Source organism: Asparagus officinalis, chromosome 3, assembly GCF_001876935.1.
Source record: "Asparagus officinalis chromosome 3, Aspof.V1, whole genome shotgun sequence".
Classification (NCBI taxonomy): Eukaryota; Viridiplantae; Streptophyta; class Magnoliopsida; order Asparagales; family Asparagaceae; genus Asparagus; species Asparagus officinalis.
The window spans coordinates 44,161,351-44,233,439 of record NC_033796.1 but is presented as its reverse complement, the minus strand read 5'-3'; the positions used below and the strand labels follow the sequence as shown (position 1 = coordinate 44,233,439).

General features: G+C 40.7%; 1 pseudogene; it reads right to left on the bottom strand.

The window, feature by feature from the left end:
• LOC109835029 lies at positions 45,275 to 70,395 on the bottom strand (annotated as a pseudogene).

Here is a 72,089-nt window from a genome sequence, read left to right as displayed (position 1 = left end):
TTTACTGACTCCCTTCTTTAGGGTGCTGAATCCGATACGGAATCATCGGATCAAGGCATGGATAGCGGAGAGGAAATCGATACCGAAGCTAGGTTTGATTACAATGGCGGTTTTGTACTAAATGACATTGTACCATTTGTAATCAGTCCTGACGGCGGTGAATCATCAGACGATAGTTGTAATTGGCAACTTACCAAAGAAGTAATAAACGATGACTTAGAGTATTCTCCGTGTCTAGATGATGTAATGCAGCGATTATACGAGAACCCGGACATACACATACCGCTTCGGTCATCCTGTTTAACATCGAAGCATGTTAACAGCTCATTTGGAACAACCCTCATCATTCCTGCCAAGGCAGAGGGTGGAAAAGAGTTAGTTTTCGACAGAGGGGAATCGTTCCCACTGTCAAATCCGTTTTTAAAGGAAAATAACAACGAAGAAAAACCCGGACCTCATCTCTCCAAGTATAGTCAACAATCGCGTGATTTAATGAAGAAATGGGGATATAATTTCACGCTTGAGGAGGGTCTCTGTTTTGGTCGAGGCCCACGAGTCCCACCTTGTCCGACCTATGTACTGAAAGGAAAACCTAACAATTACTATGGCTATAAAAGAGGCCTTGGCTACGCTTTTTCATCCGATGAAGAATATTGCTGGCAAGTCCTCGATCAATTAGTAAATAAAGATGGATATTCATCCGATTCTTCCAATTAGGATTTCGATGTTAGTATTGGGGAAATATTCAAGAGCTTGATGTCAAATATGGCCACGATCGATCCTGTCACAATGGAAGAAGACGATCAATTGCCCACTTGGGAAGACTCGTGGATTCATCATCTGAATATTCATTACGGGGATCGTTTCGAGCAAAGGGAACCACCCACTGAAGACAAAGTATTCCAGGTAAACATGGGAGACGAAGAGAATCTGAAACCCATATTCGTCAGTGATAATCTTCCACCAAACGAGAAAGATGAGTTAATTGCCCTCATTAGGGAATATATAGACATCTTCACTTGGAAATACGAGGATATACCAGGACTTGATCCAAACATAGCAATGCACCGCCTCAACATCAAATCAGATGCCTAACCCGTCAAACAGGCACATAGACGGTTTCGTCCATAAATTATGGAGGCAATTGAGACACAAATCAAGAAATTGATTAATTCTGGTTTTATTAGGGAAGAGCAACATCCCGATTGGCTGGCGAATATCGTACCAGTCCTTAAAAAGAACGGAAAAATCAGGATCTGTATCGATTTCAGAGACTTGAACACGGCTTGCCCAAAAGATAATTTTCCTCTTCCAATCACGGATGTTATTATCGATAATACGTGTGGGTTTGAGAGAATGTCTTTTATGGATGGATTTTCGAGTTACAATCAAGTCAAGATGTACCTAGACGACGACAAACATACCGCATTCAGAACTCCTCTCGATGTCTTTTGTTATACAGTTATGCCTTTTGGATTAAAGAATGCAGGCGCGACATATCAACGAGTGATGTCAAAATTTTTCCAAGAGCACCTCCGAAAAACCGTCGAATGCTATGTCGACGACCTAGTCGTGAAAAGTCATAATAAAGACGACCACATCAAAGATTTAAAGACAATGTTCGATCTCATGCGGACTCACCAGTTAAAGATGAACCCCACTAAGTCTTTCCTCGGAATGTCCAGTGGTAAGTTTCTAGGATTCGTCGTCACCACGAAGGGTATCCGCATTGATCCCGATAAAGTGAAAGCAATAAACGATTTGCAACCCCCGAGAAACCTTAAAGAACTCAGAGGATTACAAGGACGGCTAGCCTATATCCGTTGTTTCATTTTGAATTTATCAGGAAAATGATAACCATTTTCCAAACTCACCAAGAAGGGTGTGTCGTTCATTTGGGACGACACTTGTCAAAACGCATTTGAGGATATCAAAGCATATCTGGTGAATCTTCCTGTTCTCGTGGTACCAAAATCAGGTAAACCATTCTTGATTTATATTAAGGCGATGAACCACTTGTTAAGTGCTTTGTTCGCACAAGATGATGATAACGGTCACGAACAGGCCATTTATTACTTAAGCCAAACTTTGGTAGGTGCTGAATCTCGGTATCCAATGATTCGGTCACGAACAGGCCATTTATTACTTAAGCCAAACTTTGGTAGGTGCTGAATCTCGGTATCCAATGATTGAGAAAGAGTGCCTCGTGGTAGGTGCTGAATCTCGGTATCCAATGATTGAGAAAGAGTGCCTCGCGTTGGTGTTCGCCATCCAAAAGATGCAGCACTATCTTGTAGGACAGACAATCTACGTCATTTCAAACGTTATCCCAGTTCGAGTATTCATGACACAACCGGCCTCTATGAATTGGAGATTATCAAAATGGGCCCTACTCCTATCTTAATATGATTTGTACTTTAAACAATAGAAGTCAGTCAAAGGATAGGCGATTTGTGATCTTTTGGCGGCTAACCCTACAACTGATGCAGTCAAATTGTATGAAGATTTGCTAGATGAAACTCATGAGGTCAATGTTGTTTCTCATCAACACATTTGGCAATTATACTTTGACAGCACTTCACGAGCAACCAACACGACAGGCGCCCCTGGTAAGTCTAAAATCTCTACAGGAGTTGGAGTCGTCCTAGTCTCCCAGAAGAAGCATGTGATACCCCGAGCCTACTCAGTGATAGGAAAATGCTCCAACAACGTAGCCGAATATAACGCGCTGCTTATCGGACTTAGTTTTGCCAAAGAACTGGGGGTTGAATATCTCGAAGCTTTTGGTGATTCTCAATTGATAGTTAATCAAATTCGAGGAGAGTACGAAGTCAGGAATCAAGACTTAATACCGTACCATAAGGAGGCCATCGAGATGGCAGATTTGTTTGAAGAATTCATCATCGAATACATTCCACATCTCCAAAGCGCATATGCAGACGCATTGGCAGCATTAGTAGTATCTTTAGCACAACCTCCCAACACAGAACAATGGATTACTATCAAAACTCATCAAATTTTTGTACCAGAATGCACCTTAGATACCAAACAAGTGCATACGGCCAAAATTGAATTTGAAATTCGAGATTGGCGATTCCCCATTATCGACTACGTTGTACATGGAATCTTACCGCAAGATATAAAAGAGAGAGACTCAGTACGACGAAGGGCCCCGAGATTCTATTACAACTCAACATCCTAAATATTGTATTGTCGCGCATACGATGGATTACTACTTAGATGCCTCTCAACAAAAGAAGCAGAAGAAGCTATCAAAGAACCTCATGATAGAACTTGTGGCGCACATCAACCTGGTCCTAAACTGTGTGATCGTCTCAGAAGAATGTGATATTATTGGCCAACCTGGTCCTAAATTTGAGCCCCTTGGTCGAGTTGAACTCTTTAGGCGAGCTCGATGAAGTGTAGGCGAGCTCAAGTCTTCAGGTGAGCTCAAGTCGTTGGCATGCGAGCTCCAAATATGCTGACGAGCTTTAAACGTCGCCAGGCGAGCTTCGTGCTTGCAAGCGAGCTGGATCACTGTAGGCAAGGTTCAAGTCAGTGGCTAGAGAGCCACGTGTCTACGGGCAGTTTCTTGCGCTTGCCAGCTAAGGGGGAGCCTCGTCTTCACGCGCTCGATCTGAGCCGTTTCTTTGGTGGCGCTCTTGATCTCAACCATCGGTTCGATGAGAGATCACGGTTCTTTGGTTAAACTGCTTCATCTCAGGCGTTCCTTTTGGAATTCCAAACGTCCTGCCATGCTCGTGGTCGTTCAATTCGTACTGCCAAATCGAAACGTTGCAGGAGATCTGAGCCACTCGTTTCGACTGAGCTGGCGAATCTCGATCGTTGAGATCTGCTTATTTGAAGCACTTGTCTCACTCATCGGGAGGTTACGATGCTATCCAAATTTCTCACTCAAGCTTTCAAAGAAAACCAAAGCCCTTTTCTTCGAACCCCAACCTCAAAATGACACCTAAGAAGATGCTCGTCTCAAAGGGTAAGAGGACAGCTTCCTCTTCTGCCACTCTTGGTGCCGCCGCTGCCACTACAGCCACCTCTGGCATGACCCGAACTTACGATGGTAAGTTAAAAAAATATGGGATTGAAATGAACTCATGAACTAACGAGATTGGGAAGATGAACAATGTTTGTTCATCTTCAATGGCGAACTTCATCAACTCCGGCGGAGTTCTGCTATTCAAGCGAGCTTGCTTGTTAGGCGACCTTTTCTTTCATTAGGCGAGCTTCGCTTGATTGGCGAGCTTCTAGCTTTATCAAGTGAGGTCAGCTATCTAGCAAGCTCTGCTTAATAGGAGAGTTTTTACCTTTATTAGGCGAGCTTAGCTATTTGGCGAGCGCTGCTATCTGGCGAGCTCTATTTGATAGGCGAGCATTGCTAGCCCACTTACACGATGGAGCTTGCTTGCACTTTGCAGGTCACTTGTCTTCAAGACTTAGAATTTTTTTGACATTTTGAGTCAAAATTTCTAACTTCTTTCAGTTGTATTTGGGAGCATGAGAGGAGGTCCTAATTGTTAGGCCTCGTATACTAAGGTCATTCGGAAAGAGACCTCTAACTGTTGAGGAAGCTGACCGATATGAGGCAAACGTTCGCAAGAGGTGACTAGTGAGACTTGAGCCCACCAAACCCGTACTCATCATGATCTCTGATGATGAGGAGAAGGAAGAGCCCATTCCAACACCTGCTCTGCCATCCCCTTCACGACACGAGTGTATACCTGGTTTTCCTGACCCGGCCAGCATAAGGGGATATGGATGAAGATTACCTGTTGATGACGAAGGGCCACTCCCTCGGATCTAGCCTATTACTATGATTTCCCCCGGTCAGGAATCTGCTTCTCTAGACTCCAGATCCATGCATGGCCTCCTCCAACGGTTGAAGAATGCTATGAAATAAGCAATCTCCATCATTGGTATTAGGTGAGGCCACTTCATGGATTTTGATTCCTTCATAGCAAATAGTCTGAAGGACATTCAGCGTGTAAGTAGCATTTAGCTGGCTAGGCTTGCGAACAAAAGCTCATCCACCTAGAGGCCATTATGCATCGTGTGGAGGGGCTAGCATTTTCCGAATCACGTCATGAGGTATGGTGACTCATGGCCGAAGCTCAGATCAGAATAATGCGTGAGCGTGAAGCCCGAGCAAAACATATATCGGAGAAGGAGGTTATCATCGCGGACTTGTATGAGCGGCAACGTCGCTTGCAGAGTAAGATGGATGATTATGCCTCTATTGTCGCTCGTTCGGGGGTTAAGTCTGCCCAGGGAGAGTCGACTCTAAAGGACTTCCAACGTGAGAGTATAACCATTCACCGCGCTGTCACAAGAGAGCTGCAATATCTCCACGTGCTGCATCAGGAAGAAGCGGCTACTATTTCTGCACTTTCTGAGGCCAAGCTCAAGGAGGCGGAGGATCAGGTTCGAGCAGACTAGGCAAAGGAGGTAGTCGCTGTTAAGGCCAAGCTCGCATCCTTCAGCTTGCTGGACTAAGCCCGACGAGGTTGATTTTGAGACATTTTTGTTATCTTTGTTCGAACGTATTGTCATGACTTTGTTTGAATGTATTGTCATAACTTTGTTCAAATGTATTGTCTCAAGATCTGTTATTATGAATGAAATTATGCCTTTGTCATCCGATCATTGTGTTTTGAATAACTTGTGTATTTTTTCCTTCTTGTTAAGAAACACGTAGGATTTTTTAGCAAACCCTCAGCTATCAACGGGTTTAATTTGTCTTAACCGATTACCGTTTGAATCGGGCTAGCCATACTATTCTCCTTAGTATGATGAGTTGTTAAGAAGTTTCTTTTAGACTTAACGCTAAATTTTTTTCTCTACCCTTAGCCATTTGAGGCGTTGGGTTGAGTTAATTACAACAATTAAGTCATAATTAAGCCATGTCGTTAGATATAACAACTTGGCCAAAAAATGAGTGACCGCTTGTATGAGTGGTTGCTCGAGGGTCCAAATAACAATTCATCACTTGGTAGGACGTTACTCGGGAATAGCAAGCAATATGGCACATCGCTTGGTAGGCCATTACCAACGAACAATGTCATTTGCAGGAATGATAGCGTTGTGGGAAATCAAATCGTTCAGGGACGTATGAGTGTGACGATTGATTGATATAGTAGCACATCGCATGGTAGGCTACTACCCATCGATTGTTCTAAGAATATTAGAACATGTGGAATGGATCAAATCGTTCAGGGACGTATGAGTGTGACGACTGATTGGACTGCGTCATTTGCAGGAACGACAAAGTTGACTATCAGAGGTAATTGTTAACGTGATAGTTTTGTGGACCACCATCCTATTGGATAGGATTGGTTAGGGATATGTCATAGGTTTAGTGTTAACATGATGAGATTGTCATGATCGGAGTGACTTTGAGGACTTAACATCCTATTAAAGATGATTGGTAAGTTGGTTTGATTGTCATGATCGGAGCGACTTTGAGGACTTACCACCCTATTGAAGAGGATTGGTAAGTTAATTGGATTATCACGATCGGAGAGGACTTACCATCCTATTGAAGAGGATTGGTAAGTTAATTTGATTATCACGATCGGAGCGACTTTGAGGACTTACCACCCTATTGAAGGGGATTGGTAAGTTGATTGGATTGTCAAGATCGGAGCAATTTTGAGGACGTACCATCCTATTGAGGAGGATTGGTAAGTTGATTGGAATGTTGCAAATAAAGCAACTTTAAGGACTTACCATCCTTTTGAAGAGGATTGGTAAGTAGATTGAATTGTCACGATTAGAACGACTTTGAGGACTTACCATCCTATTGAGGAGGATTGGTAAGTTGATCATCAGAGGTGCAATGTTAACATGATAGTGGGAGTGGGTCCGTCATCCTGTTGAAGAGGATCAATAGGGGAAATTCGGAGGAAATCACTTGTTAGAGGTGACGGTTAACGTGATAACTTTTGTATAGGCCCGTCGTCCTATTGAAGGGGATCGACTAGGGAAATTTGGAGGGAAAATGACTATCAGAGGTGACTGTTGACTTGATAATTTTGTGGGAATTTGAAGGAAGACTACGGGTAGTATTTCTTTAGGAATTTTCCATTAATAGGCATCATGATCTTATCTCCATTCGGTTTGACGAGGCGAAAAGCTCCATTCGAATAGACTATCTCTACCACAAATGGTTCTTCCCATTTGGGTTGGAATTTTCCTTTCTTTTTGGAGTTGACTATCATAGGTCATCGAACAGCCTGGACTAACTCTCCTTCCTTAAAAGATTTGTGCTTAACTTTCTTGTCGAAAGCCTTGGATATTCGAGCTTGATAGAACTCAATCTGTTGTTGAGCTTCGATCCGCTTCTAATCTAACGCCTCCAATTCTGCGAGACGTCATCGATGACTTTGTTCATTCATCATCCTCATTGTGAGTGTGACGTGTAGTGACAAAATCTAAATCTCGAGCGGTTGTATGGGTTCGCAACCATATACCAGTGAATAAGGTGTGGTATCGGTCGGTGTACAAACCGTAGTACGATAAGCCCACAAGTTTTCAACGAGCTTTTCATTCTAGTCGTACTTGCTGTTAGATGTCAGCTTGGTTAAGATCTTGATGATCATCTTGTTGAAAGCCTTGGCTAGTCCATTTGCTGATGGATTATAAGCTGTGGAAGCCAGATTTTGTATTCTGAACTTGTCATAGAACCAAGTGAATGCATGACTAACAAATTGTAATCAGTTATCATGAATGATACGTCTTGGAACACCATATCAGTAGACAATGTGATGTTTGACGGACTTGATCACATCACTGGTTTTGACTTCTTTTAAGGGGACGGATTCGGCCAATTAGAGAAATAGTCGATTATCGTAAGGATGAAGAGATAACATTTAGCTGATGGTGGAGATATTGGTCCAACGATATCCATCCCCCATCTCTCAGACAGCCATAAAAAATCTATCAGATGCATGTCTTCGGGTGGTTTGTGAATGTAGTTGGCGTGGATTTGACACGCATGGCAACACTTGGCATAAGAGACAGCATCGTGGATCATTCTAGGCCAATAATAGCCTATTCTTCGCAAGTGATCCCAGAGCTTGGGTCTGGATTGGTGAGCGCTTCAGGTACCATCATCGGCTTCCTATATGACTCCCTGTGCTTCTGTCATTGAGAGACACTGAAGCAACATGTCGTCTTACAACTTATGATACAACACCTTTGTTGTTGAATCGTAGTAGAATCTCAGAGCGCGTCTGCAAATAGAACCTCACTCATTTACATCTTCGGGTAGTATGCCATATAAGACGTAGTCGATGATTAGGAAACGCCAATCTCTCGGCTCAAGTTGACTCATAGCGTGGTGAGTTGCATTCACTTCCAGAACATACTCTGGTCGAAAGAGTTGTCAGCTTGCGACGGTGACACGTTGACTTGTTCCCAGCGGTTGAGCTAGGTTAGCTGCCAATGATGCTTGGGCATCTATGTGCGTGTTGTTGGTACAAAGCATGTGCTCAATGTGGAAGCTTTCGAATGATTCGTCTAGTTTGATAGCCACTTTATGACATGGGATTAAGTCATTGTTTACGACTTCATATTCCCCTATTATCTATCTGACGATGAGCTAAGAGTCAATGTAAGCTTTGAGATGATTCACCCCTAACTCCTTCGTGAAGTCGAGTTCGATGAGTAGTGCATTGTACTCAACAACGTTATTGGTACACGGCTTAGTTAAATAGAAAGCTCGTGGTAACATGTGATTTTGCATAGAAAACAAGACCACCCTCACCCTTGAGACAATAGACCCGCATGTGCTTACGTAAGATGCTCCATCGAAGTACAATCGCCAAACTTCTTCCTACGAGGTTACATTAACCTCGTGGGTTTCATCCAGCATAGCTTCGAATAGGTCAGTTTTCGACTCGCGCGGATGACTAGCCATGATATTGCAGATTGCTTGTCTTTTGATAGACTTCTGCGACATAAAATGTATGTCGTATTAAGATAGTAGGAGTGCCCATCTTGTTAGGTGCCAATTTAAGGATCCGGATTATATCATGAAAACTCAGATGGGATTCATTCGGGAGATGACGTGTATGGTTTGACCAACCAGGTAGTGTCATATTTTCTGGATAGCGAACAACAAGGCCAAACACTCCTTTTCAACCATGGGGTATCGCCGTTCGGCTCTCTTCAAGGTTCTACTTAGGTAATAGATGCCTTGCTCTTGGCTGACATCGTCATTCTGTGCTAAGAGGGTGCTAAGAGAATGCTCCATTACCCGCACATAAATCAGGAAGGGTTTCCCCGAAACCGGGACCGCCAAGACCAGTGGATTCGAGAGATAAGTCTTGATCTCATCGAATGCTTATTAGAAAGGCTCATCCCTTACGAAGGAAACACCTTTCTTCATCAGCTTGGAGAAGGATTAGCACTTACCTGAAAGATTTGAGATGAATCTTCGGATGTAAGCTAGACGTCCATACAGTCCTCTCAATTCCTTAAGATTCCTAGGTGGTTGAACCTCTTGAATAGCTTGCACCTTGTCGGGGTCTATGTGAATTCCCTTTGTCGTGATGACGAATCCGAGGAATTTGCCGATCGATATCCCAAAAAATGACTTCGTAGGGTTCAACTTGAGTTGATGGGATCGCATCAGCTGGAACATCATTCTCAGGTCTTGAAGATGATCATCTTTGCTGCGACTCTTCACAACCAACTCATCTACGTAGCATTCGACTATCTTTCACAGATGATCCCGGAAAATTATGCTCATGGTGCGCTGATAGGTTGTGATGGTGTTCTTAAGTCCGAAGGGCATAACTGTGTAACAGTATACCCCTACCGGAGTTCTGAACAAAGTGTGCTTCTCGTCTTTAGGGTGCATCTTGATTTGAATATACCGTGAAAACCCGTCCATGAAGGACATCCTTTCGAACCCAAAAGTATTGTCGATGATGATGTCTGTGATGGGTAAAGGGAATTCGTCTTTTGGACATGCAGTGCTGAGGTCCCTGAAGTTGATGCAGATACGGATCTTTCCGTTCTTCTTTAGGACTGGAATAATGTTAGCCACCCAATCAAGGTGTTGTTCCTCTCTGATGAAGACTGACTTGATCAGCTTCTTCACATCGACTTCGATCATCTCTATGATTTGTGGAAGAAACTGTCTTTGCTATTGTTTGATTGGTTTGTCATTCGAGTTGATGTTGAGATGATGCATGGTAATATGGGGATCAAGGCTAGATATGTCCTCGTAATTCCAGGCGAAGACGTCGATATATTCCCGGATGAGGGATATAAGGTCTTCTTTCTCCTGGGGAGGTAATCTGTCGCTGATAAATATGGGTTTGGGTTTAGCCTCGTCTCCCATATTTATTTAGAGTATCTTGTCCTTCGTGGCTGGTTCACGTTGTTCAAACTGATCACTCCATTGGGCACTGATGTAGCGATCCTATGCTTCATCATAAAGCGCGGTCTGGTAATCCTCTTTGATTTCGATGACATCAACCATAGCCATGTTGACTGTGAGGTCCCTGAATAGATCTCCCACACTAACATCTGAATCCCACATCGAGTATGTTGATGATGATTCTCCGAAAGGATCATCTTCAGAATCTTCACCGAAATTACAATATAACTCTGATGAAGAGGAGGTGTAACCTAATCCTCTTTGAGTTTTACCAAAGTAATTGTTGGGCTTTCCTCTAGAAAAATAAGCAGGTTGCATGAGCATCTTTCGCCCTTTGCCATAATTCAAGCCTTCTTTGCGGATGAGGTCATAACCTATACTCTCCATCATACGCTTCGCGATTTGATCATAGTACGAGAATTGAGGAGCGGGCTCATCGTCGTCTGACTCGTCCCACATTGTGCGCATAGGTCGGTCTATCTTTCCAAAGATAATATCTTTCTGATGATTACCTTGGGTGGGTACAACAAAGACGGCTTGCAAGGATTCGGTCGGTTGTTTTTTTGCGATGAACGACGAGTACATGGGCAAGTGCAAGGAAGAGTTATTATATGACTCTGCAACCAAATTTCTAAACTCGTCATTATTAGACTCTGAACTAGACGACAAGTAAGCAAAGGCAGGATCTTCATTTAGGATAAACTCGTCCGCCTCGGCAGCGTTGGTTACAACAAAGCCTCCATAGCCGATTATAATGGGTTCAATGTCATTCAAGACAAGACCCTCGTTGTACTTAGACTTACTATTGGCCTCATTACCACTGCTAGGTTCCTCGACCGATTACTCGTTGCCTGGTTTAGAGTCTTAGTTGAGCAAATAATCGATGAAGTAGTTTTTAACCCCTTTGAAGGGCTGTTTATCAGTAATCACCGTCTTTACTTGATCACGATCATCCACATACTTCAAACATTGATGAAATGTGGATGTGACTATCCGATTGCTATGGATCTAAGGCTAACCCAATAGCATGTTGTAGGAAGGCTCCACATCGATGATGTTGCAGGTCACTTCCGTCTTCATGTCGCCTAGCCAACACTTGAGGCGGATCTTCCCCAGCGGCCGAGTTTCAGTGGTTTTAAAGCCAAAGATGGTGGTAGTCATTGTGGACAACCGCTTTTGAGGCACCCTCAAGTGTTTGATGAGCTTCAAGGGGATAATGCTTAGTATAGACCTTGGATCTACTTGGATTATGTCCACCCAAGAGGAGCCGACGTATCCCGTGAAGTACAGGGGTCGGTCGTGGGATGTACTCTTGATGAGCATATCCTCAGGATTGAATGTAATGTAGGGAATCTACTATCCGGATGCCTGGCAGCATTTTGGACACCCTTTCCCACGTATTCTTCCGAAGTAGGTGAGAAATATGTGGAAAAAGCCTTTGAGTTGGCAAGTGTCTCCCGTAGAGCTTTCTGAGTAGACTTGGATAACTACAGGAGCTCATACAAGGTGATCCTGATTGGAATGTTCTTCAGCTGTGTGAGTAGGTCGAACTAAAAAGGTTGACCTCTTGAACTCGGCTTGTCGGGATTCGGTTGGACTATTGGTGACAGTCCCACTGGTGGTCTTGCCGAACTTACCGCTGTCGAAGGGTAGTTCTTGGTAAAGTCTTTCCCTGCTCGGGTAATCAATGCATCTACCTTACTATCAAAATTGGTGAGGGTAGCTATCTCCACTTTGTCATCGTCTAGAATTGGCAAAATGATGTTACAAAGCTTAGGCCTGCCTTTGAACTTGTTGGAAGCCCACTACTCGTTGTTGAGGAGATCAGGATGAACCCACATCACCTATCCTGATGGCAAGGTTTGTGGCACCAAGTCTTTCTCTCGTTGATTGTGAGGATCAATATTGACAATCTTCAGCTCCACCCTGGGGATGGGTACAACCCCTGCTGGTGCATGGACTTTAGAAAGATCTGTCTTGAATTTCAAAGTGACCATGTTCGTAGTCACGTTCTTCTGCATCTTTTCCTTCATTAGGACTCCTATGTCGTAAAGAGCCTACTGCTTATCCTTAAGGATATAGCACTTGGAGGTATGATGACACAAAAATCTATGGTATGCACAGTAGTTCGGATCATCTTTTTTATTCACATCTTCAGGCTTCGTGATCTTTGGCAGCTTGATTCTGCTGCTCTTGAGGGGAGTATCGAAGGTAGCCACAACTTGGTCTTCCTTGAAGTCATATTGCCTCGGAGGACGCTGCTCGAAAGACTTGAGCTTTTGTTTCTAGGTTGACTTGGGGGCTGGAGTACAATCGACAGCCATGATCTCTTTCCCCCTCGCCCAAGAAGGGTTCCTGGGGGCACTCGGTTATGAAGTTTCTCTTTTAGATCGAGGCTCTTCGGCTTCCAGCCTTTTGATCATATTTTCCACCTGCTCGCTTTAGCGAACAAGTTCGTTCCATATTCGGGTTTCCACCGTGCTGACCTTGAATGGAATGTCGATCGAGAGATTGTTGTAATACATCTCGATCAAAGTTCTTTCAAAGACCTGGTCCCGGTAATGAAGTGACTGATTCTTGAATCTCTTTACGAAGTAATTAACCGACTCCGTTTTCTTCTGCTTCTCAGCAAGTGGAGTGGTCATCAACACTTCCGTGTCGTCGTTGAAGAAACGGGACAAGAAAAGCTATTTCACATCAGCCCATGTTTTGATAGAGTCTGGTTCTAGTTTGCGGAACCATTCAAAGGCTACCCCTCTCAGGGTGTCGATGAATAGTCGGGTGAGGATAGGATCATTCCTCGTGAGAAATCCTATTTGAGATAGGAAGTAGTAGATATGTTGTGAGGGAGATCCCTTACCATCAAATTGGACTAAGCTCATTGGTTTGAACTTTGCCAGGTAGGGGACTGTATCTCATTCGACTAGATACGGTCTGACCACCCCCAGCTCATTCATGCTCTTCTAGAGCTTCAGGGCATTAAGTTGACTTTGGAACTCATCAAGCCTCTTGTCTCGAGGAGTGCTGCCAGTATGTGATGCTTTTCCTGAAGACTTGGATGAATAATCTGAATGTGATCTACGATTATCTTCCTCCTCTGATGTGTTAGGAGGAGTAGGCTCCCGTTCCCTATTCTTCGAGGATCTTCACCGATTCTGTGAATTCCTCTTCTTTTTCAGCATTCCCTTCAGGGAGTTGATGGTTGCTTGTTGCTCTTCGAGTCTTCTAGAAACCTTATCGGGGACTTCCACCATGTGCACCTTCGCGTGCTTACCCTGCACCGAACTCAAGCTTTGAGACGTTGCCATTGCTGAGCAAGCCTCGTCATCGTTGTCGTAGATGGGTGATAGGTGGGCATAAAAAAATGGGATGGATGCTCTCGTTTGAGTATGGGTATGTAGGTAGACCCCCTCGCTTTTGACAGGGAGGTATTTGAATCCCGAGAAAAATTCCGGATCTGACAAATCTGAATACTTGGCTTTTCTTTTCCTCGCCATGTTAACCGTAGCGATCGGGAGTTCCAAATCATTAGTAGCATGTCTCCTCCAGCGATTGCGTCTCTGGTGAGGAAGTCTTGATTCTAGAGGCTGCTGAGAAAGCCTTTCGAACACCGAAGGTTTCGGTGTCTCGGTACACTGGCAATCAGCAAGCACTGCTTTGACGAGCCTCTCACAGCGACACTAAGGATTTTCCTCATGAATAGTGTACTTCCATGTCAGATGATCCCTAAGATCCCCTGTGGGTTGATGGTGATAACCCCTAGTGTCAGAAGAACCAAACACACAATCATGCGAAGAAGGTTCGAAAGAAGAATTGTGGGAACACTTGGAAAATTCTTCAAGTGTTGAATTTAGGCGAGCCTGCCTTGACAGGCGAGGTCTCGTGTTTTGGTAAGCTTCAGCCTTCTCGCGAGCTCCAGCTACTTATTCATTTAGGTGAGGTCCGCCAATCTGACTGGTCTTTGCTTGCTTTTTGGCCAAGGCATGCTTGCGGGCGAGGCATTGGTGTCATGCGGGCCTGATGTTGCTTGCCTGTTTTCTTCAGCTTGCATGATCTTGGGTCATGGCTTGAAAAGTGAAGCCCGCCTGATTTGGAGGGCTCGCCTAAGTTGCTAAGTTCACTCGAATAGGGAACTTTGCTCATGGAACGAGGCTCGCCTGAAATGTTAGGCTCACCTGAAATATCATGTTCGTCAGGTTTCGGAACTTTGCCGACAGAGCGAAGCCCGCCTGAGTAGGTAGGCTCACCTGATAGGCTCAGTTTGCCTGAACTAAGGACTTTACATTCACGCTCGGCTCTTCTCAGGCCTGAATAGTAATTCAAGCCATCATAGGAGAAGAGGGCTTGTGCTTCTTGGTGGGAGAGAGCCTGTCATCGTCGCCATTAGGCTCTCTTAGAGAGAGGAGAGTTCATGTTGACAATGAAAGAATGGTCCGCGCTGATACGAATAGTTGTCTCCTCTTGCGTAGGGGGCTACGTGGATTGCTTGACAACCCAACGAGCAGTCCCTTGGCCCCTGGCTGGTCTTCTTGGCCTTTGGCTCAGCCTTGGTTAGTTTGGGGGTGATAGAACCCCCTACTATAACTCGGGTAGAACTCTCGGACGTGATTGCCTCGGCCACTTGGGGCTGGGCTACACACACAACTCTGTGACTTCTGCGAGATGCATTATCACCAGAGGAGGATGAAGATAACTACTCCTCATACTTAGCTTGGTTGAACTCAATCACAAGGGACTCGACTATCGTCTCCTCTGCAATTTCTTTGAATTGCACTACCATCATTTCGGTTGAAGAAATAACTTCTCTCACTATGGTCGCCATCTTTTATAGGTGGGTAAAATTGATTCCTTCCGAAGGGGAGGGGATTTGTATTAATAAGAATGACTTATTACAAATCAAGAAATTAAAATTACAACAGAAGCGAAGAGAATGTTGTTCTTGTTTAACGTGGGTTCTTCGGTAGCTATAGGACGCCTCCCTCGAATGCTTACTTCGAGTTTGCTTCCCTTAGACGATCTGATTGAAATTACGGTTGAGCTTTAGTATGTAGTAGAAGCTCTCATGTGATTGAGTTTGATTATATCTGAGCTTGATGAGTATCAAGGACGAAAGCTTAGAGAGAGCTACAATGCAAGAGTTTGTAGAGAGCTAATGAGTCTCAAATCTGAGAGTTCAGATTAAGTCTACTTAAACAATCCAAGCTATAGCCAATAATGTTCAACCAAGTAAGCCAATGGAAGTCTCTTCTTGAACAACCTAAAACACTAGCCAAGAGCAAGACCAACCTTAAAGACGTAAGACCAGACCAACCTCTGTTTGAAGAGTCTTGAAAATGTCTGATAATCACATTTTTATTACAATTTTATACCTCATTATCTATTTTACATGAATAAATATACCACTGTTAATTGTTTTTATCTTTAATTGCAGGTTAATGAAAAATAATAAATAAAAGCTCAAAGACTCTAACTTTCTTATTTTGTAACATTTTATTGAAGCCCAGAATCAAGCCGAGTAGCCTGTAGAAGCTAGAGAAAATCAAAAATCCAATATGAAGAGAAATTATATTCCAGATGGTTGGCCGTAAAAAAAACAATGATATCTCCCAATCCGGAAGGTGAAATTTAACATATAATATATGAAAATCACATATCTCAACAAGACAAAACCAACCATGAAGTCAGAATTTTGCTAGGATCATCGATGCCTACATCGATGCCACCGTTCTGTTACAATCTAAAGGCTAAAATTTAAGGGCTTATGGATAAGCATTGATCCAAGGGCTCTAATTCACTGCTGTATACTATAAATAGGGGTAGAGAGTGAGGGGTTAAAGGTGTAAAAAATTTTGTATCTCCATTTAGAGAGGAGGGTTACTCTTAATTGATAAGACCTTCCAAATTTGTAACTTTTTATTACAATTAATAAAAAAAAAAATTCGCCACTTCATATTTTTCTTCTCTTTATTGGATGATGAAGATGAAGATGAAGATGAAGATGAAGATCAATTTGGAGGTTTGTTTTTTTTTCTCTTTTATTTCTTTTCTTATTGCTTAGTAGTTTAGATTTATATTAATATCTTGTAGTGTAGATTTACTTTAATGCTTTTATTCTCTTGCTTTAATTTCTTTCATTTAATTCTTACAATTTATTGTGTAGTTTAGTTCTTGTAATTTATTTTGTAGTTTAAAATTTTATTTTCTTGCACTATTCACCTTGAGGCTAGAACCCTCTTGGGATTAGTTTTTATTTTGTTTAATTTTTATTTTCTTTGATTCGCCTTGAGGCTAGAACCCTCTAGGGAATTGCCTTTTCTTTTGGTGTGGAATTAATACTCGTAGGATTCTAGAAATTGCATGAAACTAGCTTTATTTCTTTTATAATTTGTTAATCATTCTCTTATGCTTAAAATGTTCATGTTTAGGATATTCAACTAAAGAACTAATTGGTAGAAGGAATTCTAGAATTACTATTTAGTTGTTATTCTTTTCATGAGTAATAATTTTATTTGAATAATAATTTGATAGGTTATACTTTCCTTGAGTGGTTTGATAATATATACTTAATAAATCTAAAGTAGAATATGATAAAAAGAGAATGATTCATATTTTATAAGTGAGATTAGCTATTAGATTTAATTCTAGATTCCTCATATCTTTAATTAAATCCTCCATCTTTTACTTTTCTTGCTTTTTTCCCTTTAATTCTTGATTTTTCTTTTATTGGTCTTGATTTTATTTCCTTCATCTTTCTTTCTTTCCTTTTTAATTACATTGATTCTTTTTATCACATCCACTCTTTATCTATCCATTCTCAATCTCATTTTGTGCTTATTCACACACAATCACTCTCTCTATCTCTCCATAATCACATGCATCACTCCTAATTGTCACACGCACAACATAAGAACTGATTCTAATTATTTCTTACAAACACCTTCCCTCGTGGGATTGATAACTTTTTATACTATAACTTGATTGGTTGTGCACTTGCAACTTTTGGACATCATTTATGCCCCGTCAAGTTTTTGGCGCCTTTGTTGGGGAACGGTGTTTAAGTTGGATTTTAATTAATTTGGTTCTTTAACTTATGTGTTTTCTTGTGAAGGAACCACTTGGAACTTGAAGATAAAGAATTGGAGATCGAGGATTTGAAGATTTGCATGAGGTAAGTCTTTTATCTAGTATTTTCAATTCCACCCTCTAGTTAGTCTTCACAATTAGAGACAAGTAGGACTTAAAAAAAAATTCGTCGACCATAATAAAATTCATCCTCCACTTGAATAATTACTAACAAGATAATAATTCAAACAATATCTCCCTTCTCACTTTTGTTTGATTGTTGACCATAATAAAAAAAAGATTTTCTTTTTACCATCTTTTTAGTCGCTTTCAATTCCTAGGGTTGCATTGCATATAATAGTAGGAATTCACCAAAGTGATTTGAGCATCTTGATTGGCACACGCTTGAAAATATTCTTAAGGGCAAAACCCCCTAATCAATATAATATGAGGGATTTCATCATCCTTTTCTTAGCCCACAAATTACTAATTCTTCACTTCACAAACCCAAGTCTCCTAAAACTCATTAGACGTTGGCCTCTAAGGACTCGAGCTCAATAAGGAACAAACAATCCCTAAGTGAATCGGTTTAAGTTTTTTTGGATTAGTTTGTGTCTAAGACAAGGTTTAGGGGTTACGTAAAGCGCTCCGCAAGGAACAAAGTACTTAATTAATCTTTGATCAACATCTAGTACTATCCTTACCTGGCTAATTGACCGAGTAAAACTTTAATCTTTTCACTTAAGGAGTTTTTGATTAGGAGCTGGTCTAGCTTAGTTAGGCTTAACCCTAGAGTTTAGAGTGATTGAAAGGTAATTGTTTTTATTTGTTTTAGTTTGGTTCTTCCTTTATTTTTTTCTCATAATAAAAAAACTAACTTTTATTTTTCTTTATATATATATATATGTAAAAAGAAATTGTTTTGGTGTATGCGAACGTGGATTTGGGACAACACAAATCGTTTGATTTGTTTTGACCAATTTCAAGAAATGGCCTACAATAATCCATCGGTTCTTCAAGACATGTATTACCCCACTAGGAATGTAATCCCTTCTTGCATTAAGCTCCTTGAAGCAAATGGAACAAATTTTGAGCTTCGATCACACTACATAAACATGCTTCCAAAATTTCTTAGAAATGAAATAGAAGACGCCTATATTTTTATCTCAGAATTTGAGGAAGTATGTCTTATGATCAAAATTAGAGAATTATCTAAATATATATATATATATATATATATATATATATATATATATATATATATATATATATATATATATATATATATATATATATATATATATAAAGAAATTGTTTTGGTGTATGCAAATGTGGATTAGGGACAACACAAATCGTTTAATTCGTTTTGAACAATTTCAAGAAATGGCCTACAATAATCCACCGGTTCTTTAAGACATGTGTTACCCCACTAGGAATGCAATACCTTCTTGCATTAAGCTCCCTGAAGCAAATGGAACAAATTTTGAGCTTCGACCATACTATATAAACATGCTTCAAAAAAATCTCGGAAATAAAATTAAAGACACCTATATTTTTATCTCAGAATTTGAGGAAGAATGTCTTATGATCAAAATTAAAGAATTATCTAAAGATGCAATCAAACTCAGATTTTTTCTATTTGCTCTCAAGGACAAGGCAAAAAAAATGGTTGTATAGCTTACCTGCAAATTCCATCTCAACTTGGGATGAATTTGTCACAATGTTTCTTAAGAAAATTTTCCCAATTCATAAAACGATTAAGCTTAGAAACAACATTCAAAATTTTAAAATTGTCCCAGGAGAACCTTTCTGAAAGTATTTTGACCGATTCAAAGACCTTCTTATCCAATGTCCTCACCATGGTCTCGAAAAATGATGGTTATACCAAATTATCTATGAAGGATTGGATTATTCTTCAAAAACTTTCTTAGAGTCGATGTGCCAAGGAGATTTTATGAAAAAGAACGCTGACGAAGAGTGGGAGTTTTTAGAGAGTCTATTCGAGAAAACCATGCAATGGGAACTCTGTGATGACCAAGTGTTATCAGTTCCCCAACCCAAGTCTAGTAGTATTTCCTTAAAGTCGAACATCGCATCTGAAGCTAAGATGACTACAATCGTGCACAGGTTAGAAGCCCTAGAAATCAAGGAAAGAGCCCCGGCTCAAATCAATCAAGTTTATGCCTTAGGTTGTCATAATTGTCTTTCACCATCCCATGTTTCAGAAGAATGTCCTCTTTTACAAGAATGTCCTCAAATTTTATTACCACTTCAAACCCACCATTTCCTAGCGGAACACAAATCCTTTCAGTTCTCACCCAAATTTTCAACAAACTAATCTGCCATAACAAAATCAGTCTCCTCATCATCAAGCTGTAACTCACACTCCTCCAATTCAGATCATGATAAACATCTAAATATCTTGGAAAATGGTTTAGAAACCATAATTAAGGCCTCTACACAAATCACGAATATGTTGACTCAAACATCCAACACTCTGAATTTCTTTATGCAATCAACCGAACAAATACTCAACTCCAACACTCAAGCGATAGCTAGATTAGAAACCCAACTTAGTCAACTAGCTAATATCATGAGTAAAAGAGAGAAAAGAAATTTTCTGAGTCAACCTATGGTCAACCCTAAAGACACAGGATCTAGTTCATCCTATGAATCTCAAGTGAATGCAATCCAATCACTATGGTCAGGGAAACAGGTCGATAATCAAGTGAGAACACCTCCAAGTCAAGCTCTTGATCCATAACAAATTCCTTCTTCTTCTTCTTCTTCTGATGACTCTATCCAACAATCACCACTCTCAAATGATCAAGAACCCAAACCTGAGACTGCTTTTGATAGGTTTAGACCAGTTGCTCCCTTTCCAGATAGACACAGGCCTAGTAAACACTCCCCTCAGGAGGAGAAGATCCTAAAAACTTTTAAACAGGTTAAGGTCAATATTCCTCTCTTAGATGTAATTAAACAAATCCCATCTTATGCCAAATTTTTGAAAGAGCTGTGCACTAAGAAGAGAAGAATAAATATTCCGAAGAAAGTCTTTTTGGTAGCTAATATCAGTGATTTGCTCTCAAAGCCCATACATTTGAAACGTAAAGATCCAGGTTCTCCTATAATTTCATGTGTCATTGGTAATACTCACATTGACAAGGCCCTTCTAGACTTAGGGGCCAGTGTCAACTTTCTTCCGTATTTAGTCTACCAGCAACTAGGTTTAGGTGAATTGAAACCAACCCGATGTACCTTACAGTTAGCAGATAGATCTGTCAATGTCCCTATGGGTGAGGTAGAGGATGTTCTGATTAAGCTTGGGGATTTTATTTTTCAAGTAGATTTTGTAGTCTTGGAAACACAACCCGTTTCTAATCCCAAAGGACAAACACATGTCATCTTAGGACAACCTTTCTTAACCACTTCTAATGCTCTCATCAACTGTAAAACTGGTCAAATGAACCTGTCCTTTGGGAATTTGACTACTGATCTTAACATTTTCAATTCAATGGACCAACCAAATAATCAGCCTCTAAAAATAAATTATATTCAGGAAAGATCAGAAGAAGTATAAGAAGAGTCAGATTTGAGTTTTGATGAAATTTTTGGTGAGGAGTTGGAGTTATTAGAAAAAGTAGACCAGGTCCTTTAGAATTAGGAAACCGTGTTAAATACTTGCTTCTTTGAACCGACTTTTGAAGAACTCTTTCTTGATGAATGTAGGCGTCAAAAATTACCTATGGATTTCTGCATGCAGCTCGAGACGAAGAGAAAACGATGAATATCATTATCCAAATCAAGGAGGATTATCTAATGTTATAGAAAAGCTAACAAATGCATGTAGCAAGTTGATAAAGCATACAAATCAACAGGATGGTACAATAACGAAGAAGCGACTCGACCTGGGGTTACGTTTCACCCACAAAGGAGTAAGCGCCACTCATATCTTGCTCATCCCATAGGTGTCTTTCTCATGGGAGGTTGTAGAAATCTTCACAAGATTTCTATCACACCTTGGATCACTTCATTCTGAGGTCGGACGAAGGAGTTAGAGCCAAAATACCCGAGACGGTCCAGACTGTTTCGTACCTATGAGACACCAATTGTGTCTCACACATTTTGGCCATGATATGATTTGAATCTAAAAAATCTAAAAAGATAAAAATTGTAGTTATCTTTGTCATCTTTCCAACGCATTTTGAATCATCTCATTCCTAGGTGGGCCAAAAGAGTTAAGACCAAAATACCCGAGATAGTCCAAGCTATCTGGGACATGTGCGAGACAGTCGAAGTGACTCGCGACCAGGTCAGCTCCCGACTTGTTTTCTTTTAAGACTAGCTCCTAGAACTCTTTAGGGTCATCCATAAATATGTTGGGTTATCCTTAAATATGTGGAAGCTGTTACACAACCGAAAACCCACCTAAACGGATAATAATGATTGTTCTTCAACCCTATCCACAAACACGCCACTCCTATCCACAAACACGACATTTAAAGCCTATAAATACACCCCTAGCACCCTCATAAAGGCAGATCTAAAGGGAGCCATAAATTTCAGAGGAGCTAGGGCAAGGTTCTGATGAATTTGAGAGAGGCTAGCAGATTTTGGCGAATCCCGGCATAAAGAAGGAGCAATTCGAAGGATCTGAAGTCCCGTCCACCCTTTCCTTAAGATTAGGCTTGGACTTGATCTCGAGAAGAGTAGTGATCTCGCTTGGTCGAGATCATTTACTTCAGCGATTACTTCCTTTGTAAAGTAAGAGCTCTGATTAATCATTCTGTCAACCGGATCCGATCCGAGGCGGTCCACGGATAAACCCCGGCACGAGCAAAGATCCCACACAAACAGAGACTAATAAATAGGATATGTGTGTTGTTTGAAGAGAGAGTTATAATTTTTTTTATTATATTTGTGTAAGAGAAGTCCTATAAAAGGGCTCACTCTTTTGAATTTGTTGTAAGTCGATAAACGATTGTAATGAGTTCCCAAATGAAATTAACTTTCACCCCAAACACGCTGGCGACCACAGTGGGAGCCAACAGTCTCGTCATCGACGCTGTCATGCCGCAACCGAAGATCAAGATCCCGGTTGATTCAGATGTCGAGTACGAGTTCGATGAACCTAAATTTGAGGAATATTTCTCCTCGTCTTCATCAAAATCATCCTCTCTCTGCAAGTGCGGAAAGATCCCGTCTTTGAAGGAGGTGTATTCATCGATGAAGGCTATAAATGACTATGCTCACCAAAACTCCTCTCCAATCAAGGAGTTATCCAATCAAGGTACGCCAACTCTGACGAAGAGGGCTCGTCAGAGGCGACGCCAACGCCAAGATCATCAAATTGCTAAGGCTTTAGAATAAGTTGATGGAGTTCTCTACTATGCAGACTTGGAGTCTAGGAAGCATCATTCAATCCAGCCGCCTCAACGGCAAGTTGCTGACAAATCCTCCAAGCCGTCGATGGAAGAATGCATCCTTGTCAAAAGAAATCATTCAACCTTGAAGGAGTGCATCCAAAAACGACGTGCACATGCCGCACGTGGGTGTGCCTTTGTGCGAAAGACACAAGGCATTAAGAGGAAAGAGGTGGTCAAAGAATCACCAAAATCCAAAATGAGTCTGGGTGCCGAAGGCAAAAACATCACCGAAAATAGCTGAAATGCTTCCGCTTAGGGACGAGACACGACTCGTGTCTCACGCCTGATTCTAGCCCTACGGGCATTTCCAAGCCTCCGTCAGCCTTCGAGCCCACTCGTCTTGCTCCCACACCTCCGGTAAAGCCCTACGGCAGCATGGATCTATCTAAATTTAAGATTTCAATGAAAGATCTCCTGGGTCTACACGAAGATCAAGGCAAAGCTCCGGTGAATAAAACTCGAGTAGTTCCATAGGCTGGGGTTCGTACAAACACTCTCGTCAAGCCAAAGGCTGCTCAAAGGTGTCCTGTCACCTCCAAACAAACTGGGCACCTTATTGTACGTGTTCGTGCACCGTGCACAAGTGGACTCCCGGCATTCATCGCATGGGGTTTGTATTGGAACCCAGGAGCCCATTAAGACCTCACACTCGCAAGGGGGTGGTTATAAATGTGTGACTCCTGATGCGACCTTGGATCTATCAAAGGAGACAATGAATCGTCCCAAGAATATCAACAAGGCTCTTCATCCTCAAAAGAAAACACGTTCGTCAAAAGACAATGTTATACTTGGGGTATCACACCAACAATAGATGGATTGCTCCATTGACGTGCACCATCAGACTAGGGGTGTGAACAAATCCCAAAAGAAGGATGTCCAAGAAACTAGCTCTCACTATCCATGTGAGAGGCTCATCAGGATGGTGTTATCAAAATATAGCTTCCCCAGGACTATTTCACAAAGGGTCTCGATATTCAAGAAGCTTGCCACTGAAGCGTCGAAGCCTAAGCCAAAATGCTTCCACGAGAGAAAATCCACCATTTAGGATGATGAATTCCCTAAAGTCACCATCAACATTGTTGACAAAGGAAAATTAACAGTGCGCTCGAATGATCCTAATCATGACTTTAGCCTAGGAGGAAAAATCAGTCTAGGAATTGCCCAACGAATGTCTCGGCTCCAGTTAGAAGCCATTGGACATAGGGATTATCCTAGGATGCACAAAGAACTATCTCCATATAACAACTGTCAGACACTTCCTCCACAGTCGCTTTAGATGACGAGCCCTCAGATATGTGTTATGTAATTGCCTCCAATGACACAATGTCCAGCATGAGAGAAGTAAGAGAGTCGTTCATGATCACCCTAGATCAAGTGGCTCAAATGCTTCAAGAAGCTTTAGCTCGATAGCGAGAAGAGCTTAGAGCTGAAATGAACATGCAAATGGAGCTGAACATGCAATGGATGAGGGAGTTACATGACAAGCAACTTCAAGCTTTATCAAATCAGCAAGCTAAATCCAGCTGCCGCACCCAGAACATCACAGTTGACAGCGATCCAGAAGTGGACGAATTCATCATGGCTGACACCCCCCCCCCAAAAAAACACTGGGAGTGGTCCATTCACACCCCTTAATAACACTGAGGGCGGTTCAAATGCACCCCTTAAAAATAAAAACGATGGGGGTGGTCCAAATCATTCTCCTCAACATCCTTCGAATGAAGATGTAGACGACGATGAGATGATGAAAGAGCTGGAGAATAAGGTCAATGCCTTAATGTCCGCTCAAAAAGTGAGGAGAATAAGTATTCCGTGACCATATCCAAGAGAGTGAGATTTAATCCCATACCCGGCGAAGTTCAATCTAATTAACTTCACGTTATTTGACGGGAAAGGTTCGCACACTCAGCAGGTAATTTATTTTAAGTCCCACCTAGGAGTGATCTCCGGGAATGAACCCCTGATGATTCGGTCATTCGTGGGCACCCTTCACGGGGAGACCTTCGATTGTTATCGACGTCTCAAGCCGGGGAGCGTCAATTGCTGGGACGATATGGAAAGCTCGTTCCTCAACAACTTCTTCGACGATGATACCAAAGTGTCAATCGGAGCTCTTCTGGAGGAGAAGCAGAAGGACGGTGAGTTAGTTGACAGTTTAGTCAAACGCTTTCGCAACAAGGCAATGAATTACAGGGATACTATCACAGAGGAGTTTATCTTACAGACGTGCCACAACAATCTCTCTATCGATGTCCTCGAAGTCATGGGGGTTGTCCCCTCAACCACCTGGAAGGAATTAAAACTACATGGAGAACAGGTCGAGCGTTTCCTCAATAGAAAGGAGCTCGAGAAAGGCCAACCGACAACTAAAGTACCTACAACTACTGACGATATTCATCAACAGCCATCTTGGAGGTAACAAGGGACTCTTAATCCAAAATTCCAGGAGGAGTATTCTTTCAAAGATGATGAAGTTCCAACCATCTTCAAATACCTCCTCGCCAACAATAAGATCAAGCTACCACCGATTAAAAGATGATGAAGTTCCAACCATCTTCAAATACCTCCTCGCCAACAATAAGATCAAGCTACCACCGATTACAAATCAGGAGGAAGCAAACAAGATTTCGCCAACAATAAGATCAAGCTACCACCGATTACAAATCAGGAGGAAGCAAACAAGATTTTGGATCCTAAGTACTGTGCATACCATAGAAGGATCCATCACCCCATCAAGACTTGTATTACACTAAAAAATAGCATTCAAGCCTTGGTTGATGTCGGCATCATAACGCTGAAAAAGGTCGAATGAGAATGGCTTCCTCCGATGAGTATAAGAGGTCAAACTGTTTCTCCCATACCTCCAACTGGTATATAAGACTAAACTATTCCCTACCCTTAATGAAAAGTTCCTAGAAAATATTACACATAATATTCTTAGGGATAATCCATCGACCTCTGACAGGTATACGGGGTTAAACTACTTTCCTAATTTTCAACAACGGGAAGTTCCTTGAGAATATTACTCTTAATATTCTTAAGGATAACCCGACAGTGTGGCCGAATACAATTGGATTCATGTTCGCCAAAGAGTTGGGGTGGGATACCTTAATGCATTCCCATGGGAAGTTCCTAGAGAATACTATACATGATATTCTTAAAGATAACCCAAAACTGATTATTCAAGATGAAAACCAATCATCGAAATTATTCATCATGATCAAGAACCTCCCACTGTGGCTACTTAATCATTTTTAAGATGATTAAAACCCTCCCACAGTGATTTTCCGAGCACTCTTTCGTTGAGATGAGATTTAATAACCTCATTCGGTCAATCTTCTCTCATGAAACTGTGGAGTGCTTAATGATTCTTGGTCCTCCACCACAAAGCCCCTCACTTATCAAATTAACTGACAGTGGGTCCACCAAAAATTCTTCGGCTGAGTCCATCCAAACTCCCACTGTGTTTGTGCACTTAACACTCTCAATGTTAAAGTCCTAACACAGTATTCAAAAGTTCAAGCTGCTAATCTTTGACAATTATCAAACCCCTTCGTATTAAATCCTTATCACTTGATACCAAGAACCCCTACTAAGTGATTTGTACAAGTTAACACTCCCACTGTGATTTGTACTCTCACTTTCACTGTTTATCTCGGTCAAACCTTCCTACAGTTAGGGCCACAACCAAGATCTCCTCTCGATTCCTTCCATGAACGAGAGGTCCACTTTCAAATCGAGTGATCAAACCTTCGTATAGTTAGGGTCATCTCAAACCTTCCACTTGGTCAAACCTTCCTATAGTTAGGGTTAAAACCACAATTCACTCTCGATAAATGAGAAACTCATATTTAGTTTGGTAATCAAACCTTCCGACAATTAGGATTATCCGAATCTTTTTGATTCTCGGAGTAGAGATCCCACTCTTAGTTTCACCTTTCCGAATTCTATAAGTGAAGATCCTACTTTAAGTTTCCTTTGCAACTGGAGAGAGAATATAAAAATTTTCCTCTCCAGCATCGGGTTTATCTTTTCCCAAAGAGAAGACACCGCTTTTTTTATAACTCTCAAAATCCGTGCTTCACAAGCATGGGGAATTTTATTCCAAAGCCTAAGTAGAGATAAGTCAACGCCTAACACGCATTGACGGTTTAGTCTTTCACCGAGTGAAGAAGATACCAGAATCTAAGTCTGGGGAATTTTATCCCGAAGCCTAATTAGGGATAAGTCTGTACCAAACACGTGTTGCCGGAGTCTTTGACCGTAAAAAGGACAAAAAGCCCATATATTCGATATTGTGACAGATTGTTATTAATAACACTATAATCTGTATCTTACACGTGCGGGAAATTTTATCCTGAATCCTAAGAAGGAATAATTCAATGCCTAATACATGTTGCCGGTTTAGTCTTTCACCAAGTAATAAATACACCAGAATCTAAGTCAGGGGACTTTTATTCTGAATCCTAAGATGGGATAAATCAGCATCTAACACGCGTTGTCGAGTAGTCTATTCCCGTAAGAAAGACGAAGTCTACGTATTCAATCAGGTAGCACTAAACGAGTTAACTCTTTTAGCACAACGTTATATGCAAAACGGACTTAAACAATCTGCATGCTAGCCTGACTCAAATAGTAGTCGGTAAAGGTTTATCAAATCCGTTGATGGTTGAAGATTTACTAAAAATCCTATAAGTCCTATAGTCATTGATGTACTAGCTTCATCAGTTGGTCTCGTGACTTGAGCACCCGAGACAAAACACCAATTCCAGCCGAAGTCTCCATGAGAAACTTTGAAAGTATTTGCAATAATAGTCGTATCAGCTCCAATAGCTGATCCTACAACCAAAACTCCCATGTGGTTAAGTAAATAACTAACGAGACTTAAAGGTGAAATCCATACATGCAGAAGAACCAAGCCTCAATAGTTGGCATTGCAGCCTCTACACTTGGGACTGCCATGCGTTGCAATGAAAGTCAATGCTGATCAACACGTTGCAATGATGGTCAACATTAGTCAACACATAGCCGTAAGTCAACACTAGTCAATACATTGCGATGAAGGTCAATGTGTCTACATTTTTCGCCAAAACAGGGCTTCGATCAATTCCAAAGCAAAGGATAATCCCAGGGAGTTCGAGCGTGATTCAGATGCGAATCCATGACGAAGATAATCAGTTCAAAATTGACTTAATGATACGAGCTAAGGTCAGAAACTAATATATCAGTTTTAGTCTGAGACTTCGACAACAGTCAGACAATAAACGTAGCATCGAAAAATTTTTAGCTATACGACAAAATACTGAATAGGCTAAAAATTAAAGAAGTCAAGAACTAAAGACAATTACAGGTCCTTTTACACCGACTGAAGGTTGGGTGTATCATATTCAAAGTATTCCAGACTCATCTATAAAAGAAACGAGACTGAAACACTTTGGAGGGGGTATCTGTAAGCGTCAAAAATTGTCTATGGGTTCCCGCACGTAGTTCGAGATGAAGAGAATATGATGAACGTTATTATCCGAATCAAGAAAGATTATCTAATATCATAGAGAAGGTAATAAATGCACAAAGCGAGTTGATAAAGCATACAAATCAACGGGATGATACAATAACGAAGAAGCGACTCGACCTGAGGTTACATTTCACCCACAAAGGAGTAAGTGCTACTCATGTCTTACTCATACCATGGGTGTCTTGCCTATGGGAAGTTGTAGATATCTTCACAAGCTTTCTAACACGCCTTGGATCACTTCATTCCGAGATCGGACGAGAGAGTTAGAGAAAAAATACCCGAAACAGTCCAGACTGTTTCGCACCTGCGAGACACTAATTGTGTCTCGCACATTTTGGCCATGGTACGATTTGAATCTGAAGAATCTCAAAAGACAAACGTTATAGGTATCTTTGTCATATTTCCAACGCATCTTGAATTATCTCATTCCTAGGTTAGATGAAAGAATTAAGACCTAAATACCCGAGACAGTCCAAGTTGTCTCAAACATGTGCGAGACAGTCGAAGTGACTCGTGACCGGGTCAGCTCCCGACGTGTTTTCTAATAAGATTGGCTTCTAGAACTCCTTGGGTTCATCTATAAACATGTGGGATTATCCTTAAATGTGTGGAAGCTGTTACACAATCGAAAACCCATCTAAACGGATAATAACGGTTTTTCTTCGACCCTATCCACAAACACGGCAATTCCTATCCATAAACACGACATTTAAAGCCTATAAATACACTCCTAGCACCCTCATAGAGACAGATCTGAAGGGAGCCATGAATTTTAGAGGAGCTAGGGCGAGGTTCTAACGAATTTGAGAGAGGCTAGCAGATTTTGCGAATCCCGGCATAAAGAAGGAGCAATTCGAAGGATCTGAAGCCCCGTCCACCCTTTCCTTGAGATCATGCTTGGACTTGATCTCGAGAAGAGTAGTGAGCTCTCTTGGTCGAGATCATTTACTTCAGCGATTACTTTCTTTATAAAGTAAGAACTCTGATTAATCATTCTGTCAACTGGATCCGATCCGAGGCGGTCCACAGATAAACCTCGACACAGGCAAAGATCCAAAGCAAACAGAGACAAATAAATAGGATATGTGTGTCGTTTGAAGAGAGAGTTATAATTTTTTTATTTTATTTGTGTAAGATAAGTCTTATAAAAAGGCTCACTCTTTTGAACTTGTTGTAAGTCGATAAACGATTGTAATGAGTTCCCAAATGAAATCAACTTTCACCCCAAACAATGAACTTAGAGTCTTGGAAAATAAACAACAATCAAATTTTTATATCTTAACCTTGAATCTTGGGGTTGAGGAAATTATTAAAATAGAATTGGTTGTTAGAAAACAAAACTTCACAAATCAAGAGTCTAAGATCAATAAGAAATTCAAAATGCATGACACCAATAATACCTACCTTACATTGCTGCAAAAATCATTGAACACCCCGGAATGCTTGGAATTTCAGCACATCATTGATTATATCATTTTGAATTTATTTAAAATCCGGGGGAGGATTTTCAGCAATAAGGTAGGATTCAATGTAGAATACGGGCTCTTCATATTGAACCTTTCATTCTACATTGTTTATTTTGTTTTATTTCATAATAATAAAAAGAATTTATTCTCCTCTCGTTTGAGAGTTTCTTGTTCGGTTGTAAAAAAAAGAAAAAAAAGAAAAAAAGGAAAAGAAAAAAGAAAAGAAAAGAAATTTTTTGAAAAAAAGAATAAAATTTTGATTTCATTCTCCTCAGACCAAAGGTAATTGCAGATTTTTATCCTCTAAGTTAGCCGTCCAAATGTACATACTTCACTTCTTATCTGCATTACTTTGTGTATCGTAGAGTTTGTATTAAGGACAATACAAAATTTAGGTGTGGGGGTGGGAATTAGTAATTTTTTTCCTCTTTATTTTACCTTTTTAGTTGCATTTATGTCATATTTTTTTCCTTTTTCTTTCTTTCTCTTCTTTCTTTCTTAAAATAATATCAGAAAAATATTGTCACTTGCTAAATTGATAGAGTTAAGTAATAATTGATTCATTTGATAATATTTAAATTTTCTAATCCTTAGTTTGTTATGTACTCAAGTTTACCTTTTATGATAACTCTAAATAAATTTCTTAAGAAATAATTTTTAAAGCAGTACATATACTTTACTAAAGCCTTAACTTAGACTTTTAATTAAAATAATAAAACTTTTGCATGCTTAACTTAGAGTTCAAAATAAGTTTTTAAGTTGTCTTGATTTACATATTTTTCAGAATATATACATGTAAAAACTAACCTTGCAAAAGAAGAGTGTGGAAAATGGGCACAAATATAAAAAAATTAAAAAAAACTCTTGAATTCAAGGTGATTCTATCTTACAAAGCCTAAATTAACCGAGTAATTAAGCCTAAGGAGTATGTTCATACTTAATGACCTAAGCCCAATTGGGTTGGGATCCATTGGCCCAAAACTCATTAAACGGTCGCTTAGAAAGCTCGTTAAAATAGAAAAAAATCACCAAGGAAGAAAGAGTTAAAAAAAAATTTACTAACAAATGTTTTATATATTGTTATATTTGTATATATGGTCTTGAAAAATATTTTTTTCAAGAGATTTAAAAATTATTTAAAACAAAGAGTTAGCATGTTCTTTTCAAAACTTTTTATTAAATTTCTAAGTTTGACTTGGTCTTGTATTGCTATAATGAGAAGATTTTCTAGGAAATTCACGTTGAAGTTATATATAAAAACGTTTTCTTGAGCAATAACTAGTTTTAATTAGATTGTCTAAATTTATCAAGTAAATTAAGTTATTTACTGACCTCTTTAAATTGGCAACTTGACCGGATTTTATGGGTATATTCACTACAAACCCTGACAAGACTACAACTCATCCACTAAGGTAACCTAGGGGTTTAAAGGCTTATTGTATGTACTAAATACAATCGCAATTCCTACGAAAACGAGTTAGTATTTTTTTAATTTCTTTCTTTGCTAGAGGACTAGCAAAAGTTTAGGTGTGGGTGTATTTGATAATCATATTTTTATTACAGTTTTATACCCTCATTATCTATTTTATATGAATAAATATACCACTAATAATTATTTTTATCTTTAATTACAGGTTAATGAAAAATAATAAATAAAAGCCCAAAAGACTCTAACTTCCTCATTTTATAACCTTTTATTGAAGCCCAGAATCAAGTCGAGTAGCTTGTAGAAGCCAGAGAAAATCAAAAATCAAATATGAAGAGAAATTATATTCAAGATGGTTGGCCAAAAAGAAACAACTATATCTCCCAATCCGGAAGGCGAGATTTAACATATAATATATAAAAATCACCTATCTCGACGAGACGAAGCCAATAATGAAGTCAGAATTTTGATAGGAGCATTGATCCAAGGGCTCTAATTCACTGCTATATACTATAAATAGGAGCAAAGAGTAATGGGGTTAAATGTGTGAAAAATTTTGTATCTCCATTTGGAGAGGAGCGTTACTCTTAATTGAGAAGACCTTCCAAATTTATAATTTTTTATTATAATTAATAAAATAAATTTTTTCACCACTTTATACTTTTTCTCTTTGTTGGATGGTGAAGATGAAGATGAAGATAAAGATCAATTTGGAGGTTTGTTTTTTTCTCTTTTATTTCTTTTCTTATTGCTTAGTAGTTTAGATTTACATTAATGTCTTGTAGTGTAGATTTACTTTTATGTTTTTATTCTCTTGCTTTAATTTCTTGCATTTAATTCTTGCAATTTATTGTGTAGTTTAGTTCTTATAATTTATTTTATAATTTAGATTTTTATTTTCTTGCACTATTCGCCTTGAGGCTAGAACCCTCTAGGCAATTGCCTTTTCTTTTGATATGGAATTAATACTCATAGGATTCTAGAAATTGCATGAAACTAGCTTTTTTATAATTTGTTAATCATTCTCTTAGGCTTAAAATGTTCATGTTTAGGATATTCAACTAAAGAACTAATTCGTAGAAGGAATTCTAGAATTACTATTTAGTTGTTATTCTTTTCATGAGTAATAATTTTATTTGAATGATAATTTGATAGGTTATACTTTCCTTGAGTGGTTTGATAATCTATACTTAATAAATCTAAAGTAGAATATGATAAAAAGAGAATGATTTACATTTTATAAGTGAGATTAACTAGTGGATTTAATTCTAGATTCCTCATATCTTTAATTGAATCCTCCATCTTTTATTTTCTTGCTTTTTTTTAATTTAATTCTTGATTTTTCTTTTATTGGTCTTGATTTTATTTCCTTCATCTTTCTGTCTTTTCTTTTTTGATTACATTGATTCCTTTTATCATATCCACTCTTTATCTATCTATTCTCAATTTTATTTTGTGCTTATTCACACACGATCACTCTCTCTATCTCTCCATAATCACATTCATCACTCCTACTTGGCACACACACAACATAAGAACCGATTCTAATTATTTTTTACGAATACCTTTCTCGTGGGATCGATAACTTTTTATACTATAAGTTGATTGGTTGTGTACTTGCAACTTTTGGACATCATTTATGTAAAACCCCGTAAATTTGAATATTTTATGATAAATAATGATAAATATATTATATGATGAAAAATAATATATTTTAATATTTGGATATGATAAGAATTGATTTGAGATCAATTCAATGTATATTTGTGAAAAAATGAGTGCAAATGCACAAAATATGCACAAAGGCCAAAAGAGTGAAAATCTGGGAATAATGACCAGTTATGAGTTTTTATATTTTGCATATCAATGCAGTTATAATTTGGAAAAGTATAAAAGACCAAAGTTGTAGGTCTCTTCAACATCTTTCCAACAAGTCTTAGATCACCTTATTCCGAGGTCGGATGACAAAGTTATAGCCAAAATACAGAAGGTTATTTTTCTAGTCAGACTAGGTTTCCTGGTTCGGATCAAACAGGTTTGTTTCAGGTTTGCCTCTATAAATACCTGTATTTTTTACGAAAATTCCTTTCTTTTATCATATCTAAGAACCTTAACAGCCACCAAACCCCCATAAACCCTATTTTGAATTCTTTGAGAAGATTGGAGGCTTTCAAGTTGGGTTTTTGTTGATTTTTTTGGCTTTTGGAGTGGAGATCTCCTTCGACATTGCTTCTAACAAGTTTTCCTATAACCCCAGATGAGTATCATCTCTACTAATCCCCCTCCTAGTTTTTAAAATATTATTGAAGAGTTTTTAATGAGTTTTATAGAGCCTAATCAATTAATTTGTGTATAAAAATTTGATCTTTTGTATATATGTATAAAGACTAGGTCTTTTCATGTTAAAGAGATTAAGCACAAATTTACAGAAGTATTTTAAGATCTAAAAATAATTTAAAATATTGTTTATCTGAATTTAGATGTCTTATTCTTTGTTTTAAAGTTTCGTGCATGATTGAAGGTTTACATATGATTTCTTGTGCAAATAATCATGCTTGTTATGTTCTGCTGAAAATCTGCTGCACATATATACTATTGAACTAAAATTTTGAAATAACAAATGAAATCCAAATTGAACCAAACTAATGCCAATTGAAATATATGTGAATCTAGTTTTCAAAAAAAGAAAACCATACCTAAAGATAGTTTTCCTAGAGAAAGATATGCTCAATTTACTAATGATATGTTCTGCAGAAAATCTGCTGCACATATAAAATGTTTAACTGGAAATTAGAAATATCATATGAACTCCAAACTGAACCAAATTAGTGTCAAATAATATCTATGTGAGTCTAGTTTCCAAAACGAAAAACTATTCTTAAAAAGAGTTTGTCCAGAAAAAGATATTCTCAATTTACTAATGATATGTTCTGCAGAAAGTTGCAGATGTGCTGATTTGAAATAAATTGATATATTACGTAAAGATTTCTTGAGTTTCGCTCTTGTTTGTTATTTTTGAGAGAGTTTCTCGATCTTGTACTGTTATATTATAATGATTAAGAGTTGTTTAGTATCTAGGATGATGGTGAACTTCAGATGTGGACACGCACACCAAGATTTGTGCATGTATGCTATATTGTGTTAGATTGGCACACTTTTAACACGAGTTAAATTGATAAACACATATGAATAATGATGTTCTATACGTATCCGGAAATAGAAAGATGAAACATATTTGCCGCAGAACGATTGAGTAAGAGTATTACAATAGTATCGTTATTACATATATCCGGAATAGGAAAATAATAAACCCTATTGCCGCAGAATGATTGAGTAAGAGTATTACAATAGTATCGTTATTATATATATCCGAAATAGGAAAATAATAAACCCTATTGCCGCAGAATGATTGAGTAAGAGTATTACAACAGTATCGTTATTATATGTATCCGGAATAGGAAAATAATAAACCCTATTATCGTAGAGCGATTGAGTAACGAGCATTACAAAAGTATCGCTATAGTACAAGATGATGCACATAGATAATTGATCAGTTGTAAGTTTTACTTCCCAGATAGATTGCTCGCGAGTAGGGTATTTCCTTTGAGAATTTGATACACCCGTTATGGACGGCAGATATATTTGTTTTAGCTTAGTTGGTATCCTCTTATATTAGAGCAGGTCACTCGGACGTAATTCGAGATGAGATGATTATTCTTTATGTTGGAGATTGGAGTATTTATCATTGATTATTTGTTTTTCATTCATAGAGAGTTGTATGAATGATTTGATATATGTATGTACTGACTCTATTTTCTTATATACTCCTACCCCTTCCCCTGGGGAGAGGTAGTGATGATCTCGCTAGAGCTTTGACGCTCGTTGTTTTCCCCCATTTTAGGCAACGAGTCTGGCGCACGGAGAGTCGCAGGTTGATAGGACTTCTTAGTTGTCCATTTAGTTACGTATCATATTTTGTAGTTATGGCAGAACTCCACATGTAGTTGATAAATTTCAGAATCTAGATTGGTATTTTGTTTCATAGAGTTGAGAGCTATTGTGAGACTTTGTTTATGTGACTCATTGTATTTGAGATTCAGTTTAGACTCAGAGATATGTCTATTTTATTCTTGTTGGGCTCATTATTGATTTTTCTTATGCTTCTTCTGTGTATATCCAGTGTTGTCCTATTTCTATTTTTACCTGTCTGTACCTTCACCTAATTATTGTTTCCACTAGAGAGATAGTGATTGTGATGGTAAAACTTGTCATACCATGGTGGTTGGTGCTTGGAAGGTTTGACAATCCGGGTTTCACCTGGGACTGCAGCCTTGTGTGAACCCTGGGCATCACAATTTATGCCCCGTCAAAGCCAAGCTTCTCAACCAAATTATTAGCTGAACCCCTTTCACATCGGCAAAGGGGTCCTATAAATAGTCAAAGGATGGCATGGGTCATCCCTTGATTTGTAGGATATGATAACTAATAGGTGAGGAGCACCATGCTCTCCCCTAGCTGTGGGATGTGGCCACTATAAGGGTGATGGGAGCCATGCTTCATCACCCAGGATGTGGTACGTGGGTGGGCCCACTCCCACAAGCAAGTAGCAGCTTGTGCTATTCAGGCGAGGCCGACAGGCTTGCGGGTGAGTTTGGATGATGTCTAAATGCCCAGGCGAGCTTTGCTATAGGCAAGGTCAGCTAACGGACCCCTTAAGCATTTTGGCAAGCTTAATCCTGTCTGGCGAGCTCAGTTCGTGCGGGCGAACCTCTTGCACGCGAGCTTGACTCATGCTAGCGAGTTAATCAAACAAGCGAGCTTGACTCGTGCTGGTGAGTCAAACGAACAGGCGAGCTCTACTCGTGCTGGTGAGTCAAACGAATAGGCAAGCTCTACTCGTGCTAGTGAGTCAAACGAACATGCGAGCTTGACTCGTGCTGGCGAGTCAAGCCATACTGGCGAACTTTGGCTCGTGCAGGCGAGCAAAGCGTGTTGGTGAACTAAGCTTGCAGGCGAGCTCTGCTTGGCCTCTTGAGTGCAGGCGAGCTTGACTTGTGCCGGCAAGTCAAGCGAGCTTTGCTTGGCCTTTTGAACGCAGATGAACAGGCGAGGTTTGGCTCGTGTAGGCGAGCCAAACAAACAAGCGAGCATGGCTTGGCCTCTTGAATGCAGGCGAGCTTTGATTGCTTTGAGCATGCAGGCGAACTCTTAACACTTGGCAATCGGGGTCAATCAGGTGAGGTTTGATCTCCTTGATGCAAAGACAATTTTTATTGCCTACAATTGCTGCATGCAGTAATGCCTGAATGTGAGGCTATCCAGGGTCGTATTGCTCCTCGCGAACGTGAGTCTCGTACCCTCGCGCGAATGCTAGGGTCGTGTCATGCCTCAGCCCGATTAGCCCCGATCACCCACTATCCACGACCCACGACCCATGACGACCCATGACCCACGACCCACGACCCACTAATACTTATGAGGGATTAATTGATTTATTTAAGGCAAAAATGTTCTCGACTTGCCTACGGCAAGCCTCGAACTAAGGACCTTTTGAAACACCAAAACTTTTACTTTCCACTATGCTACTAAGAATTTCTAAAAAATACCGGTAGTTAGTAAATATATAGTTTGAAAACTTATTTTGGAAAGAAATTTTGACCAATAAATCCAACATATTTAACCTCTAATTTTGTATACTTGCTAATTTTCTCCTTCATTTTCCTTTAAAATAACTATCGATCTCAATTTTTTGCAAAACTATGTTGAATATATATTGTTGATGTCTGATATCACAGTCAGTTGAAGTCGTAGAGTTGTTGGATCGTTGAGAGGTTGAACTGTCGAGAGGGGCCGCTTTCCTTCTTCGACTTTATGTCTGGTTCTCAGAGCTCGTTGTGGGCAGATCACCTACACACACAAGAATCATGGGAGTACGGGGCTTGTTTCCTCCATGGTACCTCCGATGGTCAAGTCAGCTGGTGGACTTGGGTGAGGTGAAGGAAGAACGATGTGTTCTTCTAATATGTGTCTAGAGAGCTTTCAGGTAGTAAGAGAATCTAACCTCTTTTCATGACAAATAGTGTATGTATATATAGAGGTCACCAAGGGCAGAATAGGCATTTAGGGAGAATGTGGTTTATGATGATGGCGAAAGGTGAGCTGGAGGCTGAGTCACCCTCTGCCGGATACGTGTTGATTGGTGAGCGATGAAAAGTCGCTTCAGTGACATGGGGAATCGGCAGCCGTCGAGACTTGTCGGTGAGTGACGTGGAGTCATTTTTGTTGTATGGGGATCCTACAACCGTCTGAGGTTTGTCGGCGAGTGACGTGGAGTCACTTCTTTGGTATGTGGATCATGCAGCCGTCTGAGGTTTGTTGGAGAGTGACGCGGAGTCACTTCTATGGTATAGGGACCCTGCAGCCGTCTGAGGCTCATCAGCGGGCAACGTGGAGTCGTAATGATGATCATAAATGGTAAAATTATGCTGAGAAATAATGTTCTGAGTCGCTCTTGGGGGAAGTGTCGGCTGATCGTTGAGTGGTAATCTCTTGCTCGACTGGGTCCGCCTTTCAAGTCGTCTTTGGGGAATGAAGCCAGCTCGACTGAATCTGTTCTCGGGATAGCATATTTGTAAGAAACAGGGGACACCCCATAACAGTCAGCCCCTTTCGCTTGGATGTGGCTGTGGTGGATGCAAGGGAAAAATAAATGAGCAGAGACTAAGTAGGACTGATTCCGTCAGTGAAGTGGCATTCTTTCTGGACACCAGGACACCGACATCATCAGACATCACTAATGCTGTCTGGGTTGCTCTCTTGTCAGACCGTAGTCTCCTCGAGGAAAGGAGGCAAAACGTCATTTGGCAATATTTCAAATTCCAAGGCTAGGTCTTAACCGTGGGATGAAATGGGCTCCAATGGCTAGGATGTTTTGACAGCTGTAAAGTAGAAGACTATATAGTACCGTTTGAAATTTTCATCCGATCAAACTGTTCCCCTCTCTCAACCTTCTTCTAATTTTGTCTTTCATGTGGATTGCTCCCTTGTTTCCCCATGGATTCGGAGGTAGTTGCTCGGCGGGAATTCCTAGAGATTATTCACTCGAAAGTGACCTTGGCCCAACTGAAGGCAGTGTCTACAAAGTCTGACATCCCTACGGAGTATAAGTTGTCTATCCCGAAGGGAACGGAGGCCATTTACGATCATGGGCCAGGGCGGCATCGTCGCTGGAGGGTTTGAAGGAAAGGCCATAGATGTTGGGGTCGGATTAGAGGCCTCCGAAGTTCCCATTCTTCTTGCTAAAGCCTTGTAAGCCCGGACATCTTCCATATCTATGTATCCGTGGGCTTTTGACATCAACTGTTCATAGTTAGCGACTTGCTTTTTAGAAAGGGAGTCGGCCAACTCATTGTTCTGAAGACCTGCTACCAGTGCCGACATGGTGACTGCGCTTCTCGGGTCGTTGACTTCCAACCTCTTCACTTGAAATCTCTTGAAGTAGGCTCGGAGGCTTTCTCCTGGTCTTTGCCTCATTTTGATTAGCACGTGAGGAGGGAGCTTCTGTTTTGTATCTGCCAGAAAATGATGAATGAACTTACGGCTGAGTTGTTTAAAATTATCAATTGATCTCTTCTCCAGAGCATTCCACCAGAGTTTAGCACTTCCTTTGAGGGTGATGGGGAAGCATCGATACAGGACTGCTTCAGATACTTAGAGCATACTCATTATATCAAAATAATTTTGAACATGCTCCGAGGGATCTCCCTTGCTTGAATATGTCTCTAGGTGAGGCATCTTGAATTTCTCAAACGGGTATTCCATTATCTTGTCAGATAACAGGGTATTTCCTTCAATAGTATCAATGATCGGTTTATATCCTCGATCGTAGTCGGAGACTCCTGTAGTGGTTGATGAGGTTGGGGAGTCGTGATGGTGCGGTTTTATGAAGCCCACTCCTTTGGTACGTCCTCCTGAATGTCTAGGACCGGGACTTTTATTTCTATTGTTTAGTTGTTTGGGGTGGTCCTCCGCCTGCTTATGGTGGTTGGGAGGAGGTTTCGGTGTGTTCCATGGCACTTCATGGGGATGAGTTCTTGATCATCGATCCCCAGATGGTGGAGGTTGTTCATCAGCGCGTGACGGCCACGGAATTCGTCAGAGAAGCTCATTGGTCAGAGTGGCAAACTGCTCTTTCAGAGATGAATAGAGCCTGTCCACCGTCTGCTCTAATAGACCCTGGGTTATATAATTTGGAGAAGGTGGCCCCGGGGGAGATTGGTCCACTCCTTGCTCAAAACCTGTCATTTTTTCTCAAAAGGAAAGTAGCCCCACGGTGGGCGCCAAACTATTGATGTCTGATATCACAGTCAGTTGAAGTCACAGAGTTGTTGGATTGTCAAGAGGTTGAACTGTCGAGAGGGGGATGCTTTCCTTCTTCGACTTTATGCGTGGTTCTTAGAGAGCTCGGGGTGGGCGGATCACCTGCACACACAAGAATCGTGGGAGTATAGGGCTTGTTTCCCCCGTGGTACCTCCGACGGTCAAGTCAGCAGGTGGATTTGGGTGAGGTGAAGGAAGAACGATGTGTTCTTCTAATATGTGTCTAGAGAGCTTTCAGGTAGTATGAGAATCTAACCTCTTTTCATGACGAATAGCGTATTTATTTATAGAGGTCGCAAAGGGCAGAATAGGCATTTAGGGAGAATGCGGTTTATGATGATGGCGAGGGGTGAGCTGGAGGCTGAGTCACCCTCTGCCTGATACGTGTCGATTGGTGAGCGATGGGATGTCGCTTCAGTGACATGGGGAATCAGCAGCCGTCGAGACTCGTCGGCGAGTGACATGGAGTTACTTCTGTGGTATAGGGATCCTGTAGCAGTCTGAGGTTTGTCGGCGAGTGACGTGAAGTCACTTCTGTGGTATGGGGATCCTGCAGCCGTCTGAGGTTTGTCGGCGAGTGACGCGGAGTCACTTCTATGGTATGGGGACCCTGCAACCGTCTGAGGCTTGTCAGCGGGCGACATGGAGTCGTAATGATGATCATAAATGGTAAAATAATGCTGAGAAATAATGTTCTAAGTTGCCCTCGGGCGAAGTGTCGGCTAATCGCTGAGTGGCAATCTCTTGCTCGACTGAGTCCGCCTTTCGAGTCGTATTTGGGGAATGAAGTCGGCTCGACTGAATCTGTTCTCGGGATAGCATATTTGTAAGAAACAGGGGACACCCCATAATATATCTATATTTTATGTTAAAATGATTAATTTCTGGGCTTTTTTTATATTAGTTCCTTAAATCTTCAATAATTTCATATTAGCCCCTCATATCTTAAAAATTGCATATTTGTCCCTCAAATTCTATAGGGTCTTGCAAAACGGTCTCTTTGTTAGTATTTCAGTTAAAAAAAATGTAACCATGACAATGTTAACTCCTAACACAACATCCGGTATACCAAACTATTCCACTTTCTTATGTTTCAAACCTTTATGAAGCTCAATATTGGTTTAGGGTTCTTTTCTAACCATTGGAGAAGAACTCATATAATCATGAGCCCTTTTAAGTGGGTATTGGGTTTAAATCCATTAATAACTGGGTTAGGAAACATAATAGATGGGTAAAATTGTCACTTTTTCTTCAATCGTTGGATCTGATGTAATATTGCCCTTAAATTTAACATGATTTAACTTGAAGGATCCTATAATATCTAAAAGACTCCTATGCAATTTTTAAGATTTGTGGGAATAATATGCGATTGCTCAAGATTTAAGGGACTAACATCACTGCAAAAAGCACCAGATCGTGATCATTTTAAAATTATAAAAAAGAAAAAAGAACGCTCCCCAACAAAGGGGCTCGAGTTAACCAAAAGTTCGGTGTCCAATGCCGTTTTAAATTTGAAAGGATTCGCTAGGTACATCATTATGATTCTGCTAATCAATGTCATGTGCAATTTCCCCTAGCTAAATTTATAGTGATCTCGCGTGTAAGATGAGCACAGATATTTTACTGGATATTTACTACGTTGTATGCTATAATTCTAAAGTGGAATAATATTTTTTAAAGTGAGATATTTTAGTGAAATAATTAAGAATAATTTTATGATGTTGGATATTTTATAGTAAAATGATATGGGATAAAGTATGATAATCAAGAAGTATTCAATTTATGCAATTTGATTTTATGACTATATATTGCTTTTATATTTTAAAGTTATTATTCTAAATTAATAATTATTTACTTTTTTTTTAAAAGAAAATAGGGCATTTCCCTATCATTGTATTGAAGCGAAACCAAAAGATGGGATTACAAAAGATTACAAAAGAAGATATCTTCTAATGAATGAGGCAACAGCTCCGAGATGGAGAGAAAAGCCCATTCAGTAGAAGATGTCTTATGAAAACAAAAAAACCACCAACTAAAACCCAAAACAAAATGGGAGAAAATTAAAAAACTAACCAAAACTTTTTTGCATATACAGGAACAAAGTATCTATCAGCAGATCAAGGTATATCGTTGCTGTCAGCGCTTGATTCGAGGATGTCTTGGAGACCGACCGAACGAAAGAGCTTCTTTATCTTGATCGACTTCTTGGAGGAGGAGGCCCCTGACCAGAAGAGAAGAAAGTTAACAGACTTCTTAATGATGAGCTGAGGAGAAGGCAAAATGTTTGAGAAGACTAGATCGTTGCGAGCTTTCCACAAGACCCAACTAATGGTGGGGAAGCAGATGCCCCAAAGAAGACGAACAGAGGCTCGGATAGAGCGGTTAGTGCAGATTGCTAAACATTCGTTGATATTGGATGGAAGGGAGCCAATGCCACTGTAATGTTGACTAACTTAAAGGTCATCTATGAGAGTGTCGAGAGTAGTATAGCAGTAGAAAAAGCAGAGAAATTAAGAAGAAGCCACAAATAACCACATAAATGATAGATTAGGTTTGGAGGGTAGAAATTAAGAAGAAGCCACAAATAACCACATAAATGATAGATTAGGTTTGGAGGGTAGATGATAAATTAGGGAGAGAATCAATTTCTTCTACAGATGTTACGACAGATAATAGTAAAGATGGAAATGTCAACAATATTACAAAATGTTAGAATATAAAATTATAATAATTAAGCCTTATCATAACTTTGGAGTTATGATAAAATGGTTAGAAGGACTTTCACATGGTATCAAAGTCAACATCGGCTCAAATCTTGCTTGGAATTTAATGCGGATTTAAAAAAAGGGTACCTCCACGTGAGTCTAGATTTTAGCTCATAAAAAACGACATTCAACTCATAATTACTTGGGAGTTTTGATGCAATGATTAGAAGGACTTTCACACAAGAAACATGAATCACTGAGCATTATGACACATAACTAACCTTTGAGGAACAGCCAATGAGGTAACGCCACATGCCTTACTAAAACTTCAGCTATAGAGTCAAATAGACCAAATGAGCCGATCAAGCGAATAAATGTCATCTCGAGCAACATGATTATCCACACCTTTGTGTCCTCCACTCACCCAATACAAAGATAAATATGTTTTTACTTCATGTGATATAGTATGATCCTAGCGAATGTGGGCGCTCCTGCAATCATAAGGATTATTACTCTTGCTATTCTAACTACCTCGGCCAATACAAGAGAGACATGTTAATAGTTCAGTTATAGAGAAAGCTTCCACACGGCTCACTTGAGTCAACAAGATGATGCCACTTGGACTTCCCTCTCTCCTCGATCTACCCCTCCAAGCTAGCATAACTAGAGGTAATGGTAGCAAGGAAATCTCTCTGTCTAATTTCATTATTAATGTTGAGTTAGATTTCCACTATATCTTTCTAGAGATATTGACTTAAGCATTAGAGGATCATTGGGACGTCAAATCTCGGTGCCTTCTAATAGTTTGTTTAGTAGTTTGCAAGAGGGACTCTACCAACAAATTCACTAACCCGACGAATGAAAGGAGCCACTACAACAAGATTTCCAACTCCATCATCTCTTTCCTGTTCAACTATTTCACTCAACCGAAATACTAAGGAAGAACAATATATGAGATTCAGTCAAGTTACCAGCCAGAAGGAAAAAAGGCAATTGACGCAATTGAGTCTATAGGGAAAAAAAAAAGTGGCAATATGGTATTAAAAAAAGGATACGAAGGTCAATGATCGCTTCATTGCTAAAGGACATTCACAGAAGGAAGGGACAAATTATAATAAAAATGTGTCAAATATCTTGCCAAAACCACTAGCAGACGCTAAGTTCAACGGTTTCTTTATATCAGGTTGGCTGAGGGGGATTTGTTGCAAACACCATTGCTGGACTTCCTCACTACTACTTCGACATAAATGATGATTTCATTTTAATTAAGCTTCTCAGGATCTGCAGCTTTTGATGTCACATACATGCGAGTTCATCAACTTTTCTCAACTTTGTATATATGTTGCAATGGCAAGGCAATCAGATCATCGACACTTCAAAAATTATCGCAGTCAATGAATCAACTTCCTAATCGACCCCTCTTACTTTTCATCATCTATCTAAACTACAATATCTTATCGCTGTTGACTTTCTGTGCTTAGTTAGCTTCACATCAACTAAGAATTCTTTTCCGTTGCATAATGTTAGGGATTTCATTTGATCTAATCGAACAAGCCATGTAACTTGCAATATATGATTTGTGAAAGATGAAAAATCGATCGGCAAGAAAAGCAAACCAGAAAATCGAACTAGAGACACGAAACTTGTAATGAGGTTCACTCTAACTTAGTTATATATCCTTGATAGAGCGCAATATACAATAATCCACTATATTGTTGATGTATGATGCATAACAAGCAAATTTATGGAGAAGTGGGACCTTCATCAGTCAAATATGGGTATGGATTAATTATTGACTTGTCAATAAAGAAACAACCATATCTCTTAATTGGCAATGTGGATTCTAACATATTGCATACGATAATTGCCCATCTCGATAAGACGAAACCATCTGGATTGTTAAATTCTCAAAATTATATTAGTAACGTTGATTAGGAAATAAATTAGTATTTAGTATATTTTTAGTAATAAATCTGTAGTCTATTTAGGTTAGGAAATAAGTTCAATTTTAATTCATGTTGGATTGATTTGTTTCCTCTATTATAGGGAGTTTTTTTAAGGTGATTTAATATTTTCTATTTCTTCTAGTCTTATTAGGAGTCTACTTTATTTTTCTATTTAAGAAGAGACATGTAACCCAAAATTATCAGATAACTTTTTATCTATAAAATTTCTCTTTATTTTATTTTTTCAATAGATTTGATGTTCTTTGTAGATTTAAAGTTCTTCATAGGTTCAAAGATTGTTCCTTATGGATTCAAAGAGCACACTTGGTGGATTTCAAGATTTCTTATTTCCCCTCTGCTTTAACTATTATCATGGTTTATAGTTTTGATCCCTCTCCAAGACATCACTTTCAGAGCTCTCCACAAGCTATTTAATATTTCTCTCTTTTTTAACATGAAGTTCTATTTTTTGACTCTACGATTCCGACGAAAACCCTTATATATATAGTATTCCAAACAAATCCTATCCCAATTAGAGTAGAATTCTAATTTTAGACCAAAAATGACCTAACCTACTCAATCAGTCAGCTAATCAATTAGCTAGTCGGCTGTCAAACATAGATTCCTATAGCCGGTTTGCAAATAAGTCAGCTCTTCTGACAGGTGACTGGTCAGTCGACAGCTCTGCTAAATGTTGAAGGATCTTCACCAGAATAACACACACCACATTCTTTAATCTTGCTTGTGAAGGTTCTTTTTCATAATGTGGCTTATAGAGCTTCTTGTTGATGTGCATTCAACAAGTAACACTTCTTTGATCATCTAAAATAACATATAATTAACCAAAGATACATCCAGTACCAATCACGAATGAAGATACATCCAAACTAAATCATGAACAACGATTGTGATTCGAAAGGAACAACTTCTTTAGCGACGAATCAGATTATTTTTTTTTTATGTAACACTTCTTTGATCAACTTCTCCAAGTTCATAAAGGAACTACCATCCTTCTCCACAGCCTTCACTCCCTTCTGTTTTAACTCCAGCGCCCTCCTTCTCATCTCTTTTCCCTTCGCCCCTCCCATCAACTCCCTTATTAGCTCCTCAACCTCCTCTTTCTTCACAATATTATCTATCTCCATCCCAATCTCCCACTCGGTACAAACATATCGACAATTTGTCTGTTGTTCAGCAAAGAACGGCCAACATATCATCGGTACACCAGTACCGATGCTCTCTAATGTCGAATTCCATCCACTATGTGTCAAGAATCCTCCAATTGCAGGGTGCGATAGCACTGCCTCTTGATCACACCAATTTGCTAATAAGCTCCTCTTTCTAGTTTCCACCAAGAACTCTTCAGGTAAAACTAAGTTCTCACCCTTAACCAAATCAGGACGGATTACCCACAAAAACTCATACCTGCTATTTGCTAATCCCCAAGCAAATTCCACCATCTGTTCATTGGACATAACCGTTATGCTCCCAAAATTAACGTACACAACCGAGCCGGACTTTTTATCATCAAGCCAACCAATGCAAGTTGTGTCCTGCTTCCAAAGACTTGAGCTTAAGGAATTGACCGAGCTATTAGTTGGTAATTGGTGACTTAGTAAGAAGAGAGGACCAATTGTGTAGATTGGAGGGAGGAATGAAGCCATTTTCTTGAGAACTGGAGATTCTAATCGTTGAAAGTGTTGAGGATGATGGCGGTTCCCCTTGATACTCTGCTTGTTTCCCGGAGAATGAAATTGAGCATGATGTCATTAGGATCAGTAGTCCGAATGAAACTAGGAAAATCCTTGAGGCGAAGTTTTCTCATCCCTGGGATGAAATCGACAGGAGTGTCAAGATATCCGTTGGTGAGATCTTCCACATCTGCATATAGGAAATAAACATATATCACTACAACAAAAGTCGTATGTGTCCACACTTGTTTTCTGATACATATAAAAGTATCATTTTATTTGCAAATGATTAAATAATAGTGACACAAATAAAAAGCGTGACAAATCATAACACATATTTGTATCATTAGATATAAAATAAAATAAACTTGAAAAAGACTAATAGTCACACATTGATGGTGTAAGGATATATTGATGGGTTAAAATAATGTCTTAAATTTGAAGTATATTGATAACTAAACATATATGATAGTGTATAAACCAAACAACACCATGTTGTTGTGCGCGGAAGCCAATTGTTGTGCTTCGAGGAACCAAACCAAACGCGAGAGAGAAGACCAAACATACCAAAATAACGGCACAAACACAAACACACCAATTTTACGTGGTTCGGCAAGTTCCCTACGTCCACGGGGTAAGAAGCGGATGGGGTTATCACTAATAGAGAGGAAGAGTACAAACTAAGATTATAAATCACTCAAACTCACCAATTAATATCACCAACAAAGCTCGTAATCTCTCAAACAAAACCCTAACAAATAGCTCAAGAAAATATCTCTTTTCTGTGCTCCAAATATCCTCTATTCTGCTTCCAAAGAAACCCTAAAACGTGTGTTTGAATTTATATCAAACATCAATCCCAAACAAAACAGGAAACAACAATCTGGGCCTGACCCGATACGCGATCGACTGCCACAGTTGACCGTGATAAATGACAGAATGCAGTAAATGATGACAGGGTCTGGCGGCCGACCACGGCAATCGGCCGCACCAATGATAGAGCCCATAATCAATTACAAGGTTTGGTTGGTCAACCGCGACGGTCGACCGCACCAAGCCCAGAATCAAACCCTAGGTCCGTACACGAATTCAGTCGACCGGTCTTGCACCACGGTCAACCGCACACCGCCAAAAACAACTCCCAGCTTCCAAAACCTGCTCTTCACTAAATCTTTCGCTAAATCTACAATTCTCCACCTCGACGAAATAATATTTGGAGGATGCATCTCTGAATAGTACAAATTCACAAGTATATATGGACTCCAGGATGTTCCCCTCTAAACTGCAACCTCCTATTTCGGTTTGGACTCTTTGCTCTTACGACCAATGCCTCCACTACCGGCTCAATTGAATTCTTCTTATCCTTCTTTCGAAGCTGATAATTCACAAGTATAGCGGTGACCTCACTATACGAAAGAGATGCTTTCCCATTAATCAGAGTAAGGACGAATATCTCATATTCCTCGTCAGGCAAGGAACTCAACAACAACAACGCATTGTCCTCATCTTCAACCATAACATCTACATTCGCCAAATCCGTAAGAAGGTTCATGCAGTAGTTCATGTGATCACCAATGTAGGTTCCTTTCTTTAAGTGGAAGCAGTAAAGACTAATCTTCAAATGCAAGTGATTTTTCACACTCTTAGTCAAATACTTGCTCTCAAGGATCTTCCAAATCTTCTTTGCTGAAGTCTCATTGATCACATCATATTTCAAATCTTAAGTTAAATAAGATCTAATCACACCACATGTCGTTCGATTCATCTTCGTCCAAACCTTTTCCTCAACGTCGTTCAGTTTCCCGTCTAACTCCGATGTATCCTACAAATTTTGCACGTTGAGCGCATCCAATACTTCACATCTCCAAAGACTAAAATTGTTTGTTCTATTAAACTTCTCCACGCCTATCTTCATAGAGTGGATATTCAAACTTTGGACAGTCTTCACACCGAAAGTACCCTCCACAACTTCTTCTTTCTCGGCCATCTTTTTCAAAGCACCACCAAACCAATGCGAAACAAACGAAGAATAGATCCAAACTAAAAAGAGAGATTTTTACCTCCAACTAAAATCCTAACAAGAGCCTCCGAAATATCTTACCCCACACGACGAAAACGAGATCCACAATAATAAAAATCCTACCTTTATCACCATCGAAGCACTAGATGAACTTCCACAGTGATCTACTCCTCCAATTAGCCCAAGCGTAGCTCGAGCTCTGATACCACTTGTTGTGCGCGGAAGCCAATTGTTGTGTTTCGAGGAACCAAACCAAACCCCGAGAGAGAAGATGAAACAAATCAAAATAACATCACAAACACAAACACATCAATTTTACATGGTTTGGCAAGTTGCCTACGTCCACAGGGCAAGAAAAGGATGGGGTTTTCACTAATAGAGAAGGAGAGTATAAACTGAGATTACAAATCACTCAAACTCACTAATTAATCTCACTAACAAAGCTCTTAATTTCTCAAACAAAACCCTAACCAATAGCTCTAGAAAATACCTCTTTTCTGTGCGCCAAATATCCCCTATTCTGTTCCCAAAGAAACCCTAAAACGTGTGTTTTAATTTATATCAAACACTAATCCCAAACAGAACAGGAAACAACAATCTGGGCCTGATCCGATATGTGGTCGATTGCCACGGTCGATCGTGACAAACGACAGAATGCAGTAAATGATTACAGGGTCTGACGGTCGACCGTGACGGTCGACCGCACCAACGACATAGCCCATAATCAATTACAGGGTTTGGGTGGTCGACTGCACCAAGCCCAGAATCAAACCCTGGGTCCGTGCACGAATTCATTGACCGGCCTTGCACCGCAGTTGACCGCACACCGCCAAAAACAACTCCCTGCTTTTAAAACCTGTTCTTCACCAAATCCTTCGCCAAATCTACACATGTAACCTTTAGGAAAGTTACAATGTTGAATGGTGCTACTCTATATTTTTATGGTTTAGGCACAACTATGCATCACCACTCCTGATGCATGTATGCATCATGAGTTTTGTGGCACATGTACGTGTCACCACTCTCAGCACATATATGTATCGTGAGTTTTGCAATACACATATGCGTCATGAGTTTATGACACATGTATGTGTTATAAGCTTTGCGACACATTCTCATATATGTAGAAAGACACTCTCCGCACATGTTCTACTCACACTTTTGGTATTTGTCACGCTCCATTTTTGCGATACAAAAATATACTTCTTAGAAACAAAAAATATATCATAACTTACAACTTTTGTTGTAGTGCATATTGTGATCAATATGATCTTTTAATATTTTTCATCAAATATGTTACAAGTTTTTAATATTTTTCATCAAATATGTTGCAAGTTTTTTGAGCCTGATTTGAATACTATAGTACTAAATCAAGAATCGACTGTCTAAAGAATTGCGTCCCAACTGCAAGGGGGAGGGTGCATGAGGGTGGCTACGCGGTTGATGGCGCTCTCACTGGCTGGTCAGCGAACGGCGAACGGGGCAATGTTCCTTTAATTTTGAGTTTTTAGTTTATCAGGGCTTTATATGCTTTAGAGATTTATGTTTCTTTATTCTAGAGAAAAAGAGTTCTCTGTTTCTTTTTTGGTTCCCACATTGGGATTTTGTTAACTCATCTATGCGGTGGGGGGCATGTTCTGTACTTGAACGTTTAATGACAAATGAAAAGTTCACTTACTTCAAAATAACTACTAATTGTTAATTACCTTTGCATTTAACGTTCGCATTAGCATAATTTTGTCATATTTAGCTATTATTTGTACCGTTCTGTCAGCTTTTTAACCTTTAGCTAAGAATTGTTAAGTTTGTTTAACTTGTTAGAGTATATTTTTTGTCAGAATATATTTGGCTATTATTTATTATTTGTTTTGCTGAATTTCTTGACATTAGTTTATCAAATTGTTACCTTTGAATCTACCTTGTCTCAAACTTTTCATCTTTATTGTTGGGAGCAAGGGAACGCCCACACTGCCGTGGAAGCTAAATCAATCCCGAGAGAAAACAACCCTAGCTTAAGTTTACGCCAAACTCAAACCAACCAATACAAACAATAGCGAATACACAGATAAAACAATAAGTAAAGGAGACGAGACCACAGATTTACGTGGTTCGACAAACTTGCCTACGTCCAGGGGAGCCATACAAATAATTTTTATTTAACCACAAGAAATTACAAACTTGCAAAGAGAAAATCTCAAACTTGAGATCTCTCAAATGAAATATAGATTATTGTAGAATTGCTACATTACCGCATGTGATTTATTCAACTGAATAAATCACCGCTCAATCTCACTAAGAATTACCTTTAAGGCTTCTCAGTAAAATCGCGATCTGAAGCTCAAAGGGGATCTGGAAAACAAGGTTTTCCTTTTATAGGGAAACTGTAGGTCTCTAGCTGGATCACATTCACGCAAGGGAGCTACGGTCACATGGCGATCCCCGCTCTCCCAGTTGGCTTCCACTCACGAGCAGGCGAGAAATTAGGCGAGCTCCGAATCTCCTCGCGCAGGCGACCTCGCCCACACCTACAGGCGAGCTCGTCCTTGCCTCAGCGTACAGACGAACACCCTCGCCTGTCTAGCCCGGGCCCAAGCTCCGCCCCAGCTCCTCGCCTCAACGCCCTCGCCTGCAGGCGAGCTCGATCTCAGGTGCGTTTTCTTCAATTCTCCACCTCGTACATCATTTGATAAATCTTAAATTTTATGCGAACACTAGAAGACCACCGCAAACATCAACCTGGCCAAACCAGACCAAACCAGCTGTACCATTATACCATGGTTGCTTACGTACCCTCTGACCGGGATCAAGCTAGTCGTAGTTCTGCTTGTTGCCCTCTTGGGCAGATCAACATGTGCTGATACTAAGCAAGTCCAAGCAATATTGAAACTTGCTACCTATCACCACCTTGGTCAACATGTCTATTGGGTTCTCATTTGTGTGCACCTTCATGAGAGAAATATCACCTTCCTCTATGACATTCCACACAAAATGATACCTGACATTCATATGCTTGGTACGAGCATGATAAACTTGATTCTTAGCTAAATGAATCGCACTCTTACTATCGCACCACAAGTTTACACAATCCTGCTTAATCCCCAAATCGTCTAGTAGACCACACAACCACAATGCTTACTTCACTCCCTCTACCATGACCATGTACTCAGCCTCTGTAGTAGAAAGTGTCACTGTAGCCTGTAACATCAATCGCTAACTAAGTGGAGCGTCATATATTCTGAATACATAACCAGTAGTAGATCGTCGTCTTTCTAGATCGCCCACATAATCGGAGTCTACAAATCCATCAATCTGACATGTATCTCCACCAAAGCACAAACCCATATCAGCGGTACTCTTCAAGTATCTCAGGATTCATTTCACTGCTTCCTAATATGCCTTTCTCGGATTCACCATGAACCTACTGACAACACTGACTGCCTGTGAATTATCTGGATGTGTACACAATTTCGTACATCAAACTACCAACTGATTAGCATAAGGTACATGCTTCATGTGTGCCTTTTCTTTTGCTGTTGTGGAAGATTATTTATTTAAGAGCCTGAAGTGTGAAGCCAATGGAGTTACCACCGACTTAGCACTTTGCATCCCAAACCTTACGATAACCCGCTCAATGTAGCCTTTCTGACTCAAGAACACTCGTCAATTTGCCCGCTCTCTTCTAATCTCCATTCCCAGTATTTTTTTAGCAGCGCCCATGTCCTTCATCTCAAACTCTTTACCAGGTTGAGATTTCACAATATCTATCTCCACCTTGCTTCTCGAAGCAATAAGCATGTCATCTACATACAAAAGAAGATAGATTTAATCACCTCCACGAAGCTTCCGAATATAGGCAAAGCAGTCATAATCGCTTCTGGAGAACCCATGCTGTAGCACGAAGGAGCAAATCGCTTGTACCACTACCGAGGAGATTGTTTCAATCCATAAAGTGATTTTCTCAAGCGACATACCTGATTCTCCTTATTCTCAACCTCATAACCCTCAGACTGATGTTTATAGATGTTTCTCCTCCAAGTCTCCATGCAAGAAGGTCGTTTTGAAATCAAGTTGTTCCAGCTCAAGATCTCTATGAGCAACAATACTCAATAGCACCCGAATAGAAGTGTGTTTTACCACCAGAGAAAATATCTCATTGTAATCCACATCCTTTCTTTGTGCAAACCCCTTAGCCACTAGCCTATCCTTATACTACCGAGCTCGGAAGGATCCTCATTTCTCTTGTACACCCACTTACAACCTATAGCTTTCTTCCCTATGGGCATTGGAACCACCTCCCATGTTTGGTTCTTCCGGAGAGATCCCATCTCTTCCTTCATCGTAGCCAACCAACTCTCACTATCCCTGTCCCGAATAGCTTCTTTGAAGGTGATCAACTCATCATCCACCACCGAGAGTGCGTACTTAACCAAATTTACCTACCATAGTGTTTCAAAGGAGAATCTGACCCCATGTTCTAAATATGCTTGTATGCTCACCTTGACCTAGTGGAAGCGAAACTATCTTCGAGCTGCTGTTGTTATAATACATATACATTTTCTTGCTGAACCTCCTCCTGTTAAAGCTCATCATCTTCACAATCCTCCTCTTGAACATGACTAGAACCTGGTTGGTCTTTAGGTTCTATTTCGATCAGCTGGGACTTTGAGGTCCTAACAATCCCAACACCAACATTCTTGGATGCTCTAGCAATCATGGATTTCTCATCAAAGGTAATATCTCAGTTGATCAAAAATTTAGAATCTTCTGTACACCAAAGATGATAGCTTTTACGCCCTTTGCATACCCTAAGAATATTGCCTTCTTGGCCCTCGCGTCAAGCTTTCCCTCGTTGACATGATAGTAGGCAGTACATCCAAAAAACCTAAGCCTATCATAATCTGCATGCTCCCCTAACCATACCCGATAGGGTACATCACCATCTGATGTCTAATATGGAGAACGATTAAATAAGGAGAACGATTCACTATGTAACAAGCTATAAAAACAGCTTCTACCCATAATTCTTTGTCCAAACCAGCATATGATCGCATACTCATTGCTTTCTCCCGCAGTGTACGATTTAGTCTCTCTACGACTCCATTCTGCTCTGGTGTAGACCTGACTATCCAGTGTTTAGCAATACCCTCTTGATCACAGAACTCCTTGAAAGCACCCTGTGTATATTCTGTACCGTTATCCGATCTTGGTGTCATCAATTTCTTGTTTGTCCTGTTCTTAATTATTGCTTTCCACTTCTTGAATGTCTCGAATACCTCATTCTTATGCTTAAGAAAATAAAACCAAGCATACCTATAATAATCGTCTATGAACGAGACAAAATAACTGGAACCACCCTTGGAAGTTGTTTGAGCCGACGCCAAACATCTGTATGTACATAGTCTAATATACCTCTACCCTTGTGCTTGTTTCTCGGAAACTGAACCATGTGCGCCTTTCCATACACACAATTCTCACAAAAGTCTATGCAAGGTTTCTTCATGTTCTTCAGCAAACCTTCCTTACTAAGCAGATCTAGACCCTTCTCTAACATGTGCCCAAGCCGCCTATGCCATAACCGAGTGTGCTCACATGGATCTCCATCACTTCCATCAGTTCCAACCGCTGCATCTCCTGTCATTGTTGTACCCGAGAGAGTATATAGATTACCGTGACAAATACCATTCATCACTACTAAGAAACCTGAACAACCTTCTTTACTCCGTTCTCTATTACTATCTTGTAACCACCAGAGTCCAAAGCACCAACTGAGATAAGATTCTTCCGCAAGTCGGGAACGTGCCTCACGTCTATTAGGGTTCTGACCACTCCATCATGCATCCTAATTTTGATATTGCCAAGCCCCACCGTTTTATAAACTTGGTTATTCCCCATCAATATGGTTCCACCATTAATACTTCTATAGGTAGTAAACCACTTCCTATTTTGGCAAATATGGTAAGAGCAACCCGAATCAAGAATCCACTTATTAGAGATATCTTCGCCACCCGTAACAACGTAGCATTCTTTATCCCTCATTTCCTCCGAGACGTAACTCACCTCTTCCTTTCCTTCTCTCCTCTCGGTTTTATTGTTATTTTTTTCCCACCTATTCTCTTGTTAGGACCGACCTTGAAATACCCAAGCTCACCGCATTTGAAATACGGTCTTCCCGCAAGAGGTCTCAATTTCGATCTAGACTTTTCTCCCTTGCCATTTCCTCGCTCTTTGCTCCTTCTTCTAACAAACAATCTTTACGCTTGTTCCTTGTTACCACTAGTAGCCATGTCACTAGTTACAATTTTCTAAAGATCATCCGCTAAAAGCGCCGTTCTAGTTTCATCCATCTTCAAATTGTTACCTACAAGTATTAATGTTTGTACCAGGTTCTCATAAGACTTCGATAAAGAAAGAAGTAGCAGAAGTGCTTAATCCTCATCTTCTACTGTCACATTAATATCCTTCAAATCTGATATGATCCTATCGAACTTGTTGATGTATTCCCGGATTGATGAGCCTTCCTCTATTTTGCAAGTATATAATTTGGATTTCAAATAGATCCGATTTGTTAGACTCTTCGTTATTAAGGTACTCTCCAACTTTGACCATATGCCCGTAGCCGTTTTCTCTTTATCCACAAAGAAAACAATGTCCTTCTCAAGGCATAGGATAATCGACGCTCGTGCTTCGAGATCTAAATCTTCCCAATCCTCATCTAATATATCTTTGTGCTTCTTTTCTCTTCCTGCCATCGCCTTGTGCAATTTCTCTGAAATCAACGAATTTTTTATCTGCATCCTCCAATAGGAAAAATCATTCTTCCCATTGAATTTCTCGATCTCATACTTTCTTACTTTAACTATTTTACTGGTAGACGTTATTCTCTGCTTGTATTAGTAAAACTACCTCTATCAGAAAATTTCAACAAATACCTTGTGCACCACTTAATAACCAAGCACCACCTCAGATCAGAAGTTCTACCACCACCAATCTGAATAAAGGGCTCTGATACCAATTGTTGGGAGCGAGGTTAACGACCACACCGTCATGGAAGCTAAATCAATCCCGAGAGAAAACAACCCTAGCTTAAGTTTACGCCAAACTCAAACCAACCAATAAAACTAATTGCGAATACACAGATAAAGGAATAAGTAAAGGAGACGAGACAAGAGATTTACATGGTTCGACAAACTTGCCTACGTCCACGGGACCACACAAATAATTTTTTATTTAACCATAAGAAATTACAAACTTACAAAGAGAAAATCTCTAACTTGAGATCTCACAAATAAAATATAGATTTGTAGGCGTCTGAAAATACCTATAGGTATCCACACACAGCTCGAGACAGAGAGAAAGTGATGAACGCTATTATCTAAGTCTAAGAGGATTATCCGACACCGACGAACACATAAAGCGAAACGACAAACCGAATGGCCTGTACGCTCACCGGCCATCTCCAAGTGGCCCGTGCACTCGTCAGCCAGCTCCAAGTGGCACGCGTGCTCACCGGCCACCACCAAGTGGCCCGTACACTCATCAGCCACCAAATCGGTGAACCAAGTAGCCCGTGTGCTCACCGGCCACCACCAAGTGGCCCACACGCTCATCAACCATCAAATCGGTGAACCAAGTAGCTCACTGCTCATGCATCGTCTGGACCGACATGCCACGTGCCCCGTGCAATGCGTCAGCGACGAACAGTTCCCGAGTGTACGCTGCTGCACGCGGCACCACGAAGTGGTCCCACGTTATGCACAAAACAGCTGTCAGAGTCAAGCGAAAACAATGATATATAAACGCACCGGAACGAGTCAAAACGAGAAACCAAAAAAGCCTCTGCAGGCTCGGATCGCGGTCAAAACGTCCGGTTGGCCAGCGGATCGGCCGCAAGGCCGAGCCACATTTGTGGCTCGGTGGCCGGAGCCACCATGTTGGTGCTCGACCAAGGCCGAGCCACCGAGTGGGCGAAGTCGGCGCAGTTTAGATTAAAGTCAAGTTTTTTCGATTTTTGTGGTTTCTTTCAGGATTTGTTTGTTCTTGAGCGTCCCAACTGATCTGATACTATGGTTAATCAGTTCTTAACTGAAGATAAGGAGGAATCCCTCCTTCTTATCCAAATACCCGCTTGTGAAGCTTATAAATACGAGCTCGGGTGCTCATTTCTCGGGGGCTGTAAATCAAAAGGATGAGGTGCTGTCGAATTGGAGATTGGAGCACGAATTTCAGAGGGTTAGCAGATCTCGGCGATCTCCTGTGCATAAAGAATGGAGTTCAAGAGATCTGAGACCCGTCCCATATTCCTCCAGATTTAAGCTTGGTCTTAAATCTCGAGAAGAGCCGTAATCTCGCTTGGTCGAGATTACCACTGCAGCGATTACTTTCTTCGTGAAGTAAGAGCTTTGATCATCAATCTGTCAACCAGATCTGATCCGCGACGGTCCACGGATATTAACGTCCCCGGCACAGGCAAAGTTCACACGCAAGCAGCGGGTGATAAACGTCTGTTGCGCTGTTTGACAAGAGTCGTATCTTTTGTATTTTCATCGTATAAGGAGATTTTATAAAAAGATCAACTTTTTATTTGAGTTTATTGTAAACGATTAAAGTTGTAATAGATTCAATCACAATAGAAACTACGATTTTTGAACCAAACAAGCTGGCGGCCACAGTGGGAGCCAATAGCTTCGCTGCCGAAGCTGTCGTGCCGCAACCAAGGATCCAGATCCCAGTTGAAGAAGTGGTCGAGTACGAATTCGACCAACTGAAGTTCAAGGAGTATCTGTCATCTTCCTCCTCCAGATCCTCTGCCCCTCACAAGCGCAGGAAGATCAAGGCCTGCGTTGCCGTTGCAATCTAGCCTTGTAATACCCCTTCGGCCTCCAACGAGCGCGGATCTACAGATCTGGACCCGTCCTCCGTCAAGGAGTCAATTGCAGAAGGCACGCCAACTTTATCAAAGAGGGCACGCCAAAGACAGCATCAACGACTTGCGCACCAACTTGCTAAGGCTTTGGAGCCTGTTGACGGGATTGGCTATAAGGCGGATCTGAAACGCGGAAGGCACCGAGTGCCCCAGCAGCAAATAAATGGCCTCTCCTCCAAACCAATAGCGAATGAATGGATCCAAGTCAAACGGACCCGCTCAACCCTCGAGGAGCGCATTCAGAAGCGTCGCGCCTTGATTGCGCACGCACGAATTCTCGTGCGAGAAGCGCAGAAGCTGAAGCAAAAAGAGGTGATCAAGAAGCCACCAAAGCTACGCCAAGTATGGAAACCAAAGTCCAAAACAATACCAAAAAAGAGTCGAACAGCGTTCGAAACTCGCGAACCAGCACTGGCTGGCTCGGCCAAAACCGAGCCACCATTTGGTGAACAAAACCGGTTCGGTTCGCTTTACATCTTGTTCACCTCTCACGGCCTGTTTTGAGTCTTCGACGGTTCCTATTCCTATCCCGATGAATCTTGCACTTCTGGTGAAGCCTCACAACCATGGAGACTTGTCCCGTTTCAAGATGAGGATGGTGGATCGCCTGGGTCCTTTGCACGAGAATTGAGGCAAGGTTCTGATCAAAGAACACTTGGGTCTAGTGACTGAACCCTGAACAACCACTCGAGTTAGGGGTCGCACACGCCCTCGCAACAATTTAGAGCCCTTTTATAATGGGAGAACTCTTTTAACTGACCGCATTGGACTACGAGTCAGTGCCCAAGAGCCCGTTAAGGTCTTGTGCTCAAGCAAGCGTGGCTCCAAGCGTGTGACTCTTAAAAACGCCATCAAGGAAACAAGTCCTCAGAAGGAAACATGTTCGTCAGACGATGATGTTACACCTGAGAAGTCATGCTAACACGCAATAGGTTGCTCTAGTAATTATGCCGACGATTTGTACTATCGAACTGGGGGTACGATCAGATCTCGAAAGAGAGATACTCGGGAGATGGACTTTTATTGCCCGTGCGTCAAACTTATCAGGGTAGTATTATCAGCGTGTAGCTACCCCAAGCCCGCTCCGCAGAGGGTTTCGGTATGCGAGAGGATCTCTAACGGAACGATCGAGTCCAAACCAAGGTGTTTCCGCAAGAAACGATCGGCTGTTCGAGATGACGAAATCTCAGAAGTTACCATCAATATGGTCGATAAGGGAAAGTCCCCGATAGTTCTAAGTTGTTCTAACCCCCAACTTTTCTCTAGGAAGAAGAGTTAATTCGGGAATAGCTCGACTGATGTCTCGACTCCAGCTGGAAGCGGTCAGACCTGAACAATCCACAGTCACAGTTAATATGACTGATAGAGGAAAGTCAATTCAACCCTCTAGTTCTGACCCTCTTATATCGCATCGTCTAACCCGTTTACGGTCGAGAACCGTTAGACAAAGAGACTATCAGAGGATGAATCAAGGATTATCCTCAGAAGACGAAACGTCAGATGCCAACTCTGTAGTCGTTTCTGACAATATGGTATCCAGCCCTGGTCAATCCCACGAAGCATTCATGATCAATACTGAGAAAATAGCCAAAATCATCGAGGATGTTTTGACTAAGCAAAAAGAGAACTTCAAGTTCGAATTGGAAATGACCATGATGCGGATGAAGGAAGAGCACGACCAATAAATCCGAGCATTGTCAAATCAGATATGTGAATCCAGTCGTCGTGACAATGTCAACCAAGCAGAAAGCGATTCAGACGTGGATGAATACGTCAATGATAATAACCCCATTATTGACCAAAATGCTGGGGGTGGTCCCACGGAAGATAATAATGCTGATGGTGGTCCTACCAATGATGATAACATTAGGGATAACCACGTTGTTCCTCTCAAGAATCGTCCTAGGCTCGATACAAGCGAGGATGAGAAAATAAAAGATCTCGAGAGCAAAATCAATGCTCTAATGTCTGCTCGAGAGGTAAAAATGACCGGCATTCCATGTCCCTATCCAAGAGAGTGGGATTCAATAGCATACCCGGCGAAGTTCAACCTGATTAACTTCACGCCGTTTGATGGGAAGGGTTCGCCCACTCAACATCTGATCTACTTTAAGTCCCACTTAGGTATGATCTCTAGCAATGAAGCCCTGATGGTTCGGTCATTCGTTAGCACCCTTCGTGGGCCCGTCTTCGATTGGTACCGTCGTCTCAAGTCTGAAAGCATCAAAAGCTGGGAAGACTTGGTGAACCTGTTCCTCGCTCACTTCTTTGATAATGACGCCAATGTGTCAATCAGGACACTCTTTGATGAGAAGCAAAAAAGACGACAAGACGGTCGACGACTTCGTCAAGCGCTTCCGGATTAAGGCGATGAACTGCCAAGATCCGATCACAGAGGACTTCATCCTCCAAACCTGTCACAACAACCTCTCTTTGGACGTGTTGGAAGTTATAGGAATAGCACCGTCCAACAACTGGAAAGAGTTAAAGGTGCGCGGGGAGCGGGCCGGACACTTCCTCAGAAGGAAGAAGATCGAAAGAAGCCAACAGTCAATGCCTGTGGTTGCTGGTGATGATAATCAGACATCACAACAACAACCTCAAAAACAGCAAAGGACTCCAGATTCGAGACTCCAAAAAGTATACTCTTTCAAAGATGAGGAAGTTCCAGATATTTTCGAGTACCTCCTGAATAACAGGGAAATTGAGTTACCACCTATTAAAGATCAGGAGGGAGCTAAGATGATTACGGACCCAAATTACTATGTGTACCATAGGAGGGTTCTCCATCCTACTGAGGTTTGTTTTAGTTTACAGAACAAGATTCAAGCTTTAATCGACTCTGGCACCATAAAGCTAGAATAAGCCGAATGACGGTGACATACTCCGACAAGTATAAGATTATAAACTGCTCCTTCCGATACTCCAATAGGTATATGAGTCTAAACTATTTCCTACCTTTGACGGGAAGTTACCTGAGAATTTTTATACGTAATATTCTTAAGGATAATCCGGTCATGCAACTGAGTGCAATGTTAGACCCAGTTTTGCGAAGAAAGATGGGGGTGGATAATTCATGTAACGGGAAGTTCCCGAGAGAATTCTATATAGTGTATTCTTAGGGATAACCCGGTCACTATAAGAAGGTGATGAATAAGAAACTCCCACTCAAACTCTTGCTATGTCTATGCACTCAACATTCTCATTGTTAGAGTTCGGATATAGTATTCAGAATTTTAATATCCTGATCATTAACGATTATCAAACCCCTTCGTGTTAAGTATTTGTCACTTAACACCAGGAACCCCCTTTTGAGTGATTTGTACGAATCAATACTCCTATTGTGATTTGCACTCCCACTCTAACTTGGTCAAACCTTTAAACAGTTAGGACCATAACCAAAACCCCCTCTCGATTCCTTCCATGACCGAGAAGTCTACAAATTGAACGATCAAACCTTTAAACAGTTAGGATCGTCTCAAATTTCCATCTTGGTCAAACATTTAAACAGTTAGGACCACAACCAAAATCCCCTCTCGATTCCTTCCATGAACGAGAGGTCCACAAATTGAACGATCAAACCTTTAAACAGTTAGGATCGTCTTAAATTTCTATCTTGGTCAAACCTTTAAACAGTTAAGACCATAACCAAAATCCCCTCTCGATTCTTTCCATGAACGAGAGGTCCACAAATTGAACGATCAAACCTTTAAACAGTTAGGGTCGTCTCAAATTTCCATCTTGGTCAAACCTTTAAATAGTTAGGACCAAGATCGGAATACCCTTTCGATAAACGAAAGACTTCCACATTTTCCTATTTGGCCAAACCTATAAAAGTTAGGGCCGAAATCAGAATTTCACCTCAATAAATGAGGAATTCTTTTCTTGGATTAAGCAACCAATCCTATAAAAGTTAGGATTGCTTGAATCTTTCCGATTCTCGGAGTGAAGATCACACTCCTAGTTTCACTTTTCTGGATTCTTAGGGTGGAGATCCCACTTCGAGTTTCCTTGGTAACTGGAGATAGAATATAAAATTCTTCCTCTTTGGTTTTGGGAGATAGAATATAAAATTCTTTCTCTCCCATTTTGAGTTCGTCTTTGACCCAAGAGAAGACACTACATTTTCAATCCGCGCCTTACACGCGCGGGGAATTTTATCCAGAACCTTAAGTAGGGATAAGTCAGCGCCTAACACGCGTTGCCGATTAGTCTTTTGCCGTAAAAGGGACAAAAGTCCACATATTTAATATTGTGGCAGGTTGTTATTCATAACGTTAAAATCCGCACCTTACACGCATGGGGAATTTTATTCCAAATCCTAAGTAGGGATAAGTCAGCGCCTAACACGTATTGTCGGGTAGTCTATTCCCGTAAGAAAGACGAAGTCTACGTATTTAATATCATAGCACTAAGAGAGTTAACCCTCTTAGTAGAACGTCACATGTGAAACAGACTTAAACAATCCGTATGCAAGCCTGATTCAAACGGTAATCGGTAAAGGCATGTCAAATCCGTTGAAGGCTGAGGATTTGCCAAAAATCCTAAGTCTACGTCTGATACACGTCGCTGTTTAGTCTTTTCATAGGAGAAAGACGAAGTCTACGTATTCAATATCGTAGCACTAAAAGAGTTAACTCTTTTAGCACAACATTACGTGCAGAATGGATTTAAACAATCTGCATGCTAGCCTGACTCAAACGGTAGTCGGTAAAGGCTAATCAAACCCGTTGATGGCTGAGAATTTACTAAAAATTCTATAAATACGAGTCATTGACGAATCAGCTTCATTAGTTGGTCTCGTGACTTGAGCATCTAACGATTTCGGGATAAGATCTATATCTGCAGATGAAAAAATTTTAATAGTTGGTCCTGCAGCCCAAAATTTGGGACCGCCACGCTCCAATACCTTAAGAGCTTAAACTATGTAGACTCCAACAAACGTGTGAGTATAAACGGTGTTAACGCTGGTCAACGCGTTGCAGTAAAGGTCGATGCCGGTCAACGCATCAGTAATTTCGCCAAAATAAGGCAAAAGATGATTCTAAGGAGTTCAATTACAATCAGATATGAATTCACGATGAAGATGATCAGTTCAAAGTCAACTCAATGACACGAACTAAGTTCAGAAACTTACACATCAACTTTAATTCAAGACTTCGACAACGATCAGACGATAAACGCAGCGCCGGAAGAACTTCATCTATTCGATAAAACACCGAATAGACTGAAGGCTGAAGAAGTCAAGAATTGAAGTAGTTCATAGGTCCTTTGACACTTACTGAAGGTAGGGGCCTATCATATCAAAAGCATCCCAGACTCCTCTATAAATGAATGAGTCTGAAATACTTTGAAGGGGGTATCTGTAGGCGTCTAAAAATACCTATAGATATCCATACACAGCTCGAGAGAGAGAGAGAGAAGGTGATGAATGCCATTATCTAAGTCTAAGAGGATTATCCGACACCGATGAACACATGAAGCGAAACGACAAACCGAATGGCCTGTACGCTCACCGGCCACCTCCAAGTGGCCTGTGCACTCGTCAGCCAGCTCCAAGTTGCCCGCGTGCTCACCGGCCACCACCAAGTGGCTCGCACGCTCATCAGCCACCAAATCGGTGAACCAAGTAGCCCGCGTGCTCATCGGCCACCTCCAACTAGCCCGTGCACTCGTCAGCCAGCTCCGAGTGTCCCGCGTGCTCACCGACCACCACCAAGTGGTCCGCACGCTCATCGGCCACTAAAACAACATACAGATCAACGAAACAATGAAATACACATAAACGACGGAACGAGTCAAACCCAAGAAAACTAAGAAAGGCTCTGGCGGCCGTGGATTTCATGTCAAAACGATCCGGTCGGGCCAATGGCTCGGCCCAAGGCCGAGCCACCGAGTGGCGAATCGGCCAATTTTGACTTAAAGTCAATTTTTTCGGTTTTCACGGTTTCTTTCATGATTTGTTTGTTCCTGAGTGTCCCAACTGATCTGATACTATGGTTAATCAGTTCTTAACTGAAGATAAGGAGGAATCTCTCGTTCTTATCCAAATACCCGCTTGTGAAGCTTATAAATACGAGCTCGGGTGCTCATTTCTCGGGGGCTGGAAATCAAAAGGACGAGGTGCTGTCGAATTAGAGATTGGAGCACGAATTTCAGAGGGTTAGCAAAACTCGGCGATCTCCTGTGCATAAAGAGTGGAGTTCGAGAGATCTGAGACCCATCCCCTATTCCTTCAGATTTAAGCTTAGTCTTAAATCTCGAGAAGAGCCGTAATCTCGCTTGGTCGAGATTACCGCTGCAACAATTACTTCCTTCGTGAAGTAAGAGCTTTGATCATCAATCTGTCAACCTGATCTGATCCGAGACGGTCCACGGATATTAACGTCCCCGACACAAGCAAAGTTCCCATGCAAGCAGCGGGTGATAAACGTCCGTTGCGTTGTTTGACAAGAGTCGTATCTTTTGTATTTTTATTGTATAAGGAGATCTTATAAAAAGATCAACTTTTTATTTGAGTTTATTATAAACGATTAAAGTTATAATAGATTCAATCACAATGAAAACAATGATTTTTGAACCAAACAAGATTACTGTAGAATTTCTACAGTACCACGTGTGATTTATTCAACTGAATAAATCACCACTCAATCTCACTGAGAATCGCCTTTAAGGCTTCTCAATAAATATCACAAGTCTAAGAAAAATAGCCGCCACCACAGAGTTTTCCTCAACTCTGTAAAATCACGATCTCAAGCTCAAAGGGGATAAGGAGAACAAGGTTTCTCTTTTATAGGGAAACCCTATGTCTCCAACTAAATCACATTCACGCAAGGGAGATGCGTTCACATCGCGATCCTCGCTCTCCCAGCTAGCTTCCACTCACGAGCAGGCGAGAAATCAGGCGAGCTCCGAATCTCCTCGCGTAGGCAACCTCTCCCTCGCCTACAGGCAACCTCGCCCTCGCCTACAGGCGAGCTTTTCCTCGCCTCAGCGCACAGATGAACTCACTCGCCTGTCCAGCCCGTGCCCAAGCTCCACCCAAGCTCCTCGCCTTGATGCCCTCGCCTGCTAGAGAGCTTGATCTCAGGTGCATTTTCTTCATTTATGCATGAATTGTCACCTTTAATGAGGTTGGTCGCCTGGCCGCCACCTCTCTTGCCTCCGCGCGCAGCCTCACTTCACCTTTGCTTCAATTCGGGCCCTTCAACCATCATATTTCTCAACCCAAGGAAGGGAAGGAGAAGGAAGGGGGAAAGACATAGGACTTGTTACCGGTGAAATAGAAAAGATGGTGCTTGATGGTTGAAAAGTAGGAGTAAAGAGGGTTCATGAAAGACACGTGTGGGAAACAAATGGAGTGCAATAAAAGTCACAGGTGCAGGTAAAGCATATGTGAAGAAGATTTTTCTATACATATGGGAATGTGTCACAATATATGTGTCATGACGTGCGTGAAATATATTTGCGTGTGTTTTGTTTTAAGATTTAGCGGGTTCTCCTTTTATCAACCGAACTACATTTTGCATCTAATGACACAAATATAAATCGTGACTTGCAACGCTTTTTATTTGTGTTTTTACCAAGTAATCCTTTATAATTGAAACAACACTTCTATATGAGTCGTAAAATAAGTCTACAACATATCAATTCCCTCACCCTCTTATCTCTGTCTGTTAAATATTCTTGGTACGTCAAGAATATTAAATAAAGATTGAAGATGCATGAATTTTGCGGTCGAATGGGAGAAGTTTTTGACTTTTTTAAGGCAGAACCAAGTTTTCCTAAACATAGAGGACTAGAGGCAATTTTCTCTGAAATTTATAACAGATAGTAGCGCGCGTACCTTTGAGTGGCACGAGGCCTCTCGCGATGAGATCGCGATAATGGAGATAAGCCATAAAACCACAAGCACTAGTAGTCCAAAACAAAACTTCAGGCAAGCCAAACTCTTCAGCAGCATCAAGAGTGAAGCTCATACAACCATCCGACACGAGACAGGTCACAGGCAGCACCTCACTATTCAATTTCTTCAATAATTCTCGAAGAGGTTCAAGGCAATTCTTAGAGGTATAATCACAAAGCGCGGGAACATCCTGAGTTGCATCTGTTGAAGATCAACCCCAGCCCATTACAAAGCCCAATCTATTTTTAGCCCAAGGAAAATAAAAGCTCAATTCCGTTTCATCTAAGCCCAATACAATGGAAGCTTCTCAACAAATGTGGAAGAAAGATATTTTAAGAGAAAATTGTAGAAGGATGTAGAAAGAAGAAGTGTGTAGAATGTGGTAATAATGTATGGCTAGGATTGTTTCTTCCACACACTTACTAGCCCTCTTAAGCAACTATAAATAGGGGTCTTGGGCTCTCATTTAAGCAAGCAAGAAGTGAGCTTGAGAGCTTGAGTGTGTAGTGTAGCCTTGTGTGAGTGTCCACCAAAATAAAGGAGTTGTGTGAAAGTGAGGTGTTCTTGTAAGAACAAGTATTGTATTCTCTATTCTATCAATAAAAGTTTTCTTTGTGTAGAGGGTTGTATTCTTCAAATTCCATCAAAGTGTTATCAGAGTAAGGTTCGATCTAGCCGGGCCAATCGAAGGTGCTCGTGTACGAGATGGCGAATATGATCCAGCCACAGATTCCGAAGCTAATGAAGACCAATTATGACAACTGGAGTATCCAGATAAAAGTTTTGCTCGGCTCGCAAGACTTGTGGGAGCTCGTGGAGAATGGCTACACTGAGCCAGAGTCACTTGCAGCAGAAGCAACTCTCACCGCCACACAGAAGAGTGAGCTGAAGGAGGTCAGAAAAAGAGACAAAAAAGCTTTGTTCCTAATATTCCAAGGCGTAGATGAATCAGCGTTTGAGAAGATTTCCAATGCCCTGTCCTCTAAAGAAGCATGGGAGATTTTACAAAAATCCTATCAAGGTGCGGAAAGAGCCAAAAAGGTACGCCTCCAAGCATTAAGAGTTGAATTTGAAAATTTGAAGATGAAAGCTACAGAATCAATATCGGACTATTTTAGTAGAGTTCAGACAATAACTAATCAAATGAAGAGAAATGGAGAAGCAATTAATGATGTAAGAATTATGGAGAAGATACTTAGGACTTTAGACTCTAAATTCAAATATATTATTCCGGCAATACAAGAGTCTAAAGATCTTTCCGAAGTATCTATTGATGAGCTGCAAGGTTCTCTGCAAGCTTATGAACAAGATATAAACATTAGTTCAAATCAAGCGGAGAATCTAGAGCAAGCCTTGCAGAGTAAGATGACTATCAAAGAAGATAGTCGAAGAGGACGTGGAGGCTACAGAGGCAGAGGCTCCTTTCGAGGTGGCTCAAACTTCCAGCAAGGTCGTAGGAGACAGTACCAAGGAGGCCATGAAAATCAAGATCAAAATAAAGATCGTGAACGATCATTCGATCGAGGACGAGATTGTGGCACACGAGGACGAGGACAAGGAAGAAGTTACCATGAGGACAGATCTCAACCACAGTGTTACAAATGTAAGAGATACGGTCATCTCAGCTATGAAGTTGGGAGAAATCAAATCAAGTGGCAGAAAGAAGTACCTTTGTAGAAAGAGAACAGGCAGACACTTCAACAGTCCTGCTGACATACCAGGAGAGCGAAAGCAAGAATAATGATATCTGGTATCTAGATTCAGGTGCCAGTAACCACATGTGCGGCATCAAGGAGTTTTTTACCGAGCTGAATGAGACGGTACAAGGAGATGTCACTTTTGGAGATCAGTCAAAGATTCCAATAAAAGGCAAGGGTAATATAATGATCCAGACAAAGACGGGCGAGAATAGGTACATCTCTGATGTCTACTATGTTCCAGCATTACGAAATAATATTTTGAGCCTAGGTCAGCTCCTTGAAAGAGGCTATGATATACATCTAAAAGACCTTGCCCTCACTATTAAAAACAAATATAAAGTTATTGCAAAGGTGAACATGTCTAGAAATAGACTGTTTACCTTAAATATTCATGCTGACTCTGTCAAGTGCCTGAAGACAATCATAAAAGACGAGACTTGGCTCTGGCATCTACGATTCGGGCATCTCGCTTTCAGTGGCCTGAATCTTCTATGGAAGGAGAAAATGGTAAAAGGATTGCCGCAAATCAACCATCCGAACCAGCTATGTGAAGGCTGTATGAAGGGCAAACAACATAGAAGAAGTTTTGAAGTTGGAAAGTCAAGAAGAGCAACAGAGTTGCTACAATTGGTCCACACAGATATTGCAGGACCATTTGAAGTCATCTCTCTTGGAGGAAACAGGTATTTTCTCACATTTATTGATGATTATAGCAGAAAAACATGGGTTTATTTCTTGAAGGAGAAATCCGAAGCTCTGGAGAAATTCAAAGAATTCAAGGAGATGGTAGAAAAGCAAAGTGAGTACCACATCAAGGTGCTCCGATCAGATCGAGGTGGAGAATACACTTCAAAGGCATTCAACAATTTCAACAAGCAGTACGGGATAATTCATCAACTCACTGCCGCCTACACACCACAGCAGAATGGAATAGCAGAGCGGAAGAACCATACCATTCTTAATATGGTCAGAAGCATGTTGAAGAGCAAGTACCTACCGAAGACTTACTGGGCTGAAGCCGTAGACTGTGCAGTTTACCTTCTCAACCGATGTCTAACGAAGAGTGTCAAGTTCAAGACACCATTGGAGATGTGGAGCAACATCAAGCCAAGCATCAATCACCTGAAGGTGTTTGGGTGTATTGCATATGCACACATCCCAGAGCAGAAAAGAAAGAAGCTGGACGATCGAGGAGAAAAGTGCATATTCATTGGGTACGAGAGGAGGACAAAAGCATACAAGCTCTACAATCCAGTTACAAAGAAGATGATCATTTCAAGAGACGTGGAGTTCGATGAAGAAGATTATTGGAAATGGACCAATGAAGACAAAAACATTAAAGGTATGTTCTTTGAAGATAATGATGATGACTTGCAGGAGGTTGGAAGACCAGAACAAAGTCCACCAAATAGTCCATCTCCATCAACCTCAACATCGACGCCGACATAATCATCATCCATCTCAAGTGAAGGAAGCTCTTCAGGGGGAGCAACAAGGAGGATGAGAAGCCTAAGAGATCTGTATGATGATACAGAGCCTGTCGAGATGATGGATGACTACACACTATTCTGCTTATTTGCAGAATATGATCCGGTCAGCTATGAAGAAGCTGCTCTAGAAGACAAGTGGAGAAAAGCCATGGATGATGAGATTGAGGCAATCAAGAGAAATAACACATGGGAGCTCACCTCTTTACCTGAAGGCCATAAACCCATTGGAGTAAAGTGGGTATACAAGACAAAGACAAATCAAGACGGCGGAATCGAGAAGTACAAGGCCAGGCTTGTTGCAAAGGGCTATAGCCAGCGAGAAGGAGTTGACTATGAAGAAGTGTTTGCACCAGTCGCGAGGATCGACACCATTCGACTCATTATCGCATTGGCAGCACAGAACCGGTGGAAGATCTATCAGATGGACGTGAAGTCAGCCTTTCTTAATGGCTATCTAGAAGAAGAAGTCTACATCGAGCAACCACCTGGGTACGTGATGAAGAATCAAGAAGACAAGGTCTATAAGCTGAAGAAGGCATTGTATGGACTGAAGCAAGCACCCAGAGCATGGAATGCTAGAATCGATGCATACTTCCAGAAGAACGGATTCCAGCAGAGTCCGTATGAGCACTCTCTCTATACCAAGAAGAAGGATGGAGACATTATGATTGTATGTCTCTACGTGGACGACATGATCTTCACCGGTAACAATCCAAAAATGTTCGAGGAGTTCAAGAAGAACATAATCAAGGAGTTCGAGATGACTGACATTGGAGAAATGTCATACTTTCTTGGAGTAGAAGTGTCGCAATCTGAGAAAGCAATCTTCATCTCTCAGAAAAAGTACGCAAAGGAGATCATTCGGAAGTTCAACATGAACAACTGCAAACCAGTTGCAACTCCTGTTGAAGTTGGAGTGAAGCTGAGGAGAGACTCACCAAGAATCTCTATTGATCCAACTTTGTATAAGAGCTTAGTCGGAAGCCTACGGTACCTGACCATCACAAGACCCGACATAATGTTTGCGGTTGGACTGGTGAACAGATTCATGGAGGATCCAAGGCAAGAACACTTCAAGGTGGCCAAGAGGATTCTCAGGTATGTTCAAGGAAGCATTAATGAAGAATTATTTTACTCACAAAGTGTAGATCCAAGACTAGTCGGTTATACCGACAGTGACTATGGGGGAGACTTGGATGAAAGAAAAAGTACATCCGGCTACATGTTCAGCATTGGATCAGCAGCCTTTTCTTGGTCATCAAAGAAGCAGTCAATTGTTGCTCTATCAAGTTGCGAAGCGGAATACATTGCTGCATCTGCAGGTGCATGTCAAGCGATATGGCTTAGAAATCCAATGAAGGAGTTGCAACACCAACAAGAAGCACCAACAGAGATTCTCATCGACAACAAATCAGCTATTGCACTTGCCAAAAACCCGGTAGCACATGGACGAAGCAAACACATAGAGACAAGATATCATTTCATCCGACATCAAGTTAAAAGGAAGACCGTGATGCTGACATATTGCAAGTCTGAAGACCAAATCGCTGACATCTTCACCAAGCCACTAAAGACAGAAACATTTTTTAAGCTTAAGAAGAAGCTTGGACTTGTGAGAAATGAAAGCTGGTGTTGAGGGGGAGTGTTGAAGATCAACCCCAGCCCATTACAAAGCCCAATCTATTTTCAGGCCAAGGAAAATAAAAGCTCAATTCCATTTCATCTAAGCCCAATACAATGGAAGCTTCTCAACAAATATGGAAGAAAGATATTTTAAGAGAAAATTGTAGAAGGATGTAGAAAGAAGAAGTGTGTAGAATGTGGTAATAATGTATGGCTAGGATTGTTTCTTCCACACACTTCCTAGCCCTCTTAAGCAACTATAAATAGGGGTTTTGGGCTCTCATTTAAGCAAGCAAGAAGTGAGCTTGAGAGCTTGAGTGTGTAGTGTAGCCTTGTGTGAGTGTCCACCAAAATAAAGGAGTTGTGTGAAAGTGAGGTGTTCTTGTAAGAACAAGTATTGTATTCTCTATTCTATCAATAAAAGTTTTCTTTGTGTAGAGGGTTGTATTCTTCAAATTCCATCAGCATCCACATCCGAAGGCGGTAAGCCATCAGGGATAGTCTCGAACTGGAAGCCTTCGATGCCCTTGACGGCATCCGGGCCCCACGACTGGATTAGCCGGCGGTGGTTGAACTCGGTGTTGACGAAGGTTATGTGGAAGCCTTTGAAGTGAAGGAGCTTGCCTAGCTTGAGCATAGGATCTATGTGGCCTTGGGTTGCACATGGAACTAAAACCGCATGAGGCTTCTCCGTTGCAATGGAGCCCATTTCCCTTTCTTTTTTTTTTTTTTCTGAGGTCTCTGAAGAGGAGGAGTAGCTTTAATTTTATAGAGAAATGAAAGGAAAAAAGAACCAATTGGTTAGGTGGCATAATGGCGAAATGATGGAGATAAAGTTGACGGGATTATTTATATTAATAATTTGGTGATTAAAGCTAGAAAAAGTTTAAAGCAGATCAGAAATATGAAGGCCATGCAGTAATTCGCTTGCACATATGGTTTCTTTTTCCTTGTCGAATAAATACCCAAATTTAATTTTGTTTCGTGGAAAATTGAGGCAGATATGTATTGTTTTTCGTGATAATTGTTGTGAATATTATATAGTGCTTCTGTGCAATGTATAATATATATCTGATTCAGCTAGCTGTATGCATAAGTTTGACTTCACTACTTACTCGATCCAAACTCGCTTATAATAACTCTTTCTAATTAAGAACTAATTTAATGATCAATCATGAAGAGATTGCCAGGATGGCATGACACCTTGAGCAAATTGATTTAATGATGAGCTCTCTAAAATCCTTTTTTTTTTTGTCAATAAAAATATTTTTATTCATTACCAAATATGAAAATGAATTACATTTCTAAATATTCAACTAGAGCTTGTTATGGCTCCAATTCCTCAAGACAGTCTCTCAATATATTCCTTTACATGAATTGGGATTTTTACATTCAGAAGCTTAGAGTATATGCTGAACTTCAGTGCACGAAAGAGAGTATCAGAATCTCGTGCACGTCCCTGAAAAAGCCTAAGGTTCCTTTCCTGCCAGAGCATATAAACTGACGCTGATAAAACCATCCTTTTAAGCTTTGCTTTGAAACCAGTCTCTCTCAAGCTCATACTAAACCAGGATGAAAGATGATGCCAGCTACACGATTTCCAATTGAAGCCAACCTAGTCCATTGCTTTATTCCAAACTGCCGCTGAGTATTGACAGTCAAAGAATAAGTGACTACAGGTTTCTCTTTAATTGATATCAGTGCATAGCACATACTGATTTGAATTAAGGATCCTCATTCTGCACAATCTATCTTAAGTTAACAACCTTGAGATGGAAGCCAACCACAAGATGAAGGAATGCTTAGGGTAGTGCCAACCACCCCAGATAGTCCCTGATATTGCTGTTGAAGGAACCTGCTGGTTTAATCTCTTATACATAGCAGAAATGCTGAATTTATCACCAGTACAGCAGGTTGAAGGAACCTGCTGGTTTAATCTCTTATACATAGCAGAAATGCTGAATTTATCACCAGTACAGCAGCTATTGATGACAGAAAGAAGATTATCAGTATTGTCAATCTTCAATGCTAACAAATCCCTAACTTTTAGAATTTGTTTCCACATCCAAGAGTCACTTTCTCTGTTTTGCACTTGCCAAACATTGTTCTGCCTCAAATAGTTTCCATGTATCCATTTAATCCACAGAATGTTCTTCTTATTATGTATCATCCAAAGCAGCTTAGCAGCAGAAGCATAATTCCAAAATTTTGCTGAATATACCCCCAAGCCACCTTAATTATGATCCTGACAAATAGCAGACCATGCCACCAAGTGCATTTTATGACCCCAAAGGAAATCAGCACACATCTTATCAATCTTCTCTAGTACTTTAATTGGTAGTATGTAATTACTTGTCCAAAACATTTGAATCCCCAAGATAACTGACTTGATCAATTGTAATC